Source organism: Meriones unguiculatus, chromosome 9 (genome assembly GCF_030254825.1).
Source record: "Meriones unguiculatus strain TT.TT164.6M chromosome 9, Bangor_MerUng_6.1, whole genome shotgun sequence".
Classification (NCBI taxonomy): Eukaryota; Metazoa; Chordata; class Mammalia; order Rodentia; family Muridae; genus Meriones; species Meriones unguiculatus.
In genome coordinates this window covers 51,338,977-51,410,814 of record NC_083357.1, presented here as the reverse complement: position 1 = coordinate 51,410,814, position 71,838 = coordinate 51,338,977, and the positions used below count along the sequence as shown (strand labels likewise).

Genomic DNA, 71,838 nt, shown 5'->3' with positions numbered 1-71,838 from the left:
GCATAGCTATCCTTTACTTTTCGGCTAGTATCCACTTGTAAGTGAGTGCATGCCATGTTTGTCTTTCTGGGTTATCTCACTCAGGAATGAGCCTTTCTAGTTCCATCATTTGTCTGCAAATTTCGTAATGTCATTGTTTTTAACGGCTGAGTAATATTCCACTGTGTAAATGCACCACATTTTCTTTATTCATTCTTTGTTTGAGCGACATCTGTGTTGTTTCTAGTTTCTGGCTTTTATGAATAAAGCTGCTACGAACATAGTTGAGCAAGTGTCCTTGTGGAATAGTGGAGCATCCTTTGGGTAAATGTCTAGGAGTGATATAGCTGGGTCTTGAGGTAGTTCTATTTCCAATTTTCTGAGAAACTGCCAGATTTATTTCCAAAGTGGCTGTACAAGTTTGAACTTCCACCAGAAACAAATGAGCTGTTGCTTGAGTTTTTAATCTTAGCTATAGTGATGGGTGTAAGATGGAATCTCAGAGTCATTTTGATTTGCCATTTCCCTGATGGCTAAGGATGCTGAACATTTCTTTACGTGCTTCTTGGTCATTAAGGATTATTCTGTTGAGAATTCTCTGTTTAGATCTATACCCCATTTTGAAAATGGGTTATTTGGTTTGTTGATGTCTAATTTCTTGAAGTCTTCATATATTTTGAGTATCAGCCCTCTGTTGGATGTGGGGTTTGTGAATATCTTTTCCCATTCTGTAGGCTGCCATTTTGCCCTCTTGCCTTAAAGAAGAAGCGCTTTAGTTTAAAAAAAATCCCATTTATTAATTGTTGATCTTAGAACCAGAGCTATAGAGTTCTGTTCAGGAAGTTGTCTCTTGTGCCAATGCATTCAAGGCTATTCCCCACTTTCTCTTCTCCCAGGTTTACTGTATCTGGTTTTATGTTGAGGTCTTTGATCCACTTGCACTTGAGTTTTGTTCAGGGTGGTAGACATGGATCTATTTGCATTCTACAGGAAGACATTCAGTTAGGCTAGCACCATTCATTGTAGGTGCTTTCTCTTTTCTATTGTATAATTTTGGCATCTTTGTTAAAGATTAAGTATCCATTGCTGTGTGGGTTTACTTTTGGGTCTTTGATTTGATTTCATTGATCAACCTATATGTTTCCATACCAGTATCATGTGGTTTTTATTACTATTGCTCTGTAGTACAGCTTGAAATCAGGTATGATGATACCTCCAGAAGTTCTTTTATTTGTAGGATTGTTTTAGCTATCCTGAGTTTTTTGTTTTTCCATATGAAGTTGAGTATTTTTCTTTCAGGGTCTGTACAGAATTGCATTAGAATTTTGATGGGAATTGCATTGAATCTGTAGGTTACTTTTGGTAGATGGCCATTTTACCATATTAATCCTCCTGATCCATGAGTGTAGGAGAGCTTTCCATCTTCTGATATCTTCAGTTTCTTTCTTAAAAGACTTGAAGCTCTTGTCATACAGGTCTTTTGGAACAGGGTTTCTTTGTGTAGCCCTGGCTGTCCTAGAATTCACTTTAGATCCACCAGGCTAGCCTCCAACTCACAAAGATCTACCTGTGGGTCTTCCTCCTGAGTGCTGGGATTAAAGGTGTGCACTGCCACTGAATGGCTTTAAGAAATTTTTTTCATTTTTTCTTGAAGGACCTTTATCATATCATAAAGTTGGTTTTAAAATTGTTTTCTTATGCTCCAGCTACATTGGAATATTCAGGTCTTGCTGTCCTAGGATAGCTGGACTCTGGTGGTGCCATACTGCCCCGCTGTTGATGGCAGTGTTCTTACACTGTCATTTGAGCATCCATATTTGGAATGATAACAGGTCCAGGTGCTGATTTTTTATTTTTATTTTTTGATGGTTTGTTCCTTGATTTTTGTTTCCTCTTTGATTTACTGGCTTTGTGGTCTGGATTTCTGTTGGCCTGCTTGACCTCTGAACCAGTAGAGAGTCTCTGACCAGATTGGGAGCTTGACTTTTGGCAACTTGCACAGAGTGTCTCTGTTCTTCTCACTGGTGTGGCCTGCACCTGAGCAGCTGGAGTCTGCTCAGAATTGGGGTTGGGGCCCAGGCCACAGGGCTGGCATTGGGGGGTGGGTAGGGAAGTGGGGTAGGGTCTTGAGGAACTGAGCTTAGGGTGTGGGACAGTTCAGTTGGCAGGAGCCCACTCACCTGTCCTTTTGACTGATGGAGTTTCAAAAGGTGGGCTTTTAAAAGCTGATTAAGCCATGAGGCCTGTGCTCTCGTGAATGGGATTAGTGCCCTTAGGAAAGAGGATTGAGAGTGCTGTCTGACCCATTCCCCCTTCCAGCATGAATGGATACAGAATTTGTCCCCTCTGGTGACCATGGTAACATGGGAGCTGAGAATGAGATTTGATTTTTAGGCACTGAAATAGCCTGTGCCTTGGGCTTGAATTTCCAAGACTGCATAACTATGGGGAATTTCTATTGTTTATACATCCCCCCCCAAAAAAAAGAAGAAAAATCAGATGAAGGTGTTCTCTCTGTCCTATCTCTGCTCTAGCTAGGCTGCCCTCTCATCTTGAAGTCTAATATCTACCAGCCATTTTTTCTATCATGCTTTTTCAATACCCCTGCTGACAAAAGCAAACCAGAGCCAATGACCTGCATGATATCAGGCACCATAGGTCTCAACAAATGGCTCAGCCATACACACAATGCAGGGGCCTTTTATTGCTGTCTTTTTGCTTGGGACTGTGCTGTTAGCTGCAGACTCCTTACCTGGAGCAGGTATTTTATCCGTTTTTTTTTTTTCTTTTCTAGCATCCAAGAGAGCAAAGGTGCTCCCTGATGGCTTCTTCCTTAGTACCCCTGTCCCCCCTGGGAATGGGTGGTCAGGTAGCCAATCCTGTCAGCCCTGGCTCTCCCCTGGTTTGGAGGCTCTTGGCTGTCACTCCTCTCCCAAAGCAGGAAGGATGCATGGGTTCCCACAGCCTTCTGATGACCTTTCCACCCCCCCGACTCTCTGTTCCCTAAAAAGTACTTGAAATTTGGAAATGGGCAGAAGACAGAACAGGACATTTGTAGTGTAGTGTTGGAATGAGTTCTAATTCTCTGGGCACATCTTAACTTGGGTGTGTGTTGTCTGAGATGAAAATACAGGAAAGACGACCCCTAAGATTACGGTTTGTTTTTTACTGGACATCAGTGAGTTTTCTGTCTGACCTCACAATCTTATTCTAATACTCTCTATAACTACCAAATGCTTTAAAATTTGTTATACCATAATCTTCATTCACTCACAAGCTAATTGGTCAAGCAAATCTTTGACATCTGCTCATCTTATGAGCTATATGATGCTATCGTTTTGAACATTCTGCCTTGCTGCTGTCTTAGCTCATGCAGGGGCAAGCACAGAATGACTCTGCAGTCTTGTAACAGAAACATTTTTATTAATTATGCTGTTAGTCTTTGTCCTTCCTGCCGTTTCCCTTTCACAGGAGAAGGTGTTTGCCTCTCCACTTTTAAATGAAAAGACTCCTGCAGTCCGTTATCATCCCACAGCTGCCGCATGCTATTCTGCTTCCCTGACAATGTAGTTTAAAAAGTCGCCTCATTCCGAAAATCTGAGGTTGTACGTGAAAAACATCATGAATGTGTCAAGTTGATGTTGAATAGGTGTGAAAGTTTCTTGCCTGTTTGTTTTTTTTTTAACTGACAACTTTACCACAAAGTTTTGACCTCAACGAGGCTCCTTCAGGATCTCCACCAGCCTTTCACATCAGCCGGCTTAATGAGCTCTCAGAGTAAGTGAATACTTCCAGCTGCTGTGATTCCGCCTGGACTTCCTCTGCAGTCACCATAGAAACAAACCTCTGGCTCTTGTAGGAGAAAGCACGTTATAACGAGGAAGACTGCATAGTACAATTAATGAGAGGAGCAGCAAGCAGCAGCAGAACCTGGAGGGAGGACTGGGTGATGGTGAGGACAGTTAGAGCATGAGTGGAGAGACAACACATACAACTGAGTCTTGTTGTCTGAGCCTGGGGGACTCCTGGCTGGGCGATGTCGAGCTGCTGATCTTTTTTGGCTTCCCTCCAGAGACAGAGGTCAGCCACACAGTCTTTTCAGTTTGGTGTCATAAAGCCAATAACTGATCCTGAGTGTCAACATCTTGGGAAAGTGGGGCCCTCACTTGAAAATTAAACTTTCAACCCACTTAAGGTTGAGAAATTGCAGATACAGGGCAATGGAGTGATAAAGACAGACTGACAGGAGGCAGTAAGCATTTTTAATGATATGTATGCGGATGGTGATAGGCTGATCAGGGGGCAGATGGTCTGTATTTGCTTGGATGTCTCAGAGTTCTGGTATGACTTTTTCTACTTCCTTTTGTGACAAGGTCTGACTAAGGAGCAATAAGGGTCCAAGGGGAAGAACTTGGGGAGAAGCCAGAGGAACGTAAAAGGAGAGGAGTTATAACCTATAAACGTGTCTAGACACTGGGTCACCAACCATCAAATTGGGCATGAGAGGAAAATCAGCCTCAGCTGCAAATGCCGTGGCATTCTTAGTTGTGTCCTGACATGAAAAAATAAGATTGTTCTTGACAGATCACCTGAGTAAAAATAATATAAAGTAAAATAAATCTATGTAGGGTCTGTAGAGATGGCTCAGGGATGAAGAGTGTGTGCTGCTTTTGCAGATGATGGGAGTTTAGTTCTCAGGGCCTACAACAGATGCTCATGACCTCTTGCAACTAGCTCAGGGGATCTGATACCCCCTTCTTCTGGACTCCCCAGGCACCTACACTCTCACATGCACATACTCCCTACGCATGATAAAACCTTAAAAGAATAATCTATGTAACCACATACAAGAGCCTTTGGAATCACCAATAAGCCCACTTTATGAAAAATGCCTGTTAAGCACGACTCTAAGGAAATGCATGCTCCCTCTTGAGTGGACACTTTCATAAACCAGCAAGCTTTGCTTGTTACCCTCGGCTTTGTCTCCCATAAGAATTCCTTCTCTGCTGGTGACAGTGTCTTGGAGACAGTACGGAACGTCTCACAGTCTGATCTGCCTCTATCACTCAGACCTCTCCCGTCTCCCACCAGAAACACTGTGATGGTGTGTATTTCCAGTCGTCTTAGTGGCGGGTATATCACTTAGCATGGAAATTAGATTTTGGTAGTCATGGGCCACCTGGTGGTTGTTTTGGCAGCCCTCTTGGATTGAACTGGTTTGGACGAGCTCACCAGAAGAGGAACTTTTGGTCTTTAGCTGTCCTGTCATCAAAAATTTATATGATAAGTGTGGGTCAGAAATGTAGGCAGGCCACGTAGACAGTATCCAAGGCCACTTCTGTACAGTGTCCTGAAGACCGTGGAAAAAGACAGGTGAGATTCAACAAGTTAGCAAAGAGACTGCATAAACTGATAAACTTTAATTGCTCCTTAAGTGAATAATGAGCAAAGCTAATGATAAACACTGCAGGAAAGTATGGAGGAGGAAAAATTATTTTCTCCCCAAACTTTGTGTGTTTTTTAACTAAGATTTTCCTGTTAAAAATGACAGATTATATGAGAAAAGCAAACAAGTTTAGTGACGGGAATGTCGACTGTAGGAGGGAAACCAGAGGAGTTAGGGACTCCCTACAGTAGATTGCTGAGACTATCTCAGACTGTCAACTTTACGTACTCCCTGTTACGGGAAACAAGACAGATGGGTATAAAGAAAGATGCCATGGCAAGACCTATCATCCATATGTAAATAACGCCTTTCTACAGGTTATCATTTTCTGTGTTCCCATTCTCCCACAGTGCAGAGGGGAGACAGCTCCACACGATGAGATTTCTTGTAAAGGTTAAAGGTGAAATGTCTTAAAAGATAAATATGCATATTTCTGTTCTTAATATTAAGACATAATAACTGATCCCCCTTTCCTTTCCTCCCTCTCATCCCTTCCATGTAGCCCACCATACTTCCTCTCAGATTGATGGCCTCTTTTTCTTTAAATACATATATGTGTAAATGCATAGATAAATAAATACAACCATATTTGTCTGTTTAGTGTTCCCTGTACGTATATGATCTCAGGAGTGGCCGCTTGTAACTGGATGAGCAGATCGCTGGGGACGACTAATTTCCCCTCACTCAGCAGTTAGTTGCCTGTAGTTCTTCGTCTAGGGGTCAGACCCCACGAGGTGTCCCCCTTCAACCACAGCATGCCTGTCAGAACACGGTGCAAGAATGGAATTGTGGGAGGGGAATTCTGAGTGCTTGTGAGAAAACTCCAAGAAAAATAAGTCTTGTAACCTTTGTTTCTTAAAAAAATAAAATAAAATAAAATAAAAAAACATGGAATGGTTCTTGAAATGTGCTTTCATTCTCCTCCTAGGTGTAGCAGATAGGAATGAGTTTACTTCAGCTGTTGTTATTCATGTGCCTCTATGGAAAAACATGTTTTCGCCACATGTGGCTTGTCCTTGTGACTATACACTACATTCATGTGACTCTCTTAACCCCCAGACTATAAATTGTCTGATGCTCTAAATAAAGTTGGCTATTGCATGAGACTTTAGTCCACCTCATCTATTGGCTCCATTCTCTTCCCAGGTCCCACTGCCTCTAGAATAAATGCATGTCTGCTGCCTTTGTCTTTATCTCCATAACATGGCAACCTAAACAGGACATGAACAATGAAAATATCTTTTCAGCCTTCCATAGAGGACTTCTGAAAGACTTTACCAACCAGGGTATTGAAGGAGATACTGAGACTCATAGCCAAACTCTGGGCAGAGTGCCTGAATCCTTATGGAAGAAGAGGGAGATAGAAAGACCTGGAGGGGATAGGAACTCCATAAGGAGAACAACAGAGCCAAAATACCTGGGCCCAGGGGGCCCTGCAGAGACTGATACTCCAACTAAGGACCATGCATAGAGAGGACCTATACCCCCTGTTCAAAGGAAGCCCATTGGCTGCTCAGTTTCCAAGTAGGTTCCCTAGTAGGGGGTACAGGGGTTGTCTCTGACATGAACTCAGTGGCCGGCTCTTTGATCACTTCCCCTTGAGGGTGTGTGTGCAGCCTTGCCAGGCCACAGAGGAAGATGATGCAGCCAGCCTTGATGAGACCTGATAGACTAGGGTCAGATAGAAGGGGAGGAGGTTCTCCCCTATCAGTGGACTAAGGAAGGGGCATAGGGGGAGAAGAGGGAGGGAGAGTGGGACTGGGAGGAGAAAAGGGAGGGGGCTGTAGTGGGGACACAAAGTGAATAAATTGTAATAAATAAATATAGAAATAAAATTAAATTTAAAAAAAGAAAATGTCTTTTTTAAAATGCCATTTTTTTTCCAGAGTTTCTCCAGTGTCCACAGTTTCTCAATCAGTCAGCTCAAAATAATCCTCAAGCCAAAGAGGCATATTTCGAGGTGGTATATTCTAGTCTGGTGTACTCAGATTTGAACCAACATATCCTAAGCTCACGACAAGGAAATTTAACAGGCTAATAAGCACGTGGGAAAACTCAAGTTTTACACTATCAGTTTTGTTCACCACAGTGGCGGAGATAATGCTTAATAGTGAAGAGGGACATAACGAGAGTGTTCAGAACTTTTTCGGTAGTAGTTGAAACACAGTGTTTTAGGAAATCAACTTAGTAAATGAAAAGCCTTAAATCCATTCAGTCCAAGATTTCTACTTACTGGAGTCTCTCTAAAGATGTAATTTTTAAAGTGCTAGGTATAAATTCACAAAATAAAAATATCGGAAATAGCCTAAATGCCTCTCAGTAAGGAAATTTTTACAAAGATTATGTGTCTGCTCCCTCCAGTGTCCTGCATGTCCACTTGCTTTGCTTCAGCCATGTTGTCCTCTTTTATTTCTCACCAGGTGAGGTTGATGGCAGCATTAGGGCAATCTTACCTACTGTGTCTCTTTGGAACATTCCTTCCTCAAATATAGCCAAGTTGCTAATTTTACCTTGTCTTATCTACTTTTCTATTGTTGTGAAGCCACACCATGATTAAAGCAACTTATAAGAGAAAGAATTTAATTGCTGCCTTGCTTACATTTTCCATAGGGTGAGTCCACGGTCATCAGGGCAGGGAACACGGTAAGAGCCACAGCTGAGAGCTTACATCTTACAGCAGTTTGGAGGCAGAGGGCAAGACTGGACCTGAGACCCCACCCCTAGTGACACACCTTCTCCAACAAGGCCACACCTCCTAATCCTTCCCAAACAGTTCTACCAACTGGGGCCGAAGCATTCAAACATATGAGAATGGAACCATTCTCCTTCAACTGCCGCAGCCTTACCCAGGTCTTTACTCAAATGCCATGTTTACAATGACCCCTTCATAAAGCTATATCTCCCAGTTATATTCCTTTCCTTGCCTTCATTTTTTCTTGGTGCTTAGCACTATCTAACATTCTATGAAAGACCTCAATTTCAAGACAATCTATCTATGAAGTTCATCATTGTTCAGTACTTTGAAAAAGGTTTTAAAATTTAAAGTTCAATTAAATGCTACATTTCCTTGAACCGCAAGTTATTGCGTGTTTCTAAAAATAAGACAGAGAGAAGGACCTTTAAGTCAAATCAGATTTAAAAGGGTATGCTCAGAGGCTACCAAGAGGGCTCATTGGATAGTGGTGCATGTAGCTAATACTGGTGACCTAAGCTTAGCCCTCAGGACTCACTGAAGAGTTTTGATGCCTACTAGATTTTAGGGGATGTGATTATCAGTGAGATATTGAGAGTAGACAAATGAATTCTAATACTTCCTCAGCCTTGGAGGCATCCCTGGATTCTGCCTCTCATAAACCGAGTCAACAACAAGTGGTCTACAAGAGAAGTCTGGTGTCTAGAAGGAACTCTTTTTCCATGTTTCCACGTTTTTTCCAGGGAGGGCAGTGTGTAAAAGAAGACTTCTATCTAGGGACAGAACTGCTGGCAGCCATACTGGGCAACTAATAATTCTACCTCCTCACCAAGAGGAGGACATCCCACTGCCCCTGCCTGAGGTGACACCTGCTCCTCGCTGGCTTTTCTTTCCTTAGCTAGGTGACTTCAGTTTAGGTTTCTCTTGCTTTCCTCCCTAACTTGTATCTGTTGAGGGATGGGCTGCATGGATTATTCAGGCATAGGTTTTATACGCATGAAGAAAAGAGGCTCGAAACTGAAATGGTGTGGACTTGGGGCTGGATGCAATAATGTCATGACATTGGTTGTTTCTCTAAAGAACTTGTGAAAATAGTTGTGTCATATTAAGTGGATTGGTTTGGCCCCATAAGAAGAAGGCGTGCTGAAGAGATAAGGGATGGAACACAGTAGTGTTGTAGGAGGATTTTTCGTTGGGTGCCCATGATGTTGTAATTTTCCCCTCCATCCTTAAACTCCCAGAATAATGACTTATGAGACTCAAAATATTTTTTACAAATAGCTAGGCCATATAGCTAAACTCTTCTCTGACCAGCACATAACTTAAAATAACGCATTATATTGGTCTACATTCTGCCACTTGGCTTGTTACCTGGGCTCAGGTGCCATACAGCTGTCCTCTTCACATCTTGCTGGCTGAATTTTACATGCCTGGCTCTATCCCAGAATCCTTTCTGTCTCCCATACGTTCCACTTCCCATTTTTCTGCCTAAGCTATAGGCCATCAGATTTATTATTGACAGGTGCTATATCCATATAATACACAAAATATTCAACACAGTAGACCTACCATTTCTTTGAAAAGTCTTATTTTATTTTTATGTGTATAGGTATTGTATTAGTCAGAGTTCTCCAGAGTAACAGAACTTACAGAATGAATCTCTCTCTCTTGATATATATAATATATATAATATATATTATAATATATAATATAATATATATAAAATAATATAATATAATATATATAAAATGCTGCCTCCAACTTGCTGATAAGATGTAAGCTCTCAGCTCTTGTCTTCCCACCACATATATATGTAATATATACATACATGTATGTAATATAAAATACACACATATATAAGATATACATATAACTTATGTAACACACACATATACACAGGTGCCTTGCTTGCAGGTGTCTGTGCACCACATGTTTGCAGATCCCTGGACTGGAACTGCAGATGGTTGTGTGTGTCATCATGTGGGTGGTGCTGGGAATCAAACCTGGGTCTTCTGAAGAAGAAGCCAATGTTCTTAACTGCTGATTACAACCCCTAAATATCTTGTTTTAGAGAAATATTTTTCACCTATTCTATCTGATCCTGTGTATTAAAACAAAACAAAACAAAACAAAACAAAACAAAACAAAACAAAACACATGTTTCACATCTTGAGAGCCTGCTCAAGATAGGAAATTTGTATCCTTCATTCACTAGCCACGGGGCTTGGTTCAGAAATAGGGCCTGTGGCTCAGGATGAGGTAGTCCAAATTCTTAGTGGAGTCCTGTTCTGGAGCTGCATTTCTCCCATTCTTCTAATTCTCTGACCCTGAAAGTGCTTGAAATTAGGTAACTAACTGTCCCTTTTCTAGTCACTCTTCCCAAATACCTGTCCAGAAGCATCCTGAGGGAGGAAAGGTTCATTTCAGGTCATGGTTTGAGCATGGAGCTCAACATGGTGTGGAAGGCATGTAAGCAGGGTAGCTCCTGTCCCTGCAGAGGGGTGTAAGGCCACTCACACAGCAGACGGGGGGAGACCGATGCTGGTGTTCAGCTGTTCTTCTCTCTTATTCAGTCTGGGCTCCCAGCCCGTGGGATGGTGCCACAGGTCTCTGCTTCTTCATACTCCTCTCTGGAAATACCCTCACAGACATACCCATCGGTGTGAGCTTCTAGGTGATTCTAAATCCATCAACTACAAAAGAAGGCCAGCATTCGGATTTAAACAAAATGGCTTTTAAAAGATGAAGACTGTAATGGAAGTTTTGGTTTCTTTGTGTGTTATGTAAAAATACTTTTGTTTTAATCCCAAGTGTGGCATTTTAGTTGGGCTGTAGTTTGTCCACACCTGTTAATTGTCACGTATGGGGCATGATCTTTTCCAGCTGGTAATGGCCTTCCATGTGCCACATGAAGAGGACCATGGCCTAGGACTCTGAGAGTATAAATACGAGGCTGAGAAAGAGACTGGTGCTTTTTCGTGGGGTTCGGTGTTGGCGTGTGGGTGGAGCAGGTTGGAGAGACCAGAGACCAAAGACGGTGTGGTGGTTTGGAGCAGAGCAGAGAGAATGTGCTTCCGGGAACAGCGTCATGGAGGAGGCTGCTGGCTGTGTCTGCAGTTGACAGAGATTGGTACAGAACGCTAAAAGAACCCCTTGACCCTAACTAGCCAGGAGAAGTAAAGGGGTCTGGGCCCCCTCTCTCCACTAACCTTTTCTCTCTCCTCCTTAAGGTTAGGGGGTTGGTGGAAGGGAGGTAGAGGCCTAAACACCCCAAATAGAGCAGAGTTTTAAGTAAGAGCGCCACTCGTGGCTTTCCACTACAGAAGACAAAGTGAGCGGAGATCGACAGGGTGCCAGCCAGCTGCGAGAGCAGTTTCCAAGCGGCTCTAGGCTGGAGAGTGGCTGTGAAGAAAGCAGCTCAGTCTCAGACTGTCTGTCTGCTATGGAACAAAGCCTGTCTTGCTGAGTGTTCAGTCAGCCTTCTGGTCCTTACACGGAAGGGTCCTGACTCAGAGCTCGACTGTGTGTTGAGCTGTCCCTACACGGAAGCCTGTTCCTGCCATCCACTCAACTATGATGGATTCTTCTCTGGTGCCTGAAGATGATGGATCTTTCTAACTTCACTTTTATGGACTTCTTCTGTAAGTTTAATGTTGTTTACATTTTGTCTTTCACTGATTTTTTTTTTGAGAAGTACTCTTCTTTTTGTGTTGTTTCTTCCAGACTCTTCATTTCCAAGCCAGTGGGCATCTCTAAAATGGCTAGTTCCCAGCAGCGTGATCTTGCCTCTCTTGTAGTTTAACCTACCAATATGTCCCCTGTGAGACTTCTCTCTTCTCCAAGCTTCCTTCTGTTGCTATCCGCACACTGATTTCCTCGAGACTTTTATTGCCTAGCCTGGACTCTCATGATCTATAGCCCACTCTATTCTTCAGACACCTCCAAATCAACATCTCTTGAACTCTCTCATCTCTTCCATTGCTTATCCGCTTAAGGATGCTCTTCTTCTACCATTCCAAAACACCCGTATGTGAGCACCGTAAGAAATCTGAGTGCCATTCCTGACTTTTCTTCTTTGCCTTCTTATCAAATTCTGTCGGTGACATTTCACTGATTTTTCTTAAATTCTGTAACTACGTATTTATTCCTGCCGTGTTGCCTCAGTCTGGTCCAGGGCTGTGTGAGTACAATTTCCCACATCTCAGTGGTGGCCTCAATGTGTTTTGTGCCTGATTAAGGCTCAGAATGTCTTGCTTGGGTTTCTGCTACAGGTTTCTCATGCTTTCCTCACTCCCAGCCTTCTTCTTCTTTGATCCTGTCTGCAAACATGACAAACCATTTCTCCTAAATGTGTATGCGAGCGCACAGCTTTTCTGCTACAGATCTCACTGTTTTCCATGCTCTTCCATCTTAACCTTTTACCTCATCGATGATTTTTATTAGTTTTTGCCTTACTGAATATTTGAACCCTCCCAAGTTGCCCGTACTTTTGCATCTATGCCACATTTGCTTTGATTAAAGGCCATACCTTTCCTGAATCTAATCATTGTGTCTCACATCTACTCATGTTACAGCATGGATACACCACGCTGACAATTGCTTTCTACAGGTCTCATCTGTCTTGTACCTAAATATGGACAGATTCTGATTTGTTTTGTTTTTGACAGTCTCATGGAACTAAATCTTCAATCCCCGATTCTCCTGTATCTACCTCCTGAGTTATGGAATTACTCAGGTCTGTACCAGCATGCCTGAGAGATATAAATTTCTTGTTTGGGGTTTTTGTTTGTTTTTATGGAATTTGAATTCTATTTTTGAATTTTAATTTTATCTTATGTGTATGGGTGTTTTACCTGCATGAATATTCGTGCACCCTGTGTTTGCCCAGTGCTTGCCGAGGCTGAAAGAAGGCATTGGATCCATGAAACTGCAATTATAGACAGTTGGGAGCTGCCATGTGAGTGCTGGGTCTTCTGGAAGAGGAGCCACTGCTCTTAACCCTTGAGCCATCTCTCCAGCCCAGATGAAAGTTTATTGAAAGAAGAGAGCTTAAGTTATTTTCCTGTGTTTTGTAGTAAATAAATACTGGGCTGTGGCAGGACATCACGGTGGCAAGAGCTTGTGCCAAAGGTCTAAGTCCTCACTTCATAGCAATCAGGAAAAGGAGAGGGCATGGGAGGGGCCAGAGAGAATAGTAATCTTTTTTTCGGAAAATTCCTCAGTCCTCTCCCTCCACCACTGAACTTTCCCACCACTTTCCAGTAACGGCAACAAATTATGAGTTTATCAATGGATTAGCCCATTGATGACGCCAGAGGCCTTGTGATCCAAGCACAAAGCCCCACCTCTGTATGCTGGTGGATAGAGTTCCAACCCTTCAACACAGGAGCCTTCTGGGAGTGCATTTTCATATGCAAGCCATATGGTATGACAGAGCTTAGGGCCAAGAAACTTGAATTTTGAGCCCAGCAATGTGGTGTTTTGCTGATTGTAGTGGTTTAAAATTCATGTGATTTTAGCAGCAATGCCGCTTTGTGTTTTTCATATTTCTCTGGTTTATTATTTTTTTTTCTAATTCCTGTCTGTTAGAGTTTTTTTTCCCCCAAATAGAATGTCCTGTTCAAGATGGTAATTGAGCATTTGGTTTTCACTTCTTGATGCATTCTTGAAATAATTGTACATTTGCACTAAAAGCACACACAACAGTGAGGCGAACAGAACAGGAGGCCATTGGTTGGCTACAGATTGCCCTCATTATTAAATTCCTTTCCTTCTCCAAACCCGCTCTTGTGACTGCATGTGGTACCAAAGCACCACTTGTCAATGGCGTCACCCGTCTTAGCACTGGGGTGATCCTGGATGGGGAAGGGGCATTCCTTCGTTTCTGAACAGCACTTCCCGTTTACAGCTTATCCTGGTGGTCTGCAGAGCAGTTTTCCAGCAGCATGGGCCTCCGGAGGGCTTCCCTAGCTCTTCCTTTATAGGAGTTGGTAGACGCAGGGCCTTCTGAGCTGACTTCCTCTGACACCCAGGAGGAAGGCTCCTTTCCAACAGTTCTCTCTGGCATGGCAGATAATGAACATCTTTATTATCTAATGCGCTATAAGAAAATGGAAATTGCAATGGTTTGGATTTAGAATGTTCCCCCAAAGGCCTACTGACTAAAGCTCTGACTGAGCATGACATGATAGGGAGGAAACAGAAACTCTAAGAGATGGGAGATGGATGAGTGAGAATTTTTCAGGTCAGTGGGGAATGTGTTTGAATAGGATCGTGTAGCCAGGCTTTTTGGCTACTTTATCGGGTTCCTATATTTACCTTCTCCATCCCTTCCAAGTCTAGGTTGGTGAGAAAGCACGTTAGAGGGGAAAGGGGTCTTAGACCTCTTTAGACTAAGACCACTTCTTGCTGATTAGGGACATCGGAGTTCCTTGAGGAAGGGTTGATATTCACCATCAGGATATTTCATCTTTTTCTCGTCTCTGTGTAAGACCACTTACTAAATGACAAACACAAATAACAAACCACAGATAACAGAAACAGCAACAGCAGCAACCGCCCCCACCTCTCAGGGCACTCGCCTTTACACATCCTCTAAAAAGTTTCCAGAACTCCAAATGTCGCACACTCACAGAAGCTGTCTGCAGCTGGCAAAGACACGCACCTGCATGAGAGAGCAGGAGGCCAGTCATAGTCACCTGCTGTGAAGCAGCTGTGGACAATCTGAAGCAAAAACGTATTCACCGAGCATAACTGTGTTTGTAAAGAAACCAAAATCCTCACTACAGGATTGTGAGATTCTGGTCACCTTTTAAAAAAACAAAAACAAAAACTCTGCCTTGTACCTCACCATGATGCTGCATCCAGGCCCAGAGCAACTTCTGTTCTGTCCTGTCCTATCCTACCCCACCCCACCCTACCCTACCCTACCCTACCCTACCCTACCCTACCCTACCCTACCCTACCCTACCCTACCCCACCCTACCCTACCCTATCCTATGTAACTCAGGTTGGCATTAAACTCCTCATCTTCCTGCTTTAGCTTCTGGAGTGGCAGGAGAATGGCCTCCTCTTAAAGGTTTGATTAAATTTCAAATCTCCCTTCAGGCTTCAGAATCTATGGGCCCTAACCCACGGCACTCTGAGCCAGACTCATTCTTGGAGGTTTGAGTTTTTTCTTTTTGTGGACCTCAAGGTCATGCTGGGTCACTGCTCCAAGAGGATCCTGCCGTGCAGGAGAAAGGGCCTGTCCTTACATCTCAGGGGACTCCTTGTGACTTGTCACCTGGTCTCTGTCCTGAAAGTGTGGGAGGTGGTTTTTCATAATGGGCTTATATTACAGCAACCTTCCAGAAAATATCTGGAAGTCCAGTCACCATATAATTTACCCAATTGCTTGTGTGCAATTTGTGCAAGTTCTAAGAATAGATTTTACTGTACCTTAGTAAGTATTGCTATTTGAATATAAATACTTTTTTTTTTTAACATCCTATGTGGACATTTAGGAAGAAAGAGGATTTTTAAAGCAGAACTAATATTTTTTCTTAGAGAAAACTGGTAAGAGAACAAAAATGAAAAGTAAAGCAAAAGCAAACATTGGTGGCCCTACCACCCATAGAAAATACTTTTAATGTTTTGTCAAACTTCACTTCAATTTCAGTGATTTCTACTTCTATAAAGGAGGTATAAAGGGCTTATTTTAGCTCGCCTTTTCTCCTCTAAGTTGCTTTTGTCAGGCATTTTATTTAAAAAAAAAATCAGGATGTAACTGCTTAGCAATTTGCAAGCTTTTTGCAAGAATATATATATATATATATATATATTTTTGCAGCTATATTTTATCTTTTTAATGTCCCTTCTCTTTTGAGTTTATTTGCTGTACTTTTGCTAGATTCTCATGGCAAAAACTTACATTTATAATGCTTAGCCTTTCCTAAATGATTTCCAAGCAATGCATCTATTTTTCAATTTCTTTTGCTATAAATAACACCATTTAAAAAACGTGACACGGGGGCTGGAGAGATGGCTCACTGGCTGCCCTCCCAAAATACAGGGGTTTGATTTCAAGCACATGGTAGCTCACAGCCACCTGAACCTAAAGTTCCCGGAGAGCTGATGTCCTCTTCTGACCTCCATGGCACCAGGCACGCAAGCGTTACACGTACACTCATGCAGGTAAAATGAGACACGTTTTTGTTGTTCATTTATAAAATAGTCGCAGTTCATATTTTAGTTTCCTCTTTAACTGAAGAATAATAAGGACATTCTAACAGAAGTTACGTTATTTAATGGCCAGTTGTTTTGTGTCCAAACTGAGATAAGGCCTTAGGTGCGAAATATGCACCAATCCAAGGGACTCGATCGAATGATCTCTATATCAATTACATAGTTAATGGTGAACTTTTTAATATGTTTAATATGAATTGAGCCTATTATTAAAAGTCATTTTACCTATTTATTATTTATTTAGACTTGGGTTTTTGCTTGTCTTTTGGTTTTGGCAGAGCTGGGACTTGAACCTAGGGACTCAAACATGCAAAGCAAGTGCTGTCCCACGGAGCTATGGTCCCAGCCTCTTATTGTTTTTGCTCGCTGTTAAAACATGGCTGTTATACTCAAAGGTCCTACTGCAGCCCGGGTCTGTGTTGATGTCTGTGGCCTGTGCTGCCATGGAAGGCCACGCCAAAGTCCGTGGTCTGTGCTGCTATCTGAAGCCACGTTGAAGTCCGTGGGCCTTGCTGCCCAGCGACCCCCCTGGTGGGGGTTGGGGGACACCACTCTACTGACCTGAGTGGCCTGCACTGTCACCTGAGTTCACGTTGCTGTCCATGGTCTGAGTGGCCTTTGAGGGCCTTGTCTGAGTCCGTGTTCCTGCTGCAGCCCAGGGCTGGGGTTGTGGTCTGTGCTGTTGCCGGAAACCATGTGAAAGTCCACGATCTGTGCTCCTGCTGACTGTGAGGAGCAAGGAGGCTATTTTTGCTGTGATATTGGTGACTGCAGATGCACAGAGGAGAGGGAGGGAGTGGAGGGCGTCTGTGACTCGTCCCCCATACACTCGAACAATGTAACAGCCTAGACGGAAACCACCCAAGAGAACTCTTAAGAAGGCTGTGGAGATGCAGCTTTCCACAGCTGGAGAAAGGACTCAGTTCTACTTAAGGGTCAGGACACTGAGAGTTTGACCTTGCTCTAGTGAGAATATAGATAACACAAATTGGACTTGTTTTCTACTCTTTTTAAATTTTTATTTTCATTTTTACCTTTTTTTTGGGGGGGAGGGGAGGCCACAAGAGTGGGAGGACAGACATGAAGGGACTGGGAAATGAGTGTGATTGGGGCGCATGATGTGAAATTGCCAGAGAATCAATAAAAATGTTATGTTGAAAAAAATGCACAAAATATAAAAGTATAATTATAAAAATTAAGTGTATTTTTGCAACATAGATATGTCCAGTTAAACATGGAAAACTTAGGTGCATTTCATTTCAAAAGTTGTTTTTCATGAATATGTGAGGAACATATATATATATATGTATATATCAGAGTGATTCATATGATGTGAATTATATATAATATAAAGTTTTGAAGCCTGTATATATATAACATTATCAAATAAAGTTATTATTTAAAAAAATGACTACTAGATTGTTTTGTTCCTGAAAAAGTAAAGTTTCATTTAAAAACTCTACTCACAAAATGGCCTTTTATTCACTTTAAGCCCTCTCGTGGGTCTTTGACAGGAACATCTGTTTCTCTTTGAGCTTAGACTAGCTGCAGCTGCACCTGCTGTAGTCCGAGAGCCCATCTGTCCCTCAGGGGTGTACGACGTGTCCACACCAGAATGCCTAAGGGGCACGGCTGTTTTCTCATGTGCTTCAAAAGACTGGCTCATTCATCAGCACGCGAACGCTGAAATCCCCCTCAAAGCCATGCAAGCCGTTGGCATCTCCCCACAGCGTGTTGCGCAGGATGTAAAGCTCTCAGATCCAGGCCTGCATCTGCCTGGGTGCCACCCTGCTCTCTGCTACGAGGACGACGGACTAATCCTCTGAAACTGTAAGCAAGCCTCCAACCGAATGCTTCCTTTCATGGTGCTGGATGGGTCAAGGTGTCTCTTCACAGCAATAAAACAGTGACTAAGACAGAAGCTGGTACCAGGAGTGTGATATTTTTGTGATAAGCCCGGCGATGCCGCTTGCTGGGAGTGAGTATAGGGGTGTATGGGAGACTTTGGGACTTTGGACCAGAAAAGTGGTTGAATGCTTTAAGCAGAGCTTTACGGGCCATCCTAGAAGGAGCATGGCAGAAAGTAATGCTGGGGGAAATGTGAACTGAGGGGGCCCAGCCTGAGAATTCCAGAAGTGAAAAATACTAGTAAGTAGCCTAGAGACAATTCTTGTGATTTTTTTGGCAAAGAAAATGGCTGCTTTTTGTCACTGTCCTAAAAATCTGTCTGAGGCTAAATTGAAGAGTATTGGATTAATGAAGTTTGTTGAGACTTCAAGACAGCCTAGTATTGACTCTGCCGATCATTACTAGCGGTCAGTCTTAGGCAGATATGTAATGAAAAGGAGCAAACTGAGCAAGAAATAAAACACAGTTTGAGGAGAGAAGAGCACCAGAAAGTGTAATGGAGCTAAGTCCAGTACTCAAGGATGTAAAAATCTTTACAGAAAAGACTGATGCTAATGAAATAAAAAGAGAGGTAACCTCTGGGCAGAACCCCACCCAGCTAAGATTCCAACTCATGAAAGAAACTGAAGAAAATCTTCAGCGAGGGAAGCCACCAGCGATGGAGATATGATTAGATGTGATTGAATGAGGGCCCACATGCCAGCCCCAGCAAACAGAAGAGCTTGGCCGCTTTGGCCACGTGGTTCTGGCTTTGGAGTCAAGGATCCAAGAAAGAGTTTGTGAAATCTCCCTCTGTGACTAAGGGATCTTCCTCTGAGGCCAGGTGTGTTAGGGGTGTCCTTGTAGAGAGAGCCAGAGAGGCCATTGCATGAAGCTGTGAAGGTGAAGCCTGGATTGTGTTGGAGACCCCAAGATGTTGGAGATGACAGTGTTGTGGGGTCTGTGCCAAAGAAAGCTGCAGGCTGCGTGTGGAGTCAGCCCCAGAGAGAAGTGTGTTGCAGTCAACAAAGCTAAAAAGAGTTGGAGATCTGAGGAGTGCCTTGAGATCAGACATGGAGATGCAGAGTTTGGAGTTTGCCCTCCTGGTTTTAGTCTTGCTTTGGTCCAATACTTACCCACTACCCTCCCTTTCCTCCCTTTCGCAATGGTAATATATATTCTATGTCACTGTATATTAAAAGTACATAAGCTGCTTTTTTATTTTTACAGAGGGTTACAGTTAAAAGATTGCCTTGAGTCTCAGAAGAGACTTTGGACTTTCAAACAGTGTTGAGCCTTTGAAAGACTAATAGGGGCTTTTCAAGTTGAACTAAATGTATTTTTGCATTCTATAGGGACCAGGGAGTATGGAATACAGTGCTTTAAATAAGAATGATCCCTATAGACTCATATATTTAAATATTTTGTCACCAGGGAGTAGACTTCTTTGAAAAGATTAGAAGGATTAGGAGGTATGGCCTTGTTGAAGGAAACATGGCACTGGGGACAGGCTTTGAGGTTTTGAAAACCCACGCCAGACCCAGCGTCTCTCTGTGTGCCTGCTGCCTATAGATCAGGATGTAAAGCTCTCATCTCCAGAGTCATGCCTGCCATGCCTCCATGCTCCCTGTGATGATGATGAACGAGCCCTCTGAAACTTTAAGCAAGCCTTCATTTAAGTTCCTTCTGTTATAAGTGTTGCATTGGTCATGGTGTCTCTTCACAGCAATAGATCAGCGACTAAGACCATTGTCAAAAAAGACCATTTAGGATGTCCTAGGTAGCCTGCCATGTTTGCATTGTGATGCTATGACAGGGAAGCCAGTTTTGAGGATGGACTGAGAATGTTCTGTGGATTTCATGTGAGGTTAGCAATAGAAGACACCATAAGGAAGAGACCATGGAGGGGTATCATCCACAGTTCTATCTGTCTGTCTTCTCAGGATTGTGTTCGGTAAGACAGGACTCTGACACTTGGCTACCATGCCTGATGATGTGTCATGGACTTCTGGGGGTCTTCTTTGCCCTCTGGATCTCCTTTCCATAGATCCACAGAAGGAGGAAAGGTAGGAGCTGTTCCCTAGCTGAAACCAAAGGCAATAGGTTCAAATTTTGGTGAGTGCAAAACCAAATAAACACAGCCAAGACCTGAAGGGGTAGAGAAAGATTTACTACCCATAGCAGGAGAGAATGGGAATCATTTCCAAAAGAATGCCCAACATGAAAATTAATTTTAAATCACATCTTTTAAAATTATTTTAGCTCATGTTTAGTGTGCATACACATTAATTATTTTGGTTAATGCATATAGACCATGGTCAGAGTAATAGAAATCCCTAATGTCAAAGTGGCTGTGGGTGGGTAAAAGGCTGAAAATTGTTTAAGCAGACACAAAATTGAGCTGGGACAAGATGGTGTTACCTAAACTTCAATGACCTCCTCAAACGAATGAAGCATAGTGGTTTTATCGAAGGAGCCTAAACATATTCATACGTATATAACTTGGTACATGCTCAGTTAAGGTGTAATTCCAAAGCATGCCCAATCTAAGTTCATGGAGGATGTGTTTAGCTAATGGACAGGAATGCCCCTAGGTTCAGCACGCCCATGAAGCTTTAGCTGAGGAAGGCCAGGCCCTTTGCCCCTGAAGCTGTCTGCTCCACTTAGTGGTAACCTGTGGTTGCCATCACTGGGTGAGCAGGGGGGTAAATACGTGGGAGCCCACAGCTCGCATGTGTCCCGGGATTGTTTCGGTTCCCATGGCAGAGTGGAATCTACAGACTGTCCTAACACATCCGCGTGTGACTTCCTGTCATGCTCAGCTCCAGGCATGGCCGCCTTTCCCCGATGAATTTCTGTCTTCAGTTTCCTGCTTTCCCAGAAGCTATGGGAGACGGTAGTAATGTGCACCCTGATTCAGACTGGACTCTGGGTTCCACGCTTGTTCGCGGGGCCTTTGTGACGGGACAGTGGGAAAGCCTGCACATTGTAGGTACTCAGCTGGTGTTAGTTCCTGTTCCTTCCATGGGGATTTGAGGACATTCGGGAATGGATTTTATGTCTCACCAGCAGACCCCCAAAGAATGATGGGAAGGGTGAAGCACCCCCCCCCCCACAGGATCGGCTTTGCCACTGCTTGGCATCTGAGATAGGATGCCCATGTGATGGACAACAGCAGCCGGAAGCAGCAAAACACGGACCATAAAGTGACCACATTACAGGGAGAGTCCAAATGGACCTTGGAGCTCACCAGAAACCGCATACAAGATTGACCTTAATGGTGTGCTGACACGCTTGGTCAGCGATGATCTTCAACCGAGCCATGCTCCTCTGCTCACTAGCCCCCTTAAGGCTGCCAGCCACTCCCAGGCCTCCGCTTGCCCAGGGCATCACCCTAGAGCTAATGTTTATAGCGCGTGAATTCTCCCCTCCCCTCATTAAAGCCGACACCGATACGCAAGTTCCCGAGTTCTCTTTTCACGGACCTGCTTTTCTGGAACGTGCTGTGCTCTGGGCCAGTCTGTGTAACGAATGGCAGAAAGTGGAAGCTGGAAAGATTCAATCCTAAGTTCCTTCTGCACAGCTCTGGGGTTATATGGAGACCCAAGCCAACCTCCAGCTCCTCCAGACAGTCACTCAGGCGTTTGGCATCCAGGAAATAGTAGTGCTGGCAGCCCTGCATGCCCTGGTCTTGTTCAGACCCTGAGCATTGGGAGGGGCCCTGCCTGCTGGTGTGAGGGAGGAAATGAGGGTCTCCAGAGCTGCCTTGTTTGTTGCTCTCCTTGAGGAAGGAGCCCAAGATATGAAATGTCCCAAGGAGAACAGGTAGAAATATGTTCCAAGTGCTGGAACTTTTATCTTGGCACTTATTTTATTTAATGGAAGAAGAAGATGAAGAAGAAAGGAGAAGAAATAGAAAAAGAAGAAATAGAAGAGGAAGAAGAAGAAGATGATGGTAGTGATGATGATGATAATGGTGGTGATGATGGTGGTGATGATAGTAATGGTGATGATGATGATAGTGGCAGTGATGGTGATGATAATGGTGGTAATGGTGGTGGTGATGATGATGATGGTGATGATGATGGTGGTGATGATGGTGGTGGTGGTGATGATGTATGTGAGTGATATGGGGGAAATGCTATGCCATCTTGTGTATGCCAAAGGACTGCTCTTTTTCTACCTTCCTGGCAATCCAGTTGCTGACTGGCAATCATGTGGCTGGCTGTGGAGAACTGGGGTGTAAAAGGAACTTTTATTTGCCCTGGTTCACTTGTTGTCTTGGAGGTTTACTGCCTCTTTCTGTTAACCTAGGCCTAGTCCTGGAAGCTTCTAGCCTCCGTATAATCTAATCTAGGCATAGAACACTTCCAGCCTCTGAGACTTACTGTGGAGTAAGGTACCCTTACACGCTCTCTTACTGAACTCTGGCTGGCTGGTTCACCTCAGCTGTTCTGGCTCAAACTCTTCTTCCAGATGACTTATTCAACCTGGCTTTTCCCTTGGCCTCTGAATAGCTCTGTTTGGCCTCAAAGTAACTCCAGCAATCTGCTCTAATCTTCTGGCTCCTTCTCATTCTCTGGTTTATTCAGTCTTCACCTGAGTTCTCTCTCTACAACCTACAACCTGTCTCTCTATTACTGTCCCCATAAAACTGCCTCTTCTCTTCCTCATTGTCCTTTAAGTAGCTTTTCTTTCCTCTCTCTTCTCATGAGAGTTGGGCATATCCTATTCTGTCAAGTCTTTCTTTGATTCATCACTCTTTCTGCCACTCAATTAGACATCACTTCCGAACATGGGTGCTTTCTTCTACAAACTAACTTTACCTTCATTGTTTGGGATCATGTACCACCACACCTGGACTTAAGCTTTTCTTTACCTGAAACTCAGATCTGCTTGCCTCTGTCCCCTGGATTAAAGGGGTGTTTGTATTTCAGCCAAATCACAAAGACCTGGGAGGTCCTTGGATGTGATCTGTTGCCAGAACAGCCATGTTCTGAATTAAATTTCCTCTGCACTGGAGCTTCCCAGCAGGAGACAGCATCAGGACTGTCTGAGGTAGCTTCCTCAAAGAATTGACTTCCCCCAGGAGATCAATCGATCCTAGCACTTCCCCAACCTTATTTTCCCCCTCATTTCCTTACTCTCAGCCCCATCTCTTCTCTTATAAACCCATTTTCTGGAAGCTTTTGGCTTGGTTAAGACCATCACCCACTTTTACACCTGTCCCCCCACAGAAGGTTCTCTATGATGCCCACGGTCCTTGCCATGGTCTCTGCACCTCACTAAGGCCGGAGCTTCGGGATGGGGCTGTGGAGTGGATGCTCCGATCGGGAGAGGCAAACACTGACGCCATGTGGAAACAAGATCCAAGTTCACAGCACCACTGTGCTCATGGTCAGAAAGCACGCGTGCTGGCTGCTTTTCGTTAACTTGACTCAAACTAGAGTCGCTTAGGACAGACCCTCAGCTGGGGAGTTGCTCTCATTGAAGCGGCCATGTCTGCGGGGGAGAGCTTGGGCGCAGTGTGGTTGGTGCTATTCTTGGGCGTGCGGTCCCGGGAAGCAAGCTGAGAAAGCCACGGAGAGCAAGACAGAAGTGAGCTTGCTCCTTCACGTCTTCGCTTCCGCTTAGGCTCCCAGCCACTCGGTCTAGGAATGAGTGGGAGCTGAACTCAGCCCTGCTGTGCTTGCAGGCCGTGCCCCTCCGCGTGAATTCTTCTCAGTGAACCACTCTATCCTGGTTTTTGCGTTCGTTTTGTTTTGTTTCAGGTTAAAGATAATCGGAAGCGCAAAATTCTTGCGTTAGCCTTAAGAGTGGAGTGTCTTAAAGAGATCAAGCACCCAGCAAGAAGCGCCACAGAAGAAAAGGTTTTTTCAAAACCTCCCGCCAGGGGGCACTATAGACCATCAGTGTTCCTTGAAGCCAGAACTACTTGTGGAACAAGACTTGCAAATTCAGTAAAGTAGCAGAAGAGGAAACTGAGGCCCAGCACATTAAGCGACTTGTCTGAGGGTAGGCGGTTTGCACAGGGCCTCCTCAGCTCAGTTCTGTTTGGCCCAAGAGCCAGCAAATACCTGTCTTCCTGAATCAGCTTTAAGCGCAGGCTTCCCGCTGCTTCTGCCTGGATTGTGTTTCTTGCTGATTCCCAGGGTGCATTGGGAGAAACGTCTGAGTTTATGGCCCGGAGGTAGCGGATTCATCCTCCATACCTTGGAGGTCTAGCAAGTGTTCCTCTTCTCCCCACCAACGTATGCTCGTTCTCTCCTTTCTTTCTTTTGTCCTTCCTTCCTTCCTTCCTTCCTTCCTTCCTTCCTTCCTTCTTTTCTTCCGTCCTTCCTTTTCTTCCTTCCTTCTTTCTTTTCTTTCTCTGTATTAGCTACTTTTCTTATTTCTGTGACCAAAATTGCTGAGAACCGAAGGGAGGAAAGGTTTATTTTAGTTTTATTTGGAGGTGGTACATCCTTGTGAGGAACCTGTTGCCAGGACTCATTCATACCGAGCTCAACAGTTTTCAGCTGCTCTCATACCAGTCCCGCGCGCTCTTGCCAGCTAGGCTAAGGCCCTCCGGGACCCACAGCCCCTCATTTCGTCGCAGCAGGAGTAGTGCTCTCTCTTTTGGAGCCGTGCAGTGGAAAGCCTGGTGCTGAGCAGACCACCTGCCTTGGCAAAGCCACACCTCCTCCTGACACTGCCTCTGTTCATCTGCAGTCCTTTTAGGCCTGACCCTCCGTGTTGTCCAGGTTGAAGATACTCCAGCAAGTTCTTTTACAAGCCTGCGTGGGCGGGAGGGGAAGGCAAGCTCCTCCAGGAATCTGGGATCCCTGCCTGCCCTTGCTCACCAGTTCTTCTCACCCAGCCTAAGTTTGTGTAGTATAGAATTAGAGTCTGTAAGGTAGGAGGGCCCCATGTATCCCCCCGTGCAGTTCATCCTCCTAGCAGCCTAAAACATGAAATTCAGGGATGGAGGCTATGTGGAACCCTCTGTCCAGAGCATCGGGTAGAGATCTCTTACAGCTTGGTCAGAGATCTCATTTCTGTTCTTCCATGAAGAGTTCACGCTGGTGACGAACTCCAGTCCAGAGCTGTCCAGACGTCAGCTCCGTCACTAGGGAGAACACTGTGGTGGTGACAGGCCGCGGAGGCTGTAGCTCTGGGTGTAGCTCTAACCCTCGGGCCCATCCCATGATTGGCTAGGAGGCCGAGTGAAGACCAGGCTTGTTAAGGTATCAGTATTGCAGGCACTGGGGCTGGGGGTGGGGTAGGGGGGTGATGGTGGAGGGGTGGTGGTGGTGGTGGTGGTGGTGGTGGTGGTGGTACGAGCTCAGCGGCCGAGGACTTGCCTGGCATATGAGGGCTGTGTCCTCAGCACTGTGAGGAAAAGGAGACAGGGTAGTTGGTGCAGGAAATGGTAGGTGAGGGGAGAGAGCTGCTATTGGGAACTTCCGAGCCTGAATCCACATTTTATTTTATTTTTTTCTTTTTGACAATAAGCCTGTGAGTCTCCCAACCTGGCTTCCTGTGTGGCTGGCAAACACGAGCAGCTTCTTTGCCTGCAGACATCGTCCTTCTCAGGGGTCCAGTTCCTCTCTCTACCGTCCCCATCTCCAGGAGCTCCTTGCTTCACATTTGTCTGAGTGTCCTGAGATTCTAGCAAGAGATGCCTTGTCTAACACCCAGAAGTGCAGCCAGAGTCCCATCCCCAGGAGGGCAGTGACGCCAGGAGATCCACACAGCTCCCTCCCCCACCCCCGGCCTTCCCACCTAAACTGATCAGAAGGGAGTACCTCCTAGGAACCGCTCCTCGGCCGCTATCTGCCTGGGCTCGGTGTCCTCAGCTAGTACATACAGAACTGGACAGATAGTCCTCCTCCTCTGGCTCTCTGGGAGACATCACTCAGCGTTCCCCAGCGCTCTGGCCTCTAGGCCAACTCGGTCTGCAGGTTTTAGCTCTCATGCTGAAAGACTTGTCACCGTGATAATGTGATGGTGCTCCTCTTGGGGTAACAAACCTAACCAGGTTCTTATCATGGAAGGATGAAGTCGGGGAAATGTGGGACCTTCAAAGGATCCCAGGCCTCAAGAATCTTCCCACATAAGATGCCCTAAATAGTCCCAGGGCTCCTCTGTGCCTGTCACCAACCTCCCTGCTCAGACCGTCAGCTCCGCCATCACTCATCAGCGTAGCACTGTCATCCTTATAACCCTTTCCCTGGCTGTCCTCCCCTCCCAGGACCCTTACCTGCTTTTTCCAGTGCCTATTTGGAGAGTCTGGGATGCCGAGGTTTAACCCAAGGCCACATCCATGCCAGACAGGCGCTTCTTCTCTGAGCCACACGCCCAAGCCCCGATGGATAGCTCAACTGCTGCCATGATTTTCTCAAAGGTTCACTTCTGTTTGCTCAAAGAAACGGCCCCGCCGAACGCCACCCTGGCAGTAAGATGCTACACAGTTCCCACTGCCTCACCGCTTGCTTGTGTTCTCCCCTGCGCACTCACGTGTTTTACTCCCTCCAAGGGAACCCTTCCACATCCACTTGGATCTTTGTCTCTTCTTCCCTCCCCCTCGAGCCCTTCCATCTGAAATCCAAGCACACCAAGCAACAGACAGCAAACGAAGCTCAAACTCACATACCCCGAGCTAGCCGAGAGCCGCCATGCTATTTCACTCCTTGCAGTTACAGTCCCTGGTGGCTTTACAAGTGTTTCCACAGTCGGCACACGTGGTCTCATCCCCCTGTCTCTGCGGGGGCTTAAAGCTTGGATCCTGAGCTCTGTACACACTCACTAGTATCTTTGAGGGCTACTGTTTTTATTGCTTGCTTTTTTTCCCCCTTCTGCAATGTGGCTTCTGTGATACCTACACCTGGCTGATTTCCTATTTATTTTTTCTCCTCTTCTAAGGAAAAAAATTCTAGGTCTTTGAGGAGTGGGAAGCGTGCACCTGAATCTTCCATGACAGACAGCTTGCTGCGAAGGTTTCTCTCTGCTGGACATTTGGAGATCACGGCTGTCCAAACCGGGGTTCTAGCTAGGCAAAGGAGTTTCCTTAACTGTTTTGAAGCTCATGGAGGAGTATTCTGTTTTCCACGGCCATGGCCACAGCCACAGCCACAGCCACGGCCACAGCCACAAGACCTTTGGCCACCATAGATCTACGTCACAGTAAATCTGAGCAGTAGGAAAGTAATATGCCCACAAGGGGATCTTGGAGAACTTACAGTGCTGGAGTTCCATCAGTAGGGTTGCCAAAATATGGGTTAAGATTCCCCAGGTGATAGAGAGAAGGTTGTCATAAAAGCCAGTCTGCTCCCCAGAAGTCCGCTGTGCTTTCCTCCTATTTGGATGGTGGGTCAATGGCCAGAATTGCTCATGAGCATGATGGGAATCTTCACGAAGGGTGCTTTTCACTTTCTTTCATGTTTTTTCCTCCTGCCCATCTAGGACATTTAGCTCTTTCAGAAGTGACAAAGAGGAAATGTCTATCTTTTTCTCCACTTCCTTCTCTACTTGCTTTTTCACTTCTTTCCACCCTCATTTTAGTTGAATAACATCCAAATGTTCGCTCCTGGTGAACAGTAGTTTATAGAATCAAGGCAGCCTCTGCCTCTCTTCCTGCTTTACTACCTGCGCTTAGGTACAGTGGGATCAAATGACTTTCTGGTCTCCAGCAAACAGACTTACCAGTGCAATATCTAGTCAGCTCTCTGCTCTAGGCTGGAACTTGCTGGGTGCCTCCTGTTGGTTCTACTCTGTTGAACGTAGAGAGAAAGGAGTAGAAGTTTCATTCTACAATTCAGATTTAACTTCACACAGGGGACTCTGGCTGTCACTCCCACTGGTCTCCTTCCATGTAATGCTTGACTTCTTTGAACCCGTTAATGAAGGAGCTATAACTGTCACCTCTAGGTGCTCTCCTTATCTCTGGCCAAAGCCTCACAGGTCATCTTTTACGCCTACAACAATCAAAGGTCTCAGGTACTGGCATGGGGACAGCCGCGGGAGCAGCTGTGGGAACGGTGGTACCAGTTCTCAGCAGGGCTTGCGTCCTCAAAGTCAGGCTGTTTCCATTAATTTGCTTTTTCTCTTACTTGAATATTTGCACAGCTTCATTTCTCCAACCCTCCTATAGACTCAGGAGGCTTTCCGGTTGGACTGGAAGAAAGATAAAGATAGTACCAAGAGAGGTCATAGGAAAGTCTGAGACTCTTTCAAAACTGTGTGTTGAGTTAGGCACCGTCATTGCTGTTTCAGATAGTCTCAGTGGGTCTGTTTAAGGCCAGCTTCTTTGCTTTGGTAGCGCTGAACCGATGTCTAAATGTGTCACTGCAATAAGATGTCCCAGCTCTGTCTTTTTTTTTTTTTTTTTTTCTGCCCGTGAGACAGAGGGGCTTTGGGCATTGCAGGATGCCATGAACCAGGCATACATATAACTTGAGCTGTCCAAACATGAGGACATGTGCATCCACACTGCAAGAAACAGAATAAAATCTACGTCACAACATTGTCTGCAGAAGGGAAAACGTATGTACACAAAACAACATGGGTTAGTAAGACTATAAAAGTAAAAGATTGTAAGTCAAGCCTTTGTGAAGGGGGATAGCAGTGGAAGTGACAGATAAAAAGAATAAAACTAATGAAACAAAAGGAAGCCTTGGACAAGCCAGTAACAATTAGTGCACCATGAAGCAAGGAGATTAGTCCAATCCTGTTTCTACAACTTACAGAGAGGGAAAAGCCCCTAGTGCTGGGATTGGATGTTTTAGCCATGGCAGTCCCCAGATGAGGACCTCTACAGCTTTAACTCCCTACCGCTGTCTCTCTAGAAGGATAGGTCGTGTGACTTGGCTGGCGTGCTGGCTAGTTTTATGTCAACTTGACACAAGCTAGAGTCACTGGAAAGGAGGGATCTTCAGTTGAGAAAATTCCTCCAGAAGACTGAGCTGTACGCAAGCCCGTAAGACATTTCCTTAATTACTCATGACAGGGGAGGGCCCAGCCCATGGTGGGTGGTGCCATCTCTGGGCTGGCAGTCCCTGGTTCTATAGGAAAGCTGGCTGAGCAAGCCATAAGGAGCAAGCCAGTAAGCAGCACTCCTCCATGGCCTCAGCATCAGCTCCTGCCTCCAGCTTTCTGCCCCGATGAACAGTAATATGGAAGCAGAAGCCCTTTTTCTTCTCACTGCTTTTGTTTGTGGCATGGTGTTTCAGCAAAGCAATAAAGACTCTACCTAGTACAGCTGGGTTAACTGCGGTACCGTGAAGCGAAAGCTAGAGAGGTGGAAATAAAGATGCAAGCTTAGGAGCTTCTGGAAGGTATGTGCGAATGTCAGGAGGAAAGGCAGGGGCTGGGGGTGAGAGGGAGAGAAGGAGTTGCTACGGATTGTGTGTACGTGGAAAGCCTCTGTTATGTGACCTTGAAGGTTTCTGGGGGACAGAGTAAGCATCCTAGGATAGTAATATAATCCACACCCGCCCCTTGATGGATTTAAAATCACATAGCTTGGGTAACTTAAGTCCAGTGAAACGTTTAGGAGAAACGTTTCTGGATTCCTGATAGGGGAATATTTGACATCATACAAGAATGCCAACCACCCGAAAAGACGAATACGTTTGACATCAAAATTAGTAGCATCGTAAAACAATTAAAATGCGTTATTAAGAATACACTACTCTGTTGCTCTGATAAAATACCATATGACCAAGGCAACTCATGAAAGAAAGAGTTTGGTTTTGGCTTACGGTTCCAGGAGCATAAAAACCCATCTTGGTGGGGAGGCACGGGAGCAGGCAGCAGCAGGCTGGTGGGGGACGCAGGAGCTGGGAAGCCACATCTTTAACTGCAAGCATAAAACAGGCAGAACTGGAAGCGGGCAAGCCTTCATACTCCCAAAGCCCACCTTCTGCGACGTGCTTCCTCTGGGAGGGCCACACCCCCTAAACACCACCACCAACCGGGGGCCGAGTGTTCAAATCCCTGAGTTTCCGGGGGACATTCCTCAATCCACTGCAGCACGTTAGATTCCCACCGCCGCGAAACGAGATACCTGACATAAAGTATGAAGGGAGGAAGGATTTATTTCACAGGCTTCAGTCTGTAATCTACTTCTCGCCATCGTGTTTGGGCTGTGGTGAATCAGAACACCTTGCAAGGAGGGATGTTGGAGCAGAGCGGTTCATCTCGTGGCAGTCAGGAAGGAGGGAGAGAGAGAGGGAGAGAGAGAGAGAGAGAGAGAGAGCGCAAGGTTGAATATACCAGAGGCAAGGTACATTTTTTCCCAGGGAGCGTTCAGCAAATGCACTCCTCCCAGCTAGGCTGTATCTTTTACAGTCCCACCACCCAACAATGATGTATTGACATTTTGAATTAATTATGAAATCATAGCCTTCGTGATCTAGTCACTTCACCCAAACTTCACCTGTCGACACCGTGCGTTGGGACCAACTCCCAGCACAAGGGTCTGTAGGGAAACAGGCATATCTACACTATAACACATGAAAAGCCTGAAATGGGAGGAAACAACTAAAAATATCAAGGTGAAGAGATATTTACAAACCAGGATTTCTAAATACCCATAAACGTATCAAAGTGTGTTCAGCCAATCAAGGAAATTTGAAGAAAAAAACCCAACAAAGCAAACAAAGTAGGGTGCATGTGAGTTGGTGAAAATGCAGAGTATTGGGAGGCCCCGGGCACTTCATTTGGAGCATGACTTGACACCATTGTGATGGCTTTGTGTGCTAGCTTGACCATAACTTACAGGCACAGCAATTCCTCATCTGGTTCCTAGGCAACAGAATTACATGCACCTGTATTGCTTTGCTTATAACTGACTCACACTGAAATAGCCCAACATCCATTAGCAGCAAAAATGTATAAATAAATGGTCTATTCATACATGCCCTATCAAAACGAAGGAACTGAAAACATACTGGGTGACTTCCTGAGGAGACACAAAGAAACGCGTGTTCACTTCAACCAGGACATTGGCAGACCGAAGAAACAATTCCATCCTGTTTAGCTTGGTAAAAGCAAGGAGTTTATTTGGGTTACTTACAGGGGTGTGGGTGAGAAGGATACTGACCTACAGGGGGCATAAATAGGAGCGTGGGTGAGGGGTTACTCACATGAGGTGAGTGATTTTGGGCAGCTGCATCACCAAAAACTCCTCACTCTAGTCTAGGTGACAATTCACAAAAGCTGCATCACTGAGTCTCTACCCTGGTCAACCTTTTCCTCTTCTACAGCCTAGCCCCTCCTCCCATGACCATGTGCAGATGGTGGGGGTGAGGAGTGGAGGGTGGGCAGGATTAAGTGTGGTTAGGGGAGGAGGCAAAGGGGGCTGGAATCTCAGGGGTTGTTAATAGGCGGGATCAACTGCCAATACCCCTGTTGTTCCCTAGAGAACAGAGTTCCAATAAATAGATACAATGTAGTTAAATTAGAATAGAGTAATATGGCAGTATTTAAAAAAGAAACAGAAGAGTCCATGGTATGTGATTTTCATTTATATGATGTTAAAAGGAGGAAAAAAAACTACAAAACTAACTGAGATGTCTAAGGATACAGGTGGGAATTGCAGTAGAAAGATGGAGAGGAGCACGCAGATAATCACATCAGTCACAGAAGCGAGGGTATGTGGTGAAAAAAGGGCTCTGTGTAGCGATGGAAGGGGCTCTGAGGGCAAGAAAGGAGATGCCTGTTCATTGGCCCAGATGGCTACAAGGGTATTCATCTAGAGAAACTATTGCCCCTAAAGAACATTTCACTGTGGGAATCCCATCTTGGGGTGTTCTGCATCGTAATCCGGAAGTTTAAAATCGAATTACTGTCCTACCCTGCTTCCTGTTGCTGTGGTAAACACCATGACCGAAAGCAACTGGGGAAAGAGAAGTTTTGTTTGGCTTACAAACCACACCACAGTCCATTCTGAAGGGAAGTGTTCGGCAGGCTGCAGGCGTGGGTAGAGTTAGCAGAGCCAGTGTGAGGTTCTTATGTGAAGAAGATAAGGGACACGTGGTCCTCCAGCAGGCCTGTGGGGGGAGATGCAGACCTGGTCTGGAGATGGTGGGTGCAGATGTCCTGGAGGGCAGGCTGAAGACGGGTTGAGTTGGCAGTGGAAGGGTAGGGCCCTTACCTAGACGATGGGCTTTGATGTTCAACAACAGCTGTGCTCAGACAACAGAGACATGTGACTTTAAATGGATGGGCTTGTTTGGGTGGAGATGAAAACCCGTGAGAGTGGAATCTTCTGGAAATCTATGTTATATGGTGTCCGTGTATCTTTTAGGTGCCCTTAGCAGGGCAGGAGTTGATTCTTTTCGCTCGGCTCTGCCCTGACCTCAAACACTTCTGCTTTTCCAGGCTCATTGGAGCCAAGGTTGTTCTGCTCATTGGAGCCAAGGTTGGCTTCTCTTTATAGCAAACATAACTACAATGTAAGTTATTGTGTTACATATGCTTAGCCATTTTTAGGTCAGTGATAATATCTAGTAACTAGCACCTGTAAATGCCCACCGAGCTAAACAGTTCTTAAAATATGTAGTCTGTACATCAAATTTAGGAGAGATATGTCAGCCTATGAGTTTGTAACTGAGGAGAGAGCTGAGTTTGTGAGGATACACACATCAGATTACCCCTGTTAGTCTATAAGGGTGTCATAGTTTGGACACAAAGTCCCGAAAGGGACACGTGTGGTTGTGTCTTTCATCACCAGCTGGTCAGTCTAGTCATTGAAGGTGACTGGATCATGAGGGCTGTGACATCATCAGTGGGTTGGCCAATTGATGAATTATTGAATTAGAAAACACCAAGAGACCACAGACTCAATTTAAATCATAATTATCCAACCTTTTACTTTAAGCTGCAGCTGTCCTTAGTTGCTGTGTTTGGATTTGGAACTGAGGTCCAGCTAAAAGGGGAGGGGAGCTTTTGAAGGCAGGCCACAATTACTTTTTTTCCTTCGGAATTTACAGCCACAGAAGGAACTGCCTCATCCCCCCACCCCCTACACACACACACACACACACACACACACACACACACACACACATCGATGAGCAGGGTTGACAGAAACCAGAGCAGGTGGTTAATCAGTTAATGACTTTTACAGTTCTAAGGAGGAGGGGCAAAGAGCTTATCTTTCAGGAATTTAGAATGGGTGCCTAGAACAAAACAGTTCCTCTCAGCCATCACAGCAGCATTACCGGGAAGTGGCCGGAGGTGGGGCCTGGTTAGAGAGAATCCACTTCTGGGGTGTGCCTTTGAACATGTCTTAACCCCCCTCTTCTGCTCTCTTATCCTTCTCTCCTCTCCTCTTCCCCTCCCCCGACTCTCTCTCTCTCTATTCCCCCACTTTCCTCTTTCCTTCATGGCCACCATAACGTGAGTAGCTCTGGCCACCTCACCCTTCTATCAGTCAGTTCCGATCATCTCAGGCCCAGGAACACATAGCTGGTCAGAGATTGGCACCTCTGCAACTATAAATTTTTCCTTCTCTAAGTAGATTGTCTCAGACATTTGTCACCATGAAAAGATGTTGGACTAATGGGACAAGATGAATTGGAAATGACAGTTGTCAGTACTTGAGGGCTGAGGAGATTATTATTGGCTGAGGAAGCAGTGTGTGAAATCACCCAGCCCTCAGATGCAAAGAGGAAGGAGAAGTGGCATGTGAGGGCGCAGATAGGAGCAGAAGCCAGACGGCGAAGACCCTCATGAGAGGTCAGGAACATTGAACCCCATCCTGAAGACAAGAAGAGCCAACAGAGAAACTTTTTCTTGTGCTAATTTTATGTAGGGGCAGCCCTCCTATTGCTCCCAGAGCTATGCAATGAACTCACACTGAGTTTCTGCCAAGTTTGGGCCAGAAGCTTGGTTTTGTGTCCAGTTCAGAGACACAGCCCATAGGTTGCTAGGCTGGCACTCATCACTGAGAGTCAACGAGTAATCCTCACTATGAATTACTTCCTTTCTCCAGAAAAAGCCAGTCGTAAGCCGTGCTGGGATTGCGCACTTGCACCTGCTGTGATTTTTCCGTGGTTTATACACTGAACACAATCTCTAGAGTTGTTTTGGGCCACCTCCTCATGTGGAGAATTTACCCACTTTTGTCTTCTAATCACCGCTTTGCTCCTCATATGAAGAATTATTGCAAGACTGTAGAGGTGTGAGACCCATGACAGATTCCAAACACTTTCTCTCTGGCTTTGGTGGCCGGCCACCTGCACCTGTCTGGAAATCTGTAAACATTTCACTCTCGAAATGGACAGGTTAGCTCAGCAGCTCACACCAATCTTATCAAGCCAGATAGGACTGTCAACTGGAGCTCATTTTAAAACAAGGCCTCCCAGCTGACACTGTTCAGTGTGTATTACTTCTATCAAAAGAACATTTTTAACCTTCTTTACTTAAAATTGCACTATCTAGGATAATGAGAAATGAAAAAATATTCATCAGAACTTTTTAAATTTGGAGAGCAAATTTACAAACAAAAGAAGTTTCTAAAAGCGGTGGAAGCAGAGAAGAGGATCAGAATCAGTTCTCAGAGAAAACATTACTTTGGGGGTAAAAAAAGAGAAAAGAAATAACAAGAGCACCAGCAGAGTCTCAGGAAAAATCAATAGCAAAAACAAGACCACAACATGGTTTCATAAAAATTTAACACTGTAAGAGGGAGAAAAAAGAATTCTGCAAGTTTCCAAGCAGAAAAAAAAAAAAGTAGGTCATTTTCATGGAGCAAAATATCAAAGTGGCTTTGGCTTTTTCCACTGAAGTGAGCAGTGTGAGATGAAATGTAATGACATTGTCCAGACAAAGGACAAACGGCAACTCAGGAAAAATGGATCCCATCAGGCCATGTGCATGGACAGACAATGGAGAGACGTTCTCAGATCTGGAAAATGTGGCAGCCAAGATTCTTTTGAAGAGCTTGCTCAAGGCTGCGACACACAGTGAGCAAAGCTGACATGAGGAGAGGCAGCGATTTGGGTAATAACTAAAAGGCAAGCCTGTGATGATTGTTGATACCTACCACTGGAAGAAAGCGAGGGTAGCCGTGTGTCAGGTAGTCATGATTCAGGTCTTGAAGACCCATAAAATATAAAAGAAAGATCAAAGGAAAAAATTGAGAAATATCAATTAGCTGTGAATGAGAAATTAAATGTAGGGAATAAGAACCCAGACGAAAGCTGTGGCCTTTCATGAGAGAATAAAAGCCGATTATGGTGGTGTGCTTGGGAAGCTACGGCTGGCACAGGCTCCCAATCGCCAGACTCCACCTCAAAACAGAACAAAACAAAAAACTAAATCTAAGGGGCATTGATTAGAAAACGGGATAACTAGGGTGCTTACAGAATGCTTTAAGATGTGCACACGATTGCCAGTGGTGGTGGTGTCAGCACTTGGGAGTCAGGGGCAGGTGGGTCTAGGCGAGCCTGAGGCCAGACTGCATAGTTTTCACAGTGTATACAGTGAGTTTTAGGCCAGCCAGGGAGGTATAGAAAGGCCCTGTGTGGTGGTTTGGATGAGAATGGCTCCCATAGGCTTATATATTTGAATATTTAGTCACCAGGGAGTGGCACTATATGAAAGGATTAGGAAGTGTGTCACGGGGGATGGGTTTTGAGGTTTCAGAAGTCCAAGCCAGGCCCAGTGTCTCTCTCTTCCTGCTGCCTGCGGATCTGGATGCAGCTCCTCCTCCGACACCTCCGTGGCAATGTTTCCCTTTCACTTCAGATTTTGTTCCTTTGTGTGTTTGCTTTGAGACAGCCTTGTGTACCCCTGGCTGGCCCTGAGCTCCACCCTCCTGTCTCTATCTCCCACGTGCTGGCACCTCAGGTGTGTAGCTATCTTAGTTTTTATTTTATGTACTTGAACTTTTTTTTCTCTGTTTTTTTTTTTCATTACTTTAGCTGAGGGTTTTCAGTTTTGTTTTCGTTTTCAAAAACGGAATTCTTTATTACTCTTTGTAAAGTCTCCATCTTGCTCATGTTTGCTCAATCCTTATTTTAATTTTTTCCCCTTTACTGGTTTTGGGTTTTATTTCTTTTTCTCGTTTCTTGAGGTTCAGTGTTAACTCATTAGACATCTTCCTGCTTTTTTTCTGTAGGGTGCCTACTGCCACTGACTTTTCTTCACACTGCCTCTGCTGTGTTCCCATTTTTTTGTTTCAAGAAATACTAAATATTCTTTGTAATTTCTTCACTGACCCATTGGTCATTCAAGGGGCTTGGTTTCCATGATTTCCACATTTCTTCTATTAGTTTCTGTAGTTTCCACCCTGTGTTCTATTACTAATTTCTAGATTTAGTCCATTATGATCAGAAAAAATTACTTATAAGTCTTAAATTTTCAGAAATTTTGAGATTTGTTTTATGGCCCCACGTACAAGTGCATCCTGAAGAATGTTCCATGTGTAGCTGAAAATTATTTTGGATGAAATGAGTTTGTTTGTTTGTTTGTTTGAGATAGGATACCACTATGCCACTTAGGCTGACCCCTCAAGTTCACCCCCGACCCCTGCCTCTGCCCCCTGAGCTCTGGTATTACAGCTGTGCACCGCCATCCTGGTTTTGGTGAGTTCCAGGTCAAATTAGAGACTTTGTCTCTAAATCAGTCAAGGAGGACAGCTCCTCAGGAATGACACCCAAAGCTGACCATTGGTCTGCATACTTGCATGCACACAGAATGTAAGAGTACAGATAACAACAACAACAACAAAAAAATAGACACGTGAGGCTAAATCAAACCAATTGGCTGGGCTACATAGCAAGACACATATGGCAAAATAAACAACCAACAGATTGAAAAAATACCTACAGAATAGTGGATATATTTGCAAAGTATTCATCTGGCAAGGGCTTGATACCAGGACATGTATAAATTAATAAGAAAAAGAACCAAATAACCCAACTTAAAACTGGGAAAATGACCTGAAGAGACATTTCTCAAAGGAAGAGATACAGATATTCAACGAGTGTCAGAAAACATGGTCAACATTTAATCAGAGAGAAACCCATATTCAATCCACAATAATGTAACTGATTCCTGTTAGATGGCTATAAACACAGAGAGAAGTGACAGGCGTGCTGGAGGAAGAGGGGAGCTTGTATGGACCTAGTGGAAATGTAAATCATGCAACCCCTGTGGAAAACAGTAAGGAGAACCCTAAAAACAAGCAACAGAAGAACAAAACTACTGTGTGATCCCATTTCTGGATATGTAGCCAAAGAAAGTGAGCAAAGGAAAGAGACACTGTTCTTCCATTTTTGTCAAGGGTCATCCACAATAGCAAAGCTACAGATTCAATCGAGGTGTCTATTGATAAGGGAATGGGTAAAGAAAATGCGCTGTCTGTATTTAGTGGAATGCTAGTCACATGAAAACGACTGTCATTTGCAGCAACGTGAGCTGTCCTAGGGAACACTATGTTAAGTGAGACATGCCATTTGCAGAAAGAAAAAAATACTTTGTGGTTTATCTCATATGAAAAGCCTGAGCTCACAGAAGCAAAACAGTAATTATCAGAGGTGAGGAATGGTCAGAGAGTGGAAGAGCTAACAGGAACGGGGACATCCAGACGGGGGAATGAGTTCCAGCATTCCAGGTGGGTGATTATAGTCAACATTATTGTATCATATATTAAAAATAGCTGGAAAAGGGGATCTTTTGAATGCTCTCATTCCAAAGATATGATGAACGCTTGAGGTGATGGATAACCTGAATCTCCCGTGTTGATCATTATATTGTGCATGAATGTACTGAAACATCGCACTGCACCTTACGACACTGTATAATTAGTAACGCTCAAAAAGAATGTATAATTACCTTGCACAAAAATGGCATTTACTTTCACAAAACACATTTGTCCTTCCAGGTGTATGCTTGAAAGTAGGTCTTCTAAACTGGGCAGGGTGACACGTCACACATCTGTTATCTCCGCACTCTGAAGCCTAGAGCGGGAGGAATGCAAGCTTGGGGCCCGCCTGAGCTATACAGCAAGACTCTGGAGGGAGAGGGGGTGGGGAAGAAAGGAAGGAAGAAAGGAGGTATCATTTCACATCTCTGTATCTCAGCATTCTGGAGGTTTGAAAGCCCTAAGAAAGTTGATATTTTTAAGATGGGATGACAGCAGGAAGCAGGCGTTAACTGGTTAGAGGCTGTGGCGGTTCACATCGACTGTGTGAACCGCCACAGGTGTCACAGTTGCTACGGAGACAACTCTCTGGAAATGACTGAGAAATTTCCTAATTGAGGTGGGTAGTCCCATACCCCAGGACTAGGATGGTGGAATGAATTGGGGGGGGGGTGCTGAACATGAGCATTGTCGCTCTTTGCGTCCTAACTGTGAGCACAATGTGACCAGCTGTCCTTCTGCTCCTCCTGCCATGACTTTCCCACCATGATAGAATGTGTCCCCTCAAACTGTAAGCCAAAATAAACCCTCCTTTCCTCATGCTGCTTTTGCTGGGTGTTTGATCTCAGCAACAAGACAAGCACCTAACACAGATGTAGGAATAGGTTTTACTTTGCCTTGTAGAATGTCAAAGAAGAGATAAAACTTTGAGAGTATGAACAGGATGCCTCTCCTGAGCTCAGGTGCTGCACGCTGGAGCAGAGAGGAAGCTGTCACAGCCTCTGTGTAGAGCAATTCTGCAATATCTCTTCTCACAGCAGAGGACAGGACTATTCACAGCACTCCCTTCCTTCTGTGCCATGTTCATTCTACATTTTAATCATATCTGGGGTGGATTGCTTTCAGTTAATAGTAAGTCTTACTTTCTAGGTATTAACAATATTTCGTTCTATTTCATATTGAAAAGAAATACCTCAAGCAATATATCCTGATCATGCTCTCCCCTCCACCAACTCCTTCCAGACTCTCCCCACTTCCCCACTTCCCCAGCTTGCATCCCTTCATTCTTTCACTCTTAAAAAAAAAAAAAACTCAACCAAACAAATAAACAATAACAACAAAAGAAACTCTCTCACATGCACAAAAGCCCACGCAAACAGAAAACAGGAACCAAAGAATATAAGCAAAAGATCAATAAAACAAAAAATGCAATTAAAGCAATATGAGAAAGAAAGACTCCACAAAAACGCCATTGAGCTCTTTTAGCTGTTAGCCCACTACTCTTTGGCACGAAGCCTAGCCTGAGGTATGGCTAACATACCCAGCGAAGCCTCTACTAGAGAAGACTAATTTTTCCTTTGCAAACAAGTAGCAGCTGCAGAAGCTTCTTGGTGAGGGAGCCCACGCTTACACGACCCTTCTTAGTCCTGGGACCCCTTATTGCTTGACCCTGTGCAGGTCCTGTGTGTGCTGCCGTGGTCTTCATGAGTTCGCTGTGCCTCAGCCCTGTTGCATCTGGAGAACACTGTTTCCTCGATTCCCTCTGGCTTTTACAGTCCATCTGCCACCTCTTCCACAGAGTTCCCTGAGACCTGGGGGGGGGGGGGGGTTGGTGAAAATATCCCTTTTAGGACCTAGTGCTGCCAATTCTCTAACTCTCTGCACATTGTCAGGCTGGGATCTTCATGGTAGTTCCCATTTACGGGGCGAGGAGGCTTCTCTGACGACGGCCGAGGAAGGCGCTGATCTGTAGGTATAGCGGAGTGTCACATGGGTCATTTTGTTGCTATGTTCCTTTAGCATATCAACCAGTACTTGGTTTTCCCTTAGACTAATGGCCTATCCAACCTCAGGTTCCTGGCTGCCTGAGCGGTGTCAGGCATGGTCCCCTATCATGGAGTGTATCTTAAATCCGATTAGAGAGTGTTTGGTCATTCCCACAACATTCGTGCGGCGTTTCGCCAGCGTGTCACTCAGGCAGGTCACTGTGGTAGATTACAGGGTTGTAGCGGCTTGATTATTATCTTTCTCCTCTGGTAACATGTAAGATACCTACCAATACCTTGGACACCAGTCGTAGGACTGAAGGTTCTGGTTAGTCCTCAGCTCAACTTCTCTGTCTTCAGTGAGGTACGTGAGTACTATCTTTACCCATAGAGCCTTGCCTTGCTCTCAAGTGGTAGAGAGCAACTAATTATCCTTGATAATAGCCTGAGTTGTTTGGGGGGGGGGGTTTCCATGGGGCCTATTTGACCAACAACTCAATTAGATATAACTCATTCCCGGCACTAGAAGTTTCACTTGGTGGCAAAAGATGTCTAGTTGGGTCGCTGTCTCCCTCAATTATTTGGTGTCTCCACTTAGATTTTCTTTTTTTAAAAACAAGATTATGTAGAGGAATGCTCCATCTGCATGTACACCTGCACGCCAGAAGAGGGCACCAGATCCCAGTACAGGTGGCCATGAGCCACCATGTGGGTGTGAGAGATTGAACTCGGGACCTCTGGAAGAGCAGACAGTGCTCTCAGCTGCTGAGCCATCTCTCCAGCCCTAGATTTTCTTCATGCGTGCACATATTTTAAGATGCTTCAACAGAAGTAGATTTCCATATGCCTCCTCAACTGTCTTAGTGCTGCCTGTCCCTCACCATATTCTCTCTCTTGCCCCCACTTTCCTCTTTCTCCTCGTCCAACCCTCCCTTCCCTGGATCCCTCTGTCTCTTAATAATTATCTACTTTATTTCCCCTTCCTTGGGAGATGCTTCTTTTTCTGTCAATCCGTTACTCTTTATAGATGTGTTTTTAAATATAGATTGTATCAACCTGTCTTGTCTGCAAGATGTGCTGGAGCGATGGTGACTTGGAGCCTGTGCGAGTGGCCAACCAACGACTGGTCTAGCTTGAAGCCCAAACAAGAGGGAGTCCATGCCTGACACTGCGTGGATGGCCAGGACCAACAGGACAAAACAACAGTTACAGAACGGGAAAAGATTAACCCTCCACATCCAATGGAGGTTAATATCCAAAATATATATAAGGCAAAAGCGATGGACATTGGAAGACAGAGAAAACAGGGAACAGGACAGGAGCCTACCACAGAGGGCCGCTGAAAGACTCTACCCTGCAGGGTATCAAAGCAGATGCTGAGACTCATAATCAAACTTTGGGCAGAGTGCAGGGAATCTTATGAAAGAAGGGGGAGATAGAAAGACCTGGAGAGGACAGGAGCTCCATAAGGAGAGCAACAGAATCAAAAAATCTGGGCATAGGGGTCTTTTCAGAGACTGATACTCCAACCAAGGACCACTCATGAAGATAACCTAGAACCCCCTGCACAGATGTAGCCGATGGCAGCTCAGTGTCCAAGTGTGTTCCCTAGTAATGGGAACAGAGACTGTCTCTCACAAGAATTCAGTGGCTGGCTCTTTGATCACCTCCCCCTGAGTGGGAAACAGCCTTACCAGACCACAGAGGATGACAATGCAGCCAGTCCTAATGATACCTGATAGACTAGGATCCGATGGAAGGGGAGGAGGACCTCCCCTATCAGTGGACTGGGGGAGGGGCATGGAAGGAGAAGACAGTGGAGGTGGGAGGGGACGAAAAAGGGAGCTACAGCTGGGATACAAAGTGAATAAACTATAATTAATAAAAAAATTAAAAAGAAACTAGATATCAACAAATAAAAAATCCACTTAAAAATGGGGTACAGAGCTAAACAGAGAGTTCTCATTAAAAGACTCTCAAATGGGCGAGAAACACTTAAAGAAATGTTCAACATCCTTAGCCATCAGGGAAATGCAAATCAAAATGACTCTGAGATTCCATCTTACACCTGTCAGAATGGCTAAGATCAAAAATACAATTGACAGCTCATGCTGGCAAAGATGTGGAGCAAGGGGAACACTCCTCCATTGCTGGTGGGAATGTAAACTTGTTAAGCCACTATGGAAATCAATATGGCAGTATGGCAGCAAATTGGGAATCAATCTACCTCAAGATCGAGCTGCGTTTTGGGCATATACCAAAAAGATGATCCACGGTCCCCACAGGGACACTCGCTCAACTATGTTCATAGCAGCTTTATTCCTAACAGCCAAGAACTGGAAATAAACTAGATGTCCCTCAACCAAAGACTGTGGTACATTTACACAATACCTTATTACTCAGCTGTTAGGAAAAAAAAATGACATCATGAAATTTGCAGGCAAATGGATGGAACTATAAAAAAAAAATCATCCTGTGTGAGCTAACCAAAGCCAGAATGACAAACATGATATGTACTCACTTGTAAGTGAATATTGGCTGCTATGTAAAGAATAATCACGCTGTAATTCACAGACCCGGAGAGGAGAGGTAAGAGAGGTCTAGCTGAGAAGGGGAAATCAAATAGATTTAGCGAGTGGACTTGAGGCAGGTGGGGATGGGAACAGGAGGGCTCAGGTTGAGGAGGGAGGAACCAAGGGGGAGAATATGAAGAGAGATGGCTGGGAGAGGTGGGCATTTAGGGGGCTATCTGGAAACCTAGTGGAGTGGAAACGTCCTGGAACCTATGAGGGTGACCCTGGTGAGGAAACCCAGCAATGGGGATGAGGAGTCTGCACTGGTCACCTTCTGTAACCAGGCTAGGCTCCTGCTGGTGGGCTTGAGATGCCAACTCGGTCACAAAAACCCACCAACCACAACCTGTCACGCCTGCAAGATACTCTGCGGCCTTGGTGGCTCAGAGCTAGTGGGAGTGACCGACCAACGACTGGTGTAACCTAAGACCACAAGAGAGGGAGCCCGTGTCCAACACTGCCCAGATGGGCAGAATCCAGAAGCTGGATGGCTCAGAGGCCCAGGATAGAACCAAACATGACTGACCAAAAAAAAAATCAATAAAATTCCTAACGATATTCTGCTATACTCATAGACTGGTGCCTAGCTCAGTCATCCTCAGAGGGGCTTCACCCAGCAGGTAATGGGAGCAGATACAGAGTCCCACAGCCCAACATTAGGTGGAGCTCAAAGGAGGGAGAGGAAGGATAGTAGGAGCCAGAGGGGTCAAGGACACTAGGAGAACACAGCCCACAGAATTAGCTAGGAAGGCCTGTAGTGGCTCACAGAGCCTAAAGAAGCAACCATGAAGGCTGTATGGGTCTCTCTGCATGTGTGCTGTGGTTGTTTAGCTTAGGGCTTTTGTTGGACTCCGAACAGGGGGAGAGGGGCTGTCTCTGATTCTTTTAGCTGCTCTTGGGACCCTTTTCCTCCTGTTGGGTTGCCTCGTCTAGCCTTGATCTGAGGGTTTAGACCTGGTCCTACTGCGTTTTGTTTCGCCATGTTCAGTTGATATCTGAGGGATGCCTGTACTTTTCTGGAGGGAAAAGGAAGAGCAGTTGATCTGGAGGAAGAGGGAGGAGGCTACTAAAAGGAAGGTGAGAGAAGGCTTCAGTCAGGATGTATTGTGTGAGAGAAGAATAAATTTTTTAAAAAATAGGGTATTTTTACAACTAAAAGTAAGTAAGAAAGAAAATGTCTCCATGAGATCGGTCGTAAGCAGGCCTGTAAAGCTTTTCACTAATTAGTGCTTGCTGGGGAGGATCTCTGGATTTTTCGTGGTGTCTGTTGTGATGATCGCATTTTTGTCTCTAATTTTATTAATTTGGATCTTCTCGCTCTGTCTTTTGGTTAATTTGTCTAAGGATTTATCAGTCATATTGATTTTCTTAAAGAAACAACCCTTCATTTCATTGATTCTTTTTTCTTTTATTCCATTGATTTCAGCCCTGAGTTTGAGTACTTCTTGCCATTTAGTCCTTTTTTTCCATTAAATTTTTTATCATTTTTAAACTTTTATTAATTACACTTTATTCACTTTGTATCCCCCCATAAACTCCTCCCTCCTCCCCTCCTGATCCCACCTTTCCTCCCTCTTCTTCACGAATGCCCCTCCCCAAGTCCACTGATAGGGGAAGTCCCCCTCTCCTTCCTTCTGTTCTTAGTCTATCAGATCTCATCAGGAGTCACTGCATTGTCATCTTCTGTGGCCTGGTAAGGCTGCTCCCCCGTCAGGGGGAGGTGATCAAAGAGCAGGCCAATCAGTTCATGTCAGGGGCAGTCCCTCTTCCTATTACTATAGAACCAACTTGGACACTGAACTGCCATGGGCTACATCTGTGCAGGGGTTCTAGGTTATCTCCATGCCTGGTACTTGGTTGGAGTATGAGTCTCTGGAAAGACCCCTGTGTTCAAATTTTCTGGTTCTGTTGCTCTCCTTGTGGAGTTCCTGTCCTCTCCAGATCTTACTATTTCCCACTTCTTACATAAGATTCCATGCACTCTGCCCAACAGTTGGCCATAAGTCTCAGCATCTGCTTTGATAGTCTGCAGGGCAAAGCCTTTCAGAGGCCCTTTGTGCAGGTTCCTAACTTGTTTCCTGTTTTCTTCTTCTTCTGATGTCTATCCTAGGAATAGCAATTCCTCAAGATCCAGCTATACCACTCCTAGGCATATATCCAAAAGAGGCTCAAGTACACAATAAGGACATTTGCTCAACCATGTTTGTAGCAGCTTTATTTGTAAAAAGCTGGAAACAACCCAGATGCCCCTCAACTGAAGAATGGATACAGAAATTGTGGTATATCTACACAATGGAATATTACTCAGCAATGAAAAACAAGGAAATCATAAAATTTGCAGGTAAATGGTGGGAACTGGAAAGGATCATCCTGAGTGAGCTGTTCCAGAAGCAGAAAGACACACATGGTATATACTCACTCATATAGACATATAATATAGGCTAAACCTACTAAAATCTGTACACCTAAATAAACTAATCAAGAGGGAGGACTCTGACTAAAATGCTCAATCCCCATCCTGAAAGGCAAAGAGGATGGACATTTAGTCCTTTTTTCTTGTTGTTCTAGAGCTTTCATGTGTGCTGTTAAGTCACTGATATAAAATCTCTCCAATTATTTTTTTTATGTAAGCATTTCATGCTATGAACTTGCCTCTTAGAATCACCTTCTTTGTGTCTCACAGGCTTGGGATGCTTTGTTTTCATTTTCATTCAATACTAAAAAGTCTTTAGGTTCCCTTTAAATATTTGTCTTAACCCATTTTTCTTTCAGCAGTGAGTTGTTCAGTTTCCAGGAGTTTGTAAGCTTTCTGTGTTGTCTGTTGTTTGTTGGCATCTAGCTTTAACAGTGATGGTCATACAGGATACTGGGTGTTACTTCAATTTTTCCTATCTGTTGAGACAAGCTTTGTGTCCAAGTATGTGGACAATTTTGGAAAAGTTCCGTAAGCTGCTGGGAAGAAGGTGTATTTTTTTTTGTATTTGTGTGAAATGTTCTGTAAATACCTATTATGTCCATTTGGTTTGTAACATCCGTTAGCTCCAGCATTTTTCTAATTTTTGTCTGGATGGCCTGTCTATTCCTGAGAGCGGGGCATTGATGTCACTCGCCCTCACTGTGTGTCAGTAAGTGACTTAAGTTGTCATAGTTTTTGTTAATGAGCCTGGGTGGACAGATGTTTAGAATTTCAATGTCCTCTCAGTGGATTTTTTTTCTTTGATGAGTATGTAGTGTTCTTTCCCATATCTTCTGAGTAGTTCTGGTTTGAAGTCTATTTTGTCAGATATTAAAATGGATACACCTCATTGCTTCTGGGGTCTATTTGCTTGGAATATCTTTTTCCACTCTTTTACCCTGAGGTGAGGCCTATCCTTGATGGTGAGGTGTTTTTCCATGCAGCAGAAAGTCGCTTCAATCTCATCAGATTTAAAGCTTTCCCAACCTCTGGCTGGGTCCTGACTCAGCTTACAACCTGAAGCTCCCAGAAGATGACTTGATTAATCTTTTGCTATTTCCTCACCCTCTATTAGCTTACTTCTCTTGTGTTTTGAATGTTGTTGCCCTGAAATTCGTGCAGGCACTTAAGTCCCATTGTGTCTTATTATGAATTGGGTCCTTCACTGCCCTCAGGATGGGATCAGTGTGGGACCTTTCTCCTGTTAGGACCTTTTCGCCATGCGAAGGCACCGCCTCCAGCCCCTCCGGAAGACATAGAAGCAAGCAATGGGGAGGCAGCCTTGCCTAGACGCCAAGCCTGCTGGTGCCTTGATCTGGAGCTTAGCTGCCTCCACAACTATCTATGAAACAGGTGGAGCAATGTCTTCCTTCCTCACTCTGTGATCCTGGAGAAGCAAAGCACGGAAATGAGCTGAGACTGGAAAATTAACAGTCTGACTTCAACCCTGCTGAATGGAGCCGCTCTCCAAATGCTCGTCCTTTTCTGAGATGACTTGAGGCTCCCTGGAGACCTTGACCTGTACTTTCCTGACCAGTCTAAATGCACGTCCACAGACCTTTTAAGACTCCTGCACTCAGAGGCTGGTCCCTGCCTCCCTGCCCTCCATCCCACTGCCTCCTGTCCTCACTGGAATTCTCCTCAGTTTTAGCTCCTTTCCACCTGGTCTGTGCCAGATCACAGGACTCACACCCTTACCCCCATTGTTGAAGGACTTGCAGCTGCATCTGTGTATTTTAAAGGCGGAGAGGCGACGGGGCACTTGCAAGGTGTGCCGTGCAAAACCATTCACCTGCGTGGGTACCCACTAGTAAGCACACAGTCATCTGTAACAAAGGCAATCGGAATTTGGCACCACGACTTGTCGTGGAGAGAGGAAGCTTAGGGAGCAAGTGAAATGGTGTGCTTCTCCCTGCATATTTTGAACGTTTCGCCATGTTCTCCTTTTCAGCATCGGTTCGGAGCTCCCCAGCCTGTGTCACGCCTAGCTGTTCCTCTGCACTCTACTTAGGATCAGGCCCTTGTAATGTCTGCCCAGCTTTCCTACCCTCACCGGATGAGGAAGGGAATGGAGAAGGGTGCCCCGAGTCTCCTTGTCCCTTCTATCAAAAGGCATCGGTTCTAGCATAACCAGATATACCCAGCTAGTGATGCCAGGTACCTCTCATGATTCTAAGTGCTATCTCCCCAAATTGTCCTCAAGCAGCTATTACTATTTCAGAAAGTTACAAAGAAAAAAAAATGGGTCTCACAACCCCTTACTCTAAGGGTTTCTGGTCCTTCAAGCTCCTGGCCTGGCTTGTAATGCCTTGGGTACTTTGTCATAGATTTTTTTACTCCCCCTTCTCCATCTTAGGAAAGAATTAGAGGAAAGTCCAAAATCTGCCAATGGTTCCTGCCCTGGATGTGTTTTAACAGTGAGACCTGGATAGTAGTTGTAACATTGACACTGAAATTCACCATGGGCCGGGCAGCATGCTAGGAGGGCTACATACAGCATTTATCTGGTCTTTTCAGGGCCCAAGGCCACCCAAGAGAGCAAGGACTCTGTAGCTTGCCTGCCTCGGGGCAGCTATGCACCCAGCTCTGCTTCAAATCTGTTTTCACCTGTGAGGCGTATAGATTAAGCAAGGCATTCCTTGGTCCTTCCCAGTCTATTCTAGGACTTCATGCTGTGTGGCCTGGACCCTAGACTATACCCTCCTTCTATGTCACCAGGGACATCCTGAATATTAGATCTAGAATTTGCCTGTTCGTTCCTGAAACCTTAGTAGCTCAGCTAGAGACTGCACGGGTCAGACAGTTTCTCCTGTCATGTTCATTTCTCCAGTCCCTGGCTAACTCACTCTTTTGTCACACTGGTCAGCAATCCTTTTGAGTATTCTCGGTAAGTGTCTCTCCTCCACAGAGGCGAGGGACAGTTCCATGCCCTCCACACATCCTTCACTTGATCTCCTCATGGCCCCACCTTCCCTGAGCCCTGGATTCATGGGTACTGTAGCACACCCATGTGAAGTCTGCTAAAGAAGAAAGCTTCACATTTTCCTCTTTTGCTCTGCCTGGGAAATTGTGATTCCAAAGGAGGAATCACAGCCTTCTTTCCCTCCGAGGCCTGGTACCTCTACATTCTGGAAGAAGGGCCGTAGAGATCAATCCTTACATCACAGTGAACTGTGACTGTTTGTCTTTGTCTCCATGAGATCATGAGATAATTGAGGGCAAACACGGGGCCATGTTTATCTTTCCATTACCATAAAATTAGCACAGGTTCTGACATGTCAAAACAAAGGGCAAGAATGGAGTCACGAGAGGAGAGCTTGTGAGAAAACTCCAAGAAAAAAAAAAAAAAAAAAAGACAAGAATCTTGTGACCTGTTTCTTCAAAACACGGAGTTGTTCTTGGAATGCGTTTTCGTCCCCTCTCAGGTGTAATGAATAAGAGTGAGTTTTCTTCAGATTATTCATTACAACTGGCTACTGCTATTTGTCCATAGACCTCTACGCGAACCTCTGTTTCTGCCAAACGTGGCTTCTCCTCCACGTACGGCTTGCCCTTGTGGCTGCACACTGCATTCCTGTGATTCCTCTTAACCCTTAGGGTATAAATTGTCCGATGCTCTGAATAAAGCTGGCGATTGCGTGAGACTTTAGTCCACCTCGTTTATTGGCTTCATTCTCCCAGGTCCCACGGCCTTTAGAGCAGTAAACATTGACACACAGAGGTCTCCATTGGAGTAACTTTGCTAAGCTCCTGAGAACTTTCCACTAGTTTAACATAAGTAAACTAACTTGGGTCTGAGCTATACTATCTGTTTCGGGCCACAATTGATTATAGAAGAAAATGCCCATTCTCTGCAGACATAAGTAGGCAAGGACACTCAGATTTCCACGTCCAAGCAGAATCGCTCTGGACAAACGGCAAAGCATGCCATCAATTTCTTTCTTACCCCTGTACCTGTTCACTGCTCTGGACTCAACAAATGCTAGTTGTATTAGTTGCTTTTGTATTATTGTGATAAAACACTATGACAGACAGCTTATAGAAGGAAGGGTTCGTTTCCTTACAGTTTCAGAGGGACAAGAGGCCATGCCCATCACAGTGGGGAAGCGTGACAACAGGCAGGCACGGTGGCAGCAACGGCAAGGAGCTCACATCAGAAAACCCCACCTTTAATGGCCCAGGAACCCAACAAACCATACCTTCTGAACCCACTTAAACAGTGCCACTGTCGGGGGCGCTCAAGTACCTGAGCCTATAAGAGATGTTTCCTTTCAAGCCACAATAGGCAACAAGCAAAAAAACAAAAACAAAAACAAAAACAAAACAAAACAAAACAAAAAAACGGTAGAACTTTGAGGAACGAAGAAACCATAAAACTACGAAAATATGTCCCCTCTGTCATAAATCATGGATAAACTGTTAAAGTCAATGATTTCTTGGAAATGTATGTAAAAAGAAGGGGACAAAGACTAAGAAAAAGCTATTTAGAAGCTCTGGACAGTCAGCACGCATGATCTTAATTTTGTTACTACAACATCAGTCAGCAAATGCACCAAACTTGGAATCAAGAGAATTGAATGCATCTGCCAGATGATGCCTCGGGGAGCAGGGCAGAGCAAACGGGTGCTGTGAAATTACTGTGAGAGGAAGTTTCGGAGCATGTCATTTCACAAATGGCTGAGACAGAGCAAGCAATGGAAATGGCAAATATTTGGGTTTTGATTAAATGTTGAAATCGCACTCCGAAGAATAAATGCTCTAGCATTTTACTTTTAAGTCAAAAGGACTTCTCAAGGTCTCAGTCAGAACGTTTACGAACCACTGGTGCCAGCCACCGAGCCACATGGGAGGACCTTATTGAATGCTTTACTACCAAAGAACACCAGTCTCTCTGGAGGACTCACAAAGCCTTATTGTTGTTGCTTTCTATACTCACAGGGGCAGGGATCTGGAGTACGCTGGCTGAGATGTGTGAAAAGAAACCCAGTTCGCCGTTGGTGAGTACATAACCTGGTGCAGCCTCTGTGGTATTTCTGTCAAAATTAAAACTAGATCTGCCACACGACCCAGCAATACCACTCCTGAACACACACCCAAAGGACTTCAGAGATACCAGACACATGTATGTTTAATGCTACTCTATTCACAACAGCAGGGACATGGAATCGGCTTGGTCATCTACAGATGACTGGAGAGCACAGACACGGTTCCTGCACACAGTGGAATCTCATTCGGCCTAGAAGAAAAGGGAGACTTCAGCAAAGTGGACAGAACTGGAAATCTTACAATAAATGGGGTTACGCAGGCTCACACAATCTTGCTTATAACTTACGCATGTCTTCTAATATACACATGTCTATTAACGGGGGTGGGGGTGTAGAAACCCGGAAACTGTCAAGGAAAGCATGAGAGAAGGAAAGGAGGTTTTTAAGATGCTGGATGGTGAGGGCAATAGAGCAGAGACACAAAACTAGAAAGCGTGGAAGGGATGCAAGTGAGGAAAGGATAGAGAGGGGTTGACAGAGGAGAAGGTGGGGCGTGAGAGGATCAACCAAAGTAAAATATATAAAAATGCCACAAGGAACCCTGTTATTTTTTATGCCTATTAAAAATACATTAAGAGGCAAGGGAGTCATGTAACCTTTAACTTTTAAACTCCCATTTCCTTTTCGAAAGATAAACATTTTATTCTCGTTGAAATTCAGTTACTTCCTTCATAGAGTTTTGAGAATCTGTGTGGCCGTGGATCTGATTTCGGTAACTTCTTGCAGCTGTGCTGTGAGCACAGAGAGGCCGTGGATGTTCTGCCGGACCAGTGCGTTTGCGGGCTTACCTGGCATCGACTACCTCTGTCTGAGGAGAGTGTTGCAGGCTTCCCTGGCATAGGTTACTTTGTTGCTTCTCCAGATTTCCTACCTCCGGGAAGCATCCGTGTGGCTGTCCGGAGCTACTTTCTTGCGTTAGAAGCTCAAACAGTAACCTCGGCGGCATAGGAGGCTCTGAAAACAGTTTTCCAGAGTCCCCTGCCAGAGATCTGTCCTAAGATTCGCTTGAACTCACTTCCATTGAGTCACAGCTACCAGATGGTGGTTTTTCAGCCTCAGAATAAAGCATCGCACATAAAGCACACGAAAGCAAGTGCTCCTTCTTTGCAGAGGTGACTAGTTTGAAGAGCTGCCGTGATGCCGTGCAGGGCTCATGGTGCCCACTTCATAAAGATAGGAAGAGCACAAAGGAGAAACTGGGGGACTCCGGCCTTGCAGCTAATCGGCTGAGTGCAGCTTGCAGCGGTCAGCATGCAACTTGAATTTCTAACTCTAATTCATTCCCTTCACAAGTCAAAGAGCCTTTGGAGAAGGGCCATCCAGGGCTGTGGAAATTGGAAATCAGTATTTCTCAAAGAAGTTTTTATTTGCATATCCCTAATTGCTAAGGGCGCTGAACACTTAAGTAGTTCTTAGCCATTTTGTCTCTTCTTCTGAGGACTGTGTGAAGATTCATAGCCCACTCTTTAAATTGGGTCATTTATTTTCTTGACTCTTTACTTTTAGAGTTCTTTGTGTATTCTGGATATTAATCCTCTGTCAGATGTATAGCTGGCAAAGATACTTTTCTGCTCTTAGGCTTCCTTTTCACTGGGCTGATTGTTTCCTTTGCTGTACATGAGCTTTTCAGCTTTATGGGTTCTCACTTGTTCTTTGTCCTAAATTCTTATGTGAATGGAGCCCTTAGAACACCCTCACCTATGCCTATATATATTTTTTTTGGGGGGGTGCTATCTATTTTTTTTCTAGACATTTCATAATTTTAGGTTTAATATGCAGTCTTTGATTCCTTTGGAGGTCATTTTTGTATAAAATGATAGAAAGGGGTATAATCTCATTCTTCTACATGTGGCCACCTAGTTTCCCCAGCACTGTTTGTTGAAGATGCTGTCTTTCATCCATTGTGTATTTTTGGCATCTTTGTCAAACATCAGGTGGCTGTAGTTGCATGCACTCATGTCTGGGTCTTCTATTTTGTTGTATTAATCAAAAGGTCTGTGGTTTTTTTTTTTAATACCATCACCAAATTGGTGTGTGTGTGTGTGTGTGTGTGTGTGAGTGTGTGCTATAGCCCCGTGAGATAGCTTGGAATCTGGTATTGTAATCTCTCCAGAATTGTTCTTTTTGCACTGCACAGCTTTGGGTCTCTGAGATTTTTTGTGATTATGCATGAATTTTATGAAGCTTTCCTCCTATTTTTGTGAAGAATATTGCGGAGATTTCGATCAGGATTGCACTGAATCTTTAAAAGCTTTTGGCAGGACAGTCTTTTTCACAATAATAACTTTACCAATACGTGGGCATGGGAGGTCTTTAAATCTTCTAATGTTTTCTTCAATCTCCCCTCCCTGCAGAGATTTAAATTTTTCATTGTAGACGTCTTTCACATCTTGGTTAAAGTAATTTCCAGATATTTTTGAGGTGATTGTTTTCATGATCTCTCTCTGTGTGAGTGTGTGTGTGCATGTGTGTTTGTTATTGGTATATAACTACTGACTTTGTAAGTTCAGTACTCCAGTCAGAATGCTAAGATCAAGAGAGCATCTGACAACAAATGCTGTCAAGGACATAGGGAAAGGAGGTCCCCATTCCCTGGAATGCGAATTGGAGCAGCACTATGGAAATCAGCGTGGAGAATTCCCACAAAGCTAAAAGTAGATCTGCCACGTGACCCAGCTCTACCACCGCTCGGCACAGTCCTAAAGAAATCGACATCCTATTCCACAGGTACTTTTTTCAGCCATGTTCACTTCACTTCTATGTATCATAGTTAAGAAATGAAGACGACCTCAATATATTTCAACGGATGAATAGATAATGAAAATGTGGTGAATATAAAAATGGACCCAGCGCCCCTGCACATGTATAACAGTCATAAAGTGGGGTCTTCATGTGGGACCCCTAAAGCTGCAGCAGGGGTGTCTCTGACTCTGTTGCCTGTCTTTGGATCCCTTTCTGCTAACTGGGCTGCCTTGTCTGGCCTCAATAGAAGATGCTTCTAGTCCTGCTGCAACTTGATATGCCAAGGCTGGTTGATGCCAATGGGAGGGCTTCCCTTTTCTGAGAAGGGGAGGAAGGGCGGATGGGATGAGGTGGGGAGTTAAGAGGGAGGGACTGGAAGGAAAGGAGGGAGGGGAAGCTTCGGTCAGAATGGAACGTAAATAGGTAAATAGATAACAATAAAAATGGAATACAAGTCAGCTGCACAGAAAAATGAAACCATGAATTTTGAGTATAAATGAGTGAAACTAGAAAACATTATACAGCATGGAATAACCCAGACCCAGAAAGACAAATGCTACATATTCTGTTTTATTTGTGGACCTAGCTCTGAAGATTCAATAACTTGTAGCAACTTCAGAAGCCAGAAAAGTAAAAAGGGACCACAGGGGAAGAGGGAGTTCTGGAGAGGGGCGCAGTAGGATACAGATATTATGAAGGAGAAATTTAACCGGGGAGTGAGTCGGGAGGGCAGGGAGAGGAAGAGTAAATAGCACAAGGATGCTTGAAAAATCCGTAGAGAAACCTACTATTTTATGGTTCTTAAACGTGTATGTGTTGGTACGCGCGCATACACACACACACACACACCTGTGTGTCTGTATATATAGAGCACTCATGTATATGGATATGTGTATGTGTAAAATTCAGATGAAGTTATGCCATTTGGGATGACGATGCTCTCCCCCAAGAACCACCGATCATCAAACAAAAGTCTCAGTGCCAGGCATAGAAAAATCTTATTTTGAGTTTTGTTGTTCAGAGGAGTACAAGAGGCTCCCAAACAGTAGAGATTGTTGTCACCGTTCTAGGTTGCCTTCTAGAACTTGGAGGTAAGACCGCGTTTCTGAAGACACCACACATTCGGACAGAGGGCCTGCAGGAACTGAGGTGGAGCTAACCTGGGAACTTCTTCCCTGAAGACTGGCTCCCACGGTATCCCAAAGCCTTATACAAGCCCCCAAGGGAGAAAACCAATTAATAGTCCTACCCAGCTGTGAGGCCTATGAGCCACAGCAGTGGTCACTGAGGCAGGGTATCTGAAGGGTGTTACAGAGGCACTTACATCTTGGCATTAACATCTTGGGGTCTGTCTAATTGAACTTAAGGCCTGCAAAATAGGAGGGAATTCCATGGTTCCTACTGTGAAGCTAGCCAACTACTTGTAGCTGGTGAGGTCATAGAGCCTAGAAGAGACTTTCCCAATCCAATATCATTCTCAACTGCCTACTAAATACTTATCCTTCTACCTACAGATAAAAGCAGCTCTTACCTTTCACCAAAGAAACTTTTTGCAGTGGATGGAGACTATTACAGAAATCCATAACTGATCAAACAGACAAGAGCTTACTGTGCGGTACTCAGCTCCAGTTGATATCTCTACACCACAACCCCTACCTTTTCAGGGAACACCACAGAGAGGGGCGGAAGACTGAAGAGCTGGATGACCAGGATCTTTGCTGCTGGAGAGTGTCTTCTGCTTATCACAGGTAAGCTACACCCCCAAAATCTCAACAGTATGTTCAAGATCTGCACAATGACAAGACCAGTTGACATGGCAACATGCATGGGGAGATCTCACAGGACCCACTCCGAGACTGAGCACTGTAGGCAATCAGTGCCTACTAAGAGGGAAAATCAGACTTTTCCAGGCACAAGCCCCAGATTGGTTATACAACCCTCCGTGGTCAGCCACGAACACACATGCATATGACCAACAGTAAGTAGACTCAGCAGGCTGTATGTACATGTACGCATGTATGTAACAATAACTAAAGAGAAAGCATCATCGATTTGAGAGGCGGCGGGGGAGATGCGTGGTGACTTTGAAGGGGAGAAAGAAGGGCAAAAATGATGTAAATACAGCATTCACATAGGAAATTCTTACACACATTTTTAAATTAAAATAATGAAAATTAGTGCTTCCTGTAAGATATCCCAATGTCACCAGAATCACAAAATACACATCAGCACTACACTTCAAGAGAGATCTGTGGGTGGTTCGTGTCCATCAGACCTGAAAAGATAGCTAGCTCATGACAGAATTGTGACCCTGTGGTGGGGGTGAGCTGCTGCTCTCTGAACAAGTTTCTGGTGATTGTTGAAAGTGAGATTGCTGTCATTCAGACAAGTATCAAAAAATAGGAAACACGGTGCAGAAAATGGTATTGGTAAATGAGCACAGCAAGTTGTCTGTGAATCTCCGGAGAACAAGGAGAGTCGTGAATATCGCACCTACAGGGTTAAGGTCACCATGATCAAAGGAAATGCTGGCTATGATAGCTTCTCCAGCTGTGAGCCATGGGTATGCAGGCCCTAGAATTTAAAGTAGTCACAGCCAGATACCAGAGCACGGGCCAGCCACATGAGTAAGAATGGAAGAACCATGTCAGAATGTTTTCTAACAAACACTCATCTGTTCTATTGACATCTTTAAGAGACACTAAGAAGATGGTGTGATCCTACCACAAAGGGATGAAATTTCCTGAGACAGGGTTTCTCTGTGTAGTTTTGGTTGTCCTGGATTCGCTTTGTAGACCAGGCTGGCCTTGAACTCACAGAGATCCACCTGCCTCTGCCTCCCTGAGTGCTGGAATTACAGGAGTCTATTATCACGCCCAGCTCAGGGATAAAATTTCACTTGGGCTTAGTACCTCAAAGAGTGGATATTCAAGAAGCACATGAAGCTGGCCACGGTGGTGCAGGCTTGCAAGCAGTAGCATAACTGCACAAGGAACCATACTGATGGTTCCACAGTTGGAAAGAAGCTTACATATCCTTCAGATACTTACACTATCCAAGAAAAGTATAAATTGCATTGAAAGAAATACGCTATGGGCATATCAATAATAACTTACCACAAACTAATTCTCCAGTGCTTCTGCTCATCTTCTTGATGACATGGACATTGCCACAAAAACTACAAAACAAACAAACAAAAACCCCTAAGATATTGGGCTACAATAGAAAGCCTCTTTATCAGAAAAACATTTTACATAGTCTGAGTTTTCACTAAGATAATTTTCTAAAGCCTCCAGGTGGCTTCCAGAAACATTGTCCTCGCCTAGCATATCAGCCTTTACCTATCATATTTTCCCTACCACATTGTCAGTGAGGTTTAGAATAAGTCAGCTCCAGTAACAAGCTTCCAAATCAGTGTGGTGGTTTAAATGAGGATAGCCCCTACAGACTCATATATTTGAATGTTTGGTCCTTACTTGGTAGAACTATCTGGGAAAGATTAGGAGGATTTGGCCTCATTGGTATGTCACTAGGAATGGGCTTTGAGGTTTCAAAAGCTCAATCCAGGCTCTGCTGCGCTTGCTTTTAAACTCTATTTTATTTGGGATATTTCAACCTCTACCTCTCTTCCACCAACCCTTTAGCCTTAGGTACGAGAGAGGTTAGTGGGAAGGGGGGCACAGACCCCTTTACTTCTCCAGGCTGTTTAGGGTTCTTTTTGGAGCTATACCAGTCTCCGCAAACATGGCATGCGGTCTCCTCCAAGCCACTGTGTTGATACATTTCTCTCCATCTGTCTCCTCCAAGCTGCCACACTTCTCGGCTCTGGTCTTTTCAAACCGCAACACTGTCTCTTTCTGAGCTCTCCTATTTATACCCCTCAGAGTCCACGCCCCTCTCAGTGCGGCACAAGGCAGGCTGTTACCAGCTGGCAAAGACCACGCCCCACATGAAACAGTTATCAGCTGTGGACAAACTAAAGCCCAAACTAAAATCCCACACTTGGGATTAAAACAAGAAGATGTTTATGTAACACAACTGAACTTTTAAAGAAACCAAATCCGCCATTACATGGCTCAGTCTCTTTTTCTCCTTCTCTCTCTCCCTCTCTTCCCTCCACCCCCTTGCTTCCAACTTCTGGAAAAATTTTAAGTGTTAATCTACTGCTTTGGTGCTGTGCCTGCCAGCATGTGCTATCCTTATTGCCATGGTGATCATGGACTAGCCCTCTGAAACTGTAAAAACAAATAAACAAACACCCTGTAATTAAATGTTTTCTTTTATAATGCCATGGTCATGGTGTCTCTTCTGAGCAATAGAACAGTAACTAAGACAGAGGTTGATACCAGGCTGTGGTGTTTCTCTGTGACAGGCCTGACTATTCTGCTTTAGGAACTTCAGGACTTCAGACTAGAAAATTGGTTGAATGCTGTAAGTGAGGCTTAACAGTCCATCCTAGCATGAGCCTGGAAGGCGGTAGTGCTGAGAGCAATGTGGACTGAGGAGGCCCAGCCCAAGCAGTTTTAGAAGGGTAAATGTTAGTAACTGGACTAGACACCATTCTTCTAATGTTTTGGCAAAGAATGTGGTACCTTTTCCCTCACCTTAACAATCTGCCTGAGGCTAAACTGAAGGGTCTTTGGACTGCTGATTTCATTAGCACAGGCGATTTCAGGACCGTCAAATGCTGACTCGTCACGTGATTACTAGCAATCGCCCTTCTGCAGACTTACAATGAAAAAGAGCAAGAGAGGCAAACAGAAATACAGAGTGCATAGCAGGGGTACCGTGAAATTTAATGTTGGGCCGAGGCTTGTGCTCAAAGAAATGATAAAGAAAAACCTGATGGGAAATGGAATAGAGGGAATGGTACCTTCAGGGACAGACCCCACTCAGCTAAGTGAAACCCCTAAGGAAGTTTATGCTCCTGAAGCAAAGGGACGCTTATTCCACAGAGAAAAAAACCTCAATAAGCCAAAGCTGATGCTTTGTAAGTCTCGGAGGAGGCCAGGTGCTAGCTCAAGTAAGCAGAGTTGAGCGGTTCCGGCCTGTGGTTCCGGTTTTGGTCAAGGATACAGGAGTAAAGGGACTGTGGAACCTTCCTCTGCAGGTGAGAGCCACAGAGGCCAGGCGTGTGGCAGGGCAATCTCTCCGTGGAGGAGCAGAGAAGTCATTGAGTGAATCTGTGAGTGTGAAGCCTGCACTACGCAGGAGACCCCAAGATGTCCGCGAGGCCAGGTTTGTGGGGTGTCTGCTGAGGAGTGCTGCATACAGGGAGCGGAGCCAGCCCAAGAGAGAGAGTTCTGTTGCAGCCAACAGAACTTGGAGGAATGGGAGAGCTTTGACATTAGCCACAGAGATACAGGCTTTGGAGTTTGTCTTGCTGGATTTTTTTTTTGGCCCGGCACTCCCTACAGCTCCTTTTCCCCCTTTTGGAGTGGTGTTATCCTGTGCCACTGTAAGTTGGAAGCACACAATTTACTTTTTGATTTTTCAGGCATTTATAGTTAAGAGATCACCTTGAGTCTCAGACGAGACTTTGGATCTTTAAAGTCTTGGATTGTGAAAGACTGGACTCAGTGCATTATGGCAAGGCTGAAAGCTGGTGGGGGTACGCATGGGAAGGAGAATGGCCCATAGGCTCATATGTTCGGCTCCCTCTTCCCAGCTGGTGGGATTTATAATATAAAATTGTGGTGAGCCCTGCAGGTGTCACCTGCGTCTGCTTGCTGCCTGCCGCTTCCTAGATGTATATACTCTTCGACAAGTTACTACATATTTCTGCACTCTCCAGTTTTCTGATGTTAAAATGGGGATAATGACAACGCAGCCATTTGAGGGCTATCATAAAAATCAATTCATTCATATGAAGCACCTACAGTAATGCTCACACAAGTGTTTAATATGTTTTTATTATTAGCACAGATTTTATTAAATACAACAATTGAATCGTCTTTGATCTCTTCTTGAAGTCAGCATGCAGGACAAATCCAAAAGCTTACCATACACCTATAATTACTCCGAACCTGTCATGGTTTCTTGAAGAACGACCCACCACCTTCATTTCTTTTTTTTTTTTCACTACCCTCATTTCTAGTAATTTTTGTCCAACAGAGATTTTTGTCCCAGAAAATATTTGCCGGACACTTTGCTTTTGTTCTCAATGCATCAACTATTGGTGGCTTCATATTTCTCGAGTGATAGTTATTTTGTTCCTGCTGTGTGACAGGGTTATGCCAGAAGCAGACAAGTCCTTTTGCATACCCAGAGAAGCTTACAGGGAGACAGAGATTAGAGAATACAAAATAGACGGTGGGTGGCTCGATTGGTGAGGGGCAAGCATGAGGGGCTGAGTTCAGGTCCCCAGCAACCACAGAGAGGAAACCAACATGGTCACTGCCTGTAACCCTAGGGCAGGAAATGTGGTGGAGACAGATGGCCTCCGAGTTCATTGGCCAGCCAATGTGGCTCAGCAGTGAACGCTAATAAGTGAGAGATCCTGTCTCAAAAGGTAAAGTAGGAAGTAACAGAAGATACTCAATATTGGGCTCTGGCCTCCAAACACACACACACACACACACACACACACACACACACACACACACATGCACTATTCACATATACATACACTCACACAAAATGTGGCTTTAAAGAAACGTAAAACTAAATGCACAAGTAATACTCAACGACAGACCCATGGTAAACGCTTTGAATAAACAGAGGAAACAGAACAAAAACGCTTACTTTACAATGGGTCAGTGACCATGCAGTCGGAAGGGTGATATTAGATCAGAGACCTGGAGTCAGCAGCCGCGCTGAGGTGGAGCATGCAAAGAAGACCTTTGTTCAAGGCCGGAAGGAGGGGCAGAGCCAGAAGGCCGGAGTGTGCTTCACTGAGCCCCAGAAGTGGGATGAGACTGGAGAGCTAGGTTATATGGAGGACTGCAGGGCCATGCCACAGACCTCTGAGTTCACTCCAAGACCATTAGAAAACCACCAGGGGCGGGGCTCTGCAGTCCGGTGACAGATAATTGCAACTGTAGCTTTAAAATAGCAATGGGGCTGTTCTGTGAAGTATGGATTGGAAGTATGAAGTGGACGAATCACAGCTGCCTGCAGCGATAGAGATGATGACCCCAAGAACACCACCCAGCGACACAAGCCAGTCATGGGAGGGTGTGCTAAGGTGTGACTGTGCGTGTGTGTGAAGGAGAAAAGTGTGTGAAGGAACAGCCATCTCAGAATGGAGGAGCAGGTTTGCCTCTGTGGGGGCAAGGCAGAACCCCTGGCTTGAAAAGGAACGCGCAAGAGAATTAAACACCTTCGTAAATACTGTTTCTTAAGCCGCGTGACAGGCCTGGGAATATTCTCTAAAATATTCATTTACATTATATACAGTCTTTTCTGTGTGTGCTGTAGTTCATAAGAAATTAGGCCATCTAGGCCCATCTGTTTCTGCAACATACTATGATATGAAAAAGCTGGGCGGTACATGCATATACATGGTGTATTTTCCCACCTGCTTGAAATATTCCAGAAGTAACAATACGTAAAAAGAAATACAAGTCTGGGGATGGAAGAGAGAGGGAGCGAAATAGAGCCTCTAGGCGCTGGGCACCCGCTTGTTGTAATCCGCTGTGTGGGTGTTGAAGGGATGGCCATAGGCTGGGGGAGAGGACTGCCTCCTGGATCCCTATGTGACATAGCTCTGTCCCCAGTGAGGAAACTTCTGCGGGAGTCTGGCTGTGAGTAACAGCAGCCCGGACCAGGACAGCGGCAGGGAGGATTAGAAGAGAGGACCTGCTTCATGGCGTGGAGGCCTCGCTCTATCAAAGGTCTGAGGAACAGGAGAGCGCGGTGTCGCTGGGCTTTTCACAGGATGCCGTTAAGGAACAGGGTGTGCATTTGCCAGACCGCAGGGGCACCACAGACACTGAAACCCGCAACGATTGATTCCCTGTGCTTGGTAGGCTTTTCCAAACTCACGCCAGCGTCCTTCACGTTCTGGTTTCAAGCCAGATTTCCCTACAGCAGCTGCCAGGGAGCCTTAGGAGGGGCAGGAAACAAGGGAGGATCTGTGGTGCCCTGGAGGCCAGGCTGACTTCAGAATAACTCTAGAACCCAGCTGGCATGCCCAGCCCTGTGACATTACAGATTACCTCCCCACACTTTCGTTCTTAAACTGTGTTTTCGCTATGAAGTAGCTAGATGCTGGTATTTGCCGTGAGGCCCAGACTGTAGACCATGTACCACACAGTTGGTTGTCACAGTCGTTGGCTTTCCTTCTGATGCACTGAAATCTGCAGCCACCACAGACGGGGGACATGCAGTATCAGGCGAGAACTGTCCCTAAGAAGGGGCTGCGGCGCTGCCTTGGCTATATATTGTGCCGAGCCCTGGCTTCTTTTTTGGTTTTATTTATTTATTTTTTTTTATTAAACGTCTTCCTTTTTGTTAGTTTCACACGTGTGCACGGTGCCCTGTGACCCTATCTTGATGTGCGCACCTGCTTCTTCCGCCAGCAGCTGTGGAGTTTCAGGTCTTATTTTGAGGTCTTCAATCGACTTGGAGCTGAGTTTCGTGCAGCCAGAGAGACAAGGGTCTGATTTCATTCTTCTGTGTGTAGACATCCAGTTTCCCCAGCACCATTTATTGAAAATGTTGTCTTTTCTCCAAAAACATCTGCATTTTTATCATTCTGTTCAAATATCAGATGGCTGTCATGGCATGTCCTGTGTCTGGCCTGTTGTTATAGCCCACTGATCTACACACCTTTGTGGCGAAAGTTGTTTTTACTAGGACGGGCTCTGTAGGATAATGACAGAACATCAGGTTTGATGATGCCTCCGGCATTATTCGTTTTAGTTAGGGTATTCTTTTTTATTTTTTTCTATCTAGGGTCTTTTGTGCTTACAAAAGATTTATTATGATTTTATTATGATTTTAAATTTTTTTTTCAGATTTATTTATCTTGTTTTATGACTATGGATGTTTTGCCTGCCTGTATTTATGTGTGCCTGGTGCCCATAGAGATCAAAAGGGGATGTCGGATCCCCTGGAACTGGAGTTATGGATGGGTGTATGTTCTATGGACAAACTCATGTCCTCTGTAAGAGTAGCAAGTGCTCTAAACTGTTGATCCATTTCTCCAGGCCCTCTGGATGAATTTCAAGATTTTTTTTCTATGTCTGAAAAAAATGACATTGGGTTTTGATCGAGATTGCATTGAGTCTATAAGCTGCTTTTGGTATGACAATTTTTAGATAATATTGGTGATAGCACATGAGCGTAGCTTCTTTTCTACTTTATGGAGCAGTTTGGGAAGCATTGGTGTTACTCCTTTTTGGAAGGTCTGGCGGAATTGGCCAGTGAATCCATCCAGGCCTAGATTTAGTTGGGAGACTTTTAATTACTGCTTCAGTTTCACTGCTTATCATAGATCTGTTTACATTGTTTATAATGTCTTGCTTTGAACCAATTTTGGTATCTCATATGCACCTAGACCCTTATCCATTTTGTTTAGATTTTCCAGTTTAGTGAAGTATATTTCTTTTAGGTAAGACATCATGATTTTCTGATTCTAATGATATCTGTTGTAATTTTCATCTGTCATTTTGTTACTTTTGGCCTTGTCCCTCTTTCTTTTGGTTAGTTTGGCAAGGCATTGTCTATCTTGTTTACTTTTTCAAAGAGGCAATTCTCTGTTTCAATGATTCTATGTATTTCATTTGTTGTTTTTTTTTTTTTTTTTTTTTTTTGTCACTAATTTCTGGCCTTGTCTTTACACCTACTGACTTGGGGTCTGGCTTGTTCTTCTTTCTCCAAAATTTTGGGATGTGTCATTCGGTCCTTTGACATTTTTCTGACTTCTTGGGTGAACTACTCTGAACAACCTCACCGGTCTTGGTTTGTTGCGATTTTGCTGTCAGTAGATTCTAGGAATTGTTTTTGTTTCCTTTCTTTTTCTTCAAGGGTTCACTCATTATTCATTAATGCGCAGCTTAATCTCTGGGAGTTTGCCTATGCTCCCGAGTATCTCTGTTGATTTTATAGTCTTTTTCCATTGTGAACAGACAGAATACAAGTAGCTGTTTGAATTTTCTTATACGCGGTGAGCCTTGCTTTCTGTCCCGCTATATGGTCTATTTTCAAGAAAGTTGCATGAGCTTCTTAGAAAAAGTGTTTATTCTGCAGTTTGGGGATGGAATGTTTCATAGGTGTTTGTTAAGTTCATTTGACCTATGATGTCATTTCATTGAAATATTTTTTCTCTCTTCTTTTAGTGACCTGCCAGCGGGTACGGCTGGGGTGTTACCATCATGCTGGGTTTAATCTGTGGTTTTCCTTCTTCAGTTGGGAGCCTAGAGTGATAGACCTGCCGAGCGAGTCCAGAGGGCAGATTTTACAGCCCTGATGCAGCAAGCTCCTTTCTCCCCTTTCTCTTTGGCTGAATAACCAGATAGGCACCTATTACACACCCAGGCCTCTTCTGTCCCTCTGTTTCTCACATCTGTCTTTTGGCCATCAAGAACTGTGTGTGAATTCCTTGCTTTACTTTTACATGCTGGTTATTTGCAAACTCGTCAAGCCCGTGGCCTCATCACATTCGCAGGTAATTAGGTAAGTCTGTATTAGCACGTGTCTACTCTGAAACTCTGGGGACTGGAGATGTTAGCAGGGGTATGTGGATTTTTGTTCATTTCTAGCTGTCTCTAAACTGGCTCAAGGCAACTTTGAAAATAGATCATTGTTTTATTTCTTGTACCTAACTCTGGGAATTTTTTTGTGATTTTTTTTTATAATTCTTTTGAAAATGTTTTCTATACCTTTAGAAAAAGATTTTTCTAAGCCCATTGTGGATAGATTTGGGCTTTTCAGAGTGCTACATATATATTGAAATTCCCACTGGTGTTTTATTTTATCTTCATCGAGTTCCTCCACCTTGTCTTCAAGCTCAGTTATTCTGACCTCTCCTTGATCCATTCCATTGCGGACATATTCCACGGAGACTTTTTAAAGCCAGCGTTTCAGCTTGCTTTTTCTTTGGCATTTCTTTTTGCTGAGTTCCTTTTTCATATCATCCATATCTTCCTTGCTTTATTCAGCTTGCTTGGGTCTTTGAACATGCTTATAATCATCATTTTAAGTTCTTTGTCTGGGGTTTTACCTAACTCACTTTCACTAGGCGCCTTTACTGTAGGGCTAATAATTTGGGGGAGGAGTTATATTGCATTTGTTTTTTTTTTTTTGTGTGTGTGTGTGTGTTTCTCATGATATGCATTGGGATTTATGCATCTGGGTTTTTTTTGTTGATTTATTTATTTATTCCTTCTTAATCCATTATATTCTTTCAGTTGAAGTATTTGAAATGTGGGCCTTGGATGTGGCAGAGAGGAATGTGTCGTTCAGAAAAGAAGTCCTTTCAGAAGTTCAGGATGCCTGGTGTAAGCTATTGCTCCCTGAAGAAGAGTGTTAACCGAGAGAGCAACCCCCCCGGCTGGTTATGCCCACTGTGCCAGCATTGTGCTGACAATTTGCCTACAGTGGTCCCTGTGACTGCAGCAATGGTTGGAGGAAAAATAACCAAGTATGGAGTGCACTGGGGAAGCAAGGTGATTAAGGAGAAAGAGAAATACTAAATCAACTTTGGGAAGAAAAATACTAGGGTGGATAAATTAGCTGGGAGAGAGAGTTAGGATACTGTTAGGGCCCACAGATTTAAAGTTCTGAAGCTGTGTAAGATTGTACTTAAGAAAAATAAAAGGGGGCTGGAGAGATGGCTCAGTGGTTAGAGCACTGGCTGCTCTTCCAGAGGACCCAGGATCAGTTCCCAGCACCCACACAGTGGCTCACAACTGTCTGCAACACTAGTCCCATGGGATCCCATGCCCACTTCTGACCTCAGAGGGCACCAGGAATGAACGGGGTACACAGACACACACGCAGACAAAACATCAATATGTGTAAAATAAATAAAGAAGTGAAAAGGGAGGAGATAAGGATGAGAGGAAGAGGAAGAAGGAAGGGCGTAGGAGTGAAAAGGGGGTATTCGAGACGAGGGTGAAGGGTGCAATAAGTTCACCGTACAGTAAACTGGTGGAGAAACATGAGCCACAACCTAAACCTAACTGAGCAACAAACGAACAAAAGCAAAACCTCGGTGAGACGCGTGTGCAAGAGCGGAAAGTCCAGAAGAGGACACAGAATATTTGCCTCGTGTCTGTGTGGCTACAGCGGTATCATGCTGTCATCGCTAACCAAACCAACAGTGAAGGTCAATGGCATTACCATGTCTTGCTTAGACGGTCCAGTTTACTCTTTGGGAATGAGCCTGTCCTCACTGAGGAGCCACGGCTTCCGGTAGCCCACATTCGCCACGTGCCGTAGAGCCTGGCAGATGTGTGGAGAGGACAAGGCCGTGACTACTGAAACGCTGCTTCCTTCCTTTTCCACGGTGAAGGTGGAATGTTCAAACAACCTTAGCGTGTGCTAAGATTTGTGGTAGCAAAACCATTGAATACCACTTTATTTGAAAATGAGAATGGAACCTGCCGCAATAGGAAGAGTAAAAGCATTTCTCTTAAACAGCAAAGCGCAGCTTTTTATGGGCCTAGGTGATGCAGCCGTGGAAAGCAGCTTCGCAAGCTTTTCTGCAGATTCATTTATAAACTCACATAATCTTGGATATTCATTAGCTTCCACCATTGCCATTGTTTTAGGACTCGCATTATTAAATCAATATTCTTCATAAATTTTAAAACTGGGTCAGACCTAAGTATCTTTATTGTAAATGTCAGAAGAAAAGGAAAGGAAAAAACCCTCGGTGGTACTGTAGGCCCCTGTGCTGTTTGCATTCCCTCTGTGGATGCAGGGGCACGGGAGAAAACAGCCAGTGCAAATACTAAGTCATTTCTAGCCGGCAAGCATTGCACTAGGAAAACTTGGGCTCCTTTCTTAAAGGAGAAACTCTTATTTCTGGTGTTGAATGCCTTTATTGGTTTTATTCTGCATTGTTGAGGATGGACATATTTTTTAAACCACACTTTGAATATGAGGCCTGAGCACTTACGAGTACACCAGAAGCCACCCGCAGTACAGAGCACTTGGAAGGGCTGACGTCAGGCGCAGGCGGAAGTCAGTGGAGAGAAGGGAAGCTTTGAGGAGCTATCTCCCGAGAGCTCGAGACACTGCAGCGAAGCCACGAGCAACCATTCTTCCTTAGTCCCGTGGCAAAGGGAACACGCCAAGACTGGACTTCATGGGCACCTGGTTTCCCCCGGACCTGTCTGGAAACTTCCAACCGGGAAAAACTGCCAACAGACCCTCCCCTAGCTGATCCATGATCAGTGTTTCGTGTTGTGACTGAGTTGTGTCCGCAACCAGAAGTGTTAACCTCACACTGGGGTCTTGGGCAACCTTATTCCTAGGGTCCTGTGTGTCCTTGGGTCCAAAGAGTCAGCGGCACTTGGTGATATTTGTCAGTTGCCTCTGTGGAGTTAGGAGATAGTTTTAGCCTCAAAATGGGGCACCATGAAAGACTTTCTCGCCTGTGCCCATTGCTTCTTTAAAAATTTAGAGTAGAAGCACTTGAGGGGCTGGAGAGAGGAGGCCAAGGGTTGTTTCCCATCCCTCCATGGACCCCAGTGCTACCAGGTGAGTGGACTATGTAACAGATACCAACTCCAGAGTTTTGGAGTTGGAAGCCAGAGCTCATTAGCTGTCAGTTCTGTTTACTGGCCATCCATGACTAGCCTTATCATAGTCTATCAGTGCTTAGAGCGACTAAAACCCACAATCACTGAGGCTTGAAGATACATTGGTGTAGGACCCAGGGTCCCAAGGGGGATGATAGGCAGTGACTTTGGGAGGCTGCAGGCATGCTGTGAAGGCAAGAAGATTCGGTCGGACTTGTGGCTGTCGCTATAATGCAGCAGCTGTCCTAAATTCTCTGTGATACTCAAAGGCTAAAAATTAAATTGCAGCTCAGCAAATTCCTCCTATCTGGCACTCACTGACACGTGGGAGGCTCTGGATTCCTGCTCCTGGCCACAATCACAAGACTGGCTCTTCCTCTCTGCCTATTTCAATGCTTTTCTTACCCACAAGTGCTGCTGCCAAATAAATGCAGGCGCTTATAGTTCTGTTCTGTTCAGTGGGAAGCTAAGGAACAATGCAGACCAGTCCCGAGGGGGATTCTGAGGTTCGCCTTCTCCTCTTCAGGCTTGTGTTCCAGGGTTCCTGTGTGTGTGTGTGTGTGTGTGTGTATGTGTGTGTGTGTGTGTGTTTGATGAAACTAGAAGGGGACTGTGAGTGGGAGGAAGAACTCTTAAAGGGGTAGAGGGTGAAGAAAGTGTCATGAAATATATGTGACATAAGAGCAGAAGGGAGACTTTAGCGGGAGGAGAGGGACCAGCAAGAGGAAGGTGGTGGCATGGATGGGAGGGCAGTAGGGGAGGAGGATGAATTAGAGAAAACACAATGTATCCTAGCTGCTCTGCAAGCCCAGGAAGCTAAACTCCGGACCTGCTGGCTCACCAGAGCTCTTGAACAATTCTCTCTTGCACATCATGGACCTGCTGAGAATTTTCAAAGAAACGCCGAGTAAATATGGCTGTCACGCAGAAGGAGGCCTTCTTCAAGACCGGAACTGTCTTCCATTGCTGGCTAACATCAGGCTCTCTGAATTGTCTTCAAGAATTGTATAAACTCTGTCTAGGGTTTATCATTGTAATAATCGAGAAGGCTGGTTTGACATATGCTATTTTGCTGTTGAGGGTTTTTCTCTCTCTCTCTCCTGTCTCTGTTTCTCTTCCTCTTCCTCCTCCTCCTTCTTCCTCTTCTTCTTTGATAGGATTTCCCTGTGCAGCCCTGGAACTCACTATGAAGACCACACTGGCCTCGAGCTTATAGAAATCCTCTCCTTCCTGAGCGGTGGGAATAATGGAACATGCCACCATGTCTGGCCAGTAGCGTTTCTTTCTTTGAATATTTAGCCCACTAAAAATTTATTCAGTGGCGTGTCACATTATAAAGTGCCAACTTTTCTTTCTTTTCATATAGTGGCTTGCAATAATTTTTTATTCTCATTTCTTAAAGTTAGCGCAGGAAGTAATGTACTCCATTCTCCTGGGTTGTGCAGGAGATGGACACGCACAGGTTGCACATACGTGCAGGAAAAACATTCACACACATGTAAAAACATTTTAAATAAAGCAAAATAATTTAAGGTTGTGGTTGAGATGAAGACATTCAGATGATCAAATGTGAGTAAATTCACTACTTGCAAAAAATATTGAAGGAAATTCTGGCTGGTGGCAAACTATAACTAGAGGGAAAAGGCAAGCCTGTAGGAAATTTCAGATATGTGTATAACATAGTACTTTTTAGAATTTTGTCTTGCTTTTATGTAGTTACTTATAAAGCTGTTGGTTTCTTAAAGGCAAAATTAGCAATTTATTTGGCTTTATAATCATTTACAAGTAAAATACAAAATGATGACTGCACAAAGAATTGGAGTATGGGCTCTAGAGGGGGAAAAAAAAGAGGTTAAATAGAGTTACCCTCATATGGGGCACCATGTCCCTATGGGACACCAGGCACAGGCTAGCAAGAAACTTGATATTTCAATCATCAGATGTTTAGCATTTGTGTCCGTTGACCGCAAGGCGTGGCACATTTTGTTTCTGTTTTGATAAAGGGTCTCTCTCTCTCTCTGTAGCTCAAGTTACTCTTAAATTCATTATATTCCCCTGCCTCAGCTTCCCAACTCTGGGATTACAGGTGTGTGCCACATCTGATTTAGCTTTGCTGTTTGGTCGTTTGATACACATTTACTACCAGAAAACCAGTAACACACTTTGATGGTCCAGTTTCATGAAAAAAAAAAATGCTATATTGCTCTAGACATCAAGATCTGTTAATGGCTTTTAGAAGGCAGAAGGCTTTTTTTTTTAAGCATTCAAACTTAAATTTTAATATAGAAAGTCTCATTGTGACAAACGGTAAAGCAATGAAATTTCCTTCTGTTGGTTCAGGCAGCCTGTGCACTTGTTCATACTTATCTTGTCAGGTTTTTATTAATAAAGTAATATTTTGGTTCAAAAAATAATTGACTGATGAGACAGTGTACAGAATGGATAAATCCTTGCTATTGAGGCCACAGAAGGGTATCAGGTGACCTGCTCTATCACTTGCTGCCTTTCTCCTTGCAACAGGCTCTCCCTTGAACCCAGAGCCTGCTATCTGTCTGCTAGGCACTCTGTCAGCAAGACCCAGCCTCCCTCCCATCTTTCCCCTCCCCTCTCCAAGGCCAGCTCAGCTCTGAGGCTACACACACACACACACACACGCACACACAGTGTGGTCATGCCTGGCTTTTCTGTTGCAGCTGAGGACCTGAACCCAAGCCTCCGTGCTTGCACTGGAAACACACTTACCTGCAAACACACTTACCTGCCGAGGCTCCACCCAGGCTCCAAAGTTCTGTCAAATAGAATATCAAAAGCATAGTTTGTAACAAATTTTATGAATTAGATAGCAACAAATTTTATTTTTTTGTTTGTGAATGACACAGTTTTTAAAAAATAAGGAAACAATAGATTTGGAGAAAACGTTTACAGAAGATATACTTTCCAAAGGACTTGTATCCAGACTATGTAATAAATACAAGTATACAAACAGCTCCATTGAGAGAAGGGGAAATGACCAGTGAGCACACAGAAATATATTAAAGAATAATACACGTGTCATAAAAATACAAAGTAAAAGCATAATAAAACCCTAGTGGATGCTCTACTATAAAAGAATGCCTGAAATGGAAAAGATTGGCAAAGCCTTCTGTTGGAGAGGACACAGTTGGCAAAATCTCCCACTTTCTGATGCGAACGCAAAATGGAAAAGCCACTTTGGAAGAGAGCTTGACTTGGATATCACCACTGACTTATTTATAACACAGCCATTACACTCTATGGCTACAGACGAGGAAGAAAACTTTCTCCACATACAAAGACTTATGTATGAGCCATATATACAAATATTACATCTTTGAGTAACAGCCCCTCCTGGAAGTGACCTGATTTCTGTGACAAAGTAAATGGATGCACAAACATTGCGTGTGTATTCATTCTGCGGAAAGCTAGTCAATGGTGAAGAGAAATGAGATGCTGGTAAATATAGCTCCATGGTAAAAGCACAGTCGTAAAGAGCTAGATTCAAGAGAATACATGTTGTAGGAATCCATGTCAATGAAATCCTAGGAAAAGAAATCAATCCAACATGGACAGACTAATGATAAGGGCTGAGTGTTGATTATCATCAGAGAACTTTATATGTGATGTATTCTTTTTAAGATCCATTTATTTGTGCATTGGTGTTTTGTCTGTGTGAGGGTGTCTGATCCCCTGGAACTGGAGTTACACACAGTTACAGCTCACAGCTGCCACGTGGGTACTGGGAGCTGAGTCTGGGTCCTCTGGAAGAGCAGCCAGTGCTCCTCACCCCTGAGCCGCCTCTCCAACCCTGTGTGGTGTATTCTATGTTTTGACTGTAGTGGAAGTGACAAGTTTGTGTTTGTCAAAATGTACTGGCCAAAGAATGAGCCACCCACCTAAAACACTACACTTTATATTTGTAAATAATATCCCAATACATATTTGATTTAAATGATTATGCCTGTGAATAGCTTTTGAAATAAAATTCTGCCTAAGACTTTATCATAACGGATAAATTGACATAACAGATAAATTAGACAATTGCTAAAAAAAAATACTAAAATTGGACTTATTGCTGTAGTCTCTGTACTCTTTGCAAATTAGGTTCAATCTATCTTCACTGTAATGGTTAGCGTCCCGTTCATCGTGACAGGATCTGGACTCACCTAGGAGAGAAGCCACCAGACACACCTGTGATGGGCTGTTTAGACAGGTCAGCCTTTGCGCACGCCCACGAGAGACTGCCTCGACTGAGTTAACTCAGATGGGAAGACCAGCACCACTCACTGGAAATAGGACGGAGGGCTGGGTCTTCCGGTCAGGGCTGCTAAGCTGGCCTCAGCCAGGTTCACTCGCACGCCTGCAGTCATTTAGCAGGTCACTGCCAGGATTACCCGTTCAGAAAACATAAATTTGTAGTACAAGCAACTAACGCTCTCGCTTGAGGCCAACAGGTCCTGAGATGGCTTGTTGTACAGCAAAAGTTAGGTAATACGCCGTCAGAAAGGCTTTCTGCACACCCTCAAATGATCACACGCGGAGAAGTTAAACACTGCTCTTCTGTAAACCTCGTCATCTAGAAGAAAACGCAGTAACTCTGTAATTAGCCACCGTGTTTTATTATAGTCATCACAAAGGTGGCCTTGGGAGGACAGCTGACCTTCGCATTCTTCTTGTCACTTGGAGTATGGGGTAGGTTTTTTAGAGCCTTCCACAGACTTCCAGTGTATTTTATGCTGGGCTTATTTGCCTCCCTTTCTGGAGCTTATTCTTTTAGAATACAAAGAAAGAGCTAACTCATCCCAAGGGAGACTTAAAATCATCCATCAAGAGGCAAGAAAAACTATAACTTCCATAACTTCTTTTATATTTATTTTTATTGCATCTTTTAAAAAATTATGTTTTGTTTAAATTTTATCATAAACAGAATATATTAATATAGTACTATAAATATAGAATTTAAAATTTATAAATGCTCAAGTAACTTTTATTGATAGTATTACAGACACCTCAAGACCTCCCCATATAAACACACTTCTAAATTTTTGTCAGACATCTCCACCCACAGAATTCGTCTCCTTCTAATCCATTTTCAAGGAAATTCTCCTCTGTCACTAGAGTCATCCAAGTGATGTCTCCCTTCTCTGTTCCCCCCTCCCCCAGTTCTCTTCCTTAGAGGCCCGAGAGATCGTGCCTTGGTGTGTAGCCCTGCTGGTACTGGGTGTGTTTTAAGTAAGACACAATTCCCCAGCCTCTACCCTAACACAACTTACGCCCTGCTCCTGCTCCCCAGGGAAGAACAGCACATAGTCTCTGTAGAGAACTCAAATTTACCTTTAGAGCTTTGGTCAATCAGCAGACAGGATGTGGAAAATGGACTAGGATGTTCCGTGGAAAAAGAGGGCAAACAACATTTGCCTCTATGTGACAGACACCCTGGGAAGACAGTGGGAGTGACTAATG

General features: G+C 44.5%; 2 long non-coding RNA genes across 7 annotated transcripts; one reads left to right on the top strand and one right to left on the bottom strand.

Annotated features, from left to right (window-relative positions):
* Positions 1–19,445: 19,445 nt before the first annotated feature.
* On the bottom strand, positions 19,446–59,577 carry LOC132656443 (uncharacterized). Of its 4 annotated transcripts, none has more exons than XR_009594201.1 (8): positions 59,411–59,556; positions 55,783–55,844; positions 54,323–54,454; positions 38,058–38,235; positions 30,277–30,409; positions 29,972–30,069; positions 25,742–28,700; positions 19,446–25,338 (listed from the first exon to the last, which is right to left on the bottom strand). It is a non-coding gene; the product is annotated as an uncharacterized LOC132656443 (long non-coding RNA). The 4 variants fall into 4 exon arrangements; XR_009594202.1 differs by lacking the exon at positions 19,446–25,338 and having other exon boundaries at positions 25,682–25,880; positions 26,018–28,700; XR_009594200.1 differs by lacking the exon at positions 19,446–25,338 and having other exon boundaries at positions 25,682–28,700; positions 59,411–59,574.
* Positions 49,769–65,426, top strand: LOC132656444 (uncharacterized). 3 transcript variants are annotated; one of them, XR_009594206.1, is made up of 5 exons: positions 49,769–49,876; positions 50,651–52,651; positions 54,331–54,414; positions 62,950–63,286; positions 64,021–65,426. It is a non-coding gene; the product is annotated as an uncharacterized LOC132656444 (long non-coding RNA). The 3 variants fall into 3 exon arrangements; XR_009594205.1 differs by having other exon boundaries at positions 49,777–49,876; positions 50,600–52,651; positions 63,020–63,286; XR_009594204.1 differs by having other exon boundaries at positions 49,777–49,876; positions 50,600–52,651.
* The last annotated feature ends 6,412 nt before the right edge of the window (positions 65,427–71,838 follow it).